Here is a 51,309-nt window from a genome sequence, read left to right on the forward strand (position 1 = left end):
TTAAAAGAAGGCTTAAAAATACAGAATGAATAAGTTGCTCTATAGTGGCTTAAAAAACATCAACTACTTGACAGTGGTATCCCAGGGAGTCTCTTTGTAGTTAATTATTTGACATCCGGGAGACACTGGCCATTACAGAGACGTGTAGCCCTAATTTGTTAACTACACCATTTCTAGAGCGAATGTTACCGTCGCAAAATGCTTAAAACGATTGCTTTTTAGTATCGTTTCGGTTTGCGGTAACACCATGTGGTAATAACTGCTTAGAAGATATTTAGTTCTGAAAAGAACTTGTCCTGCTTATTATCAACTTCGCTAAGTCGTTTTTGTTCTGATAAGAACAGTCCTGTAAGTCCCGTAAGACAAGTTCTTTTAGAACTTACGATTGCTTGTCATACGATTGCTTTTTGCCGAGAATAGTACATAGTATAATTGAAAAGTTTGGGGTGTGCGGGATTTTCAAATTGGGTCATGGGAGGGTTTTTGTTGGCTTTTACTTGTGCTCAAGTCTATGGGCATGTCTCCCTAAGGCAAGCAATTAACAGTTTTGGTAATTCTTATTAACTAGCGCATGTTATGCTTCAACTGTAGAATGTAAGAGTAGTTTTTAAGTTGTACTCTGTCTGCAGCGTAATTCTCAGCAAATCAATGTTTCTGTTCTAGCTTGAATTTTGATATTATGCTGTAGTCATTGAAAAAAGGATGTTTGTCACGTCGTTCAATCATCCTTAAAATTACGCTTAAATACAAAAAGACACAAAACCACAGCAAAAAGTATACCCGACTTACAGCATGAAAGTAAAATGAAACTAATAATCGTATATTTTTTGCTATTTAATTATACCAATTTTTTGTATACATAAAATATTTTTGTCACACTATTAAAGGACTTATATATTCTGCATATAAAACATGACCTGATCTACAATGTACATTGCTGAAAGCCTTAACTGGAGTAAAATGACGAATTGACATCAAACACCAATAATTCAATTCAATTCAATTCAGTTCAAGAAGACATCTATTCCAAACTCCTTTAGAGAATACATCCATAAATAAAAGAAAGACTGGTCAATAATTGACAACTCAGTTAATATTACTGCAAGTCTGTGGCGGAAATCCGTGTCGGCGAATGGGGTGGGGATGGGGGGATAGGGGATGACCAAACTCATCAAATTACCCCGGCGTGGAAATTCGAAAGGCGGAGGGGGGGGGGGGGGGATGGACACCACATCACAATACCAGGCGCTCTTCCTGGTAAAATAGTACATCTTACGTATACCTGTACTTACGGCTTATGTGCCTTGCACCAAAACGGTTTTGTACTGTTTCTTCTCAATTTTTCAGGGCTATTTAATACAATTGGGCTGTTTTATTCTCACCACGAAAACGTGGGGATGACTCGATGGCCCATTCCCCTGATCAAAAAGTGTAGGGGGATATATCATCCCTACCCCCTTCCCCGGGATTCACGCCCCTGCTGAAAGATATATTTAAGAAAGTGAAGATTTACTCACAAAATATTTTTGTATAACAGGTCCAAAAATCAAGCCGTAAAAGATTTGACACAACAAAGAGTAACATTTTGTTACATGGAATTGCTTTTTTGGCCCCCCCCCCCCAAAAAAAATTGTGTTCTGGATCCGCCCTTGATTCTCAGTGTTTACCGAGGGCTTGCAAGAAAGAAAAAATAGAGTGTGTGGCGGATGAAACGCGAACACATAAAAAGAAAAACTTTAACTTGAATTTTAATCCGAAACTGTGAACAAGGTTTACACTCATGAAAAAGCCGGGCTCAGATTCGACCCTGAATCCGGGTCAGATTCGACCTGTCACTCCTCTGGGCTCAAAACGACAATAATTTTTCGAGTAAAGTGAACACTTTTTTTGGGTGAAATTGACACGACCCTTTCCCGGACTATGGACCAGTGTTGAAAAGCGACTCGGAGAAGTGTCATTTTGACCCGGAAAAGTGTCGGATCAAATCTGACGTGACCCGGACCGGGGTCGGGTCTTACCCGGGAATTTTAAGAGTGTATACAACGCCTTCAATCATGTCCACACCGGTACTTTCTTCCCATCAATGTTTACCCATAATATTGTATCAATCGTAGAGACATGAACCATGTCATTACAAATAACCACCTGTCCCTAGCTTTTACAGTATTTCCCGAGGACTTCACGTCGGTGTAGCAAGGCGCATCGCCGTTGTAGATAAATTGACGCCCTATCTCAACGCTGTGAGAAATGGGTGAATACGTCTGGAGGTAGTCTCTCAAAATGTCTGCATCCAAACCACCTGCCACAATCAACGTATAAATTCGGAGTTATAAACCTTTTCTATTCTTGAAATAAATTTATAATGAAAAAAGAAAAAAGAATTAGAGATGTACTGTTTTTCTTAATGATTTATCGTGTCATTCTGTTATAGGTACTTTAATTTCGTATAAAAAAAACAACTTGTGAAACACGATGGAAGTTTGTGTAAACCTTTCAAGGAAACTTCACCACAGAGGCGTTAAGTGTGAAGGAAACCGCGCCGTTTTGATGAGGGCAGGGGTGTGTGGGGGGATAGTACTTCAAATTGCACTTAATTTTAAGCGTTGCGAGGTGGGCCTTGCAATCACCGTTACCACCAAATCATCCAAAAATGAATCGATTTCACTTCAACTTCATATTTTCCTCGTACGTTGTTTAATACTACCCGAAAGATTTTCGAAAGTGTTTGCACTGTAAATCGTACCCCTTCGGACGCTTGTCTTGTCCAAGAAGGACGAGTACCCGTATTTCCCTTGCTCTATGTAGCTGTTGACCACGACTTTGTAGACAGCATCCGGACGCAGTTTTTGGTAGACGGGCACCGGGCAGTTTGCGCAGCGTACGTCCGCTGACACTACGCGCTGACCGGGCGGGCGGGACACGTCGTACACCACGCGCATTCCTGGTGATTATGAAGAAACAGGGCGATATTAAGAATCGATGCTAGGGGACACTTGAATCTTGTATCAGACACCATTATTTGGTTTCCCTACCTGTGCTCGTCTTTGTACTCAATTTTCTTGTCTTTGCACTCAAGTCTTCCCAAAATCTTGAGAAGGAAGCTCGCAGAATCGCAAAGCATTTTGTGGGTCACTCGATATACTAACAATGTACGTACATCCCGTGCACATGCGTCATATATACACACACAAGAATTTCTATACGCCCCAGGACAATGCTTTGTGTTTCCCTTTGTCCCTGTAATATACCACTCTCCCATAGATTAAGCAAATAACCGTACGATCGAGGACCGTTTTCAAAAAAAGCCCCAACGCTCGAGGACTGAAAGGATATTTTGTTGCCCCCTTTGTATGTCTGCATGTCCTCTATCGTAAAGCCATATACACACAAACGGAAGTGTTGACCTGGGTCACCGTGTAAAACATCCGTCCAATGAGAGATCAGGGGTTGTTACACTAATAGATCATTATCATAGTCTATAAGTGATAATGGTCTATAAGTGATAATGCGGCCATCTTGATTTTACCCCATTCAAATCAACGTATAACCAAAGCGAGGCTGGAAGGAAAAATAGTCTGGTTCCTTTTTGCACAAAAACCATTATCAGTCAGTACTGTTATTGGATACAGGGAACATGACTGGAACGGTGGCAGCATGATAAAGCCTCTCTATACTCACCAGCCATTTGCATCATTTGGTAGTTTATTTTGGCTTCATCCCATTCATATACCGAGTTTTCCAGCGCTTCAAGCAGGTACCTGCCTTGCAGCTCAATCACGTCTATAGTGTCCCCATATGGTATTATTTTGTTGATTGATGCGGTCGTTATATCCCCTAAACGTGAAGAAAGCCAAAGCATCGCAAGTTACATTCCATCAGTGTTGTAGTCGAGTTCATCACAAGTCCCTCGCAAATCCGGTCAAAGTACACCGTAAGTGCTTTCACAAATCCAATAACATTAAACCGTGACAGATTTGAACCAGAGCGGAGTATCCCAGTGTACCTATGGGCTCCGTGCGCTAACAAAGAGGGCGCGTTTTGACCACTTTTGAGAGCCCCGTGTGCGTACTGTACTGTACTGGTTCGCGCGCGAAGTACGCACGACTTCTTGAATGTGCCAAAGTTTACACTCTAAACTATTGTTACTTGCACTACTCTTGTGACGTCACTCTATTCAGTATAGTATAGATTAATTTCTACTTTACTGTAGGTTCTTAAAAAATAATAATCTACATTAAACTGTATATTATATAAGGAATCTACAGTTTTTGTTGTGACTAGCCTCTGCAAAAAAAAAATATATATTTTTTTGTAGTAAAATGTACGAGTTTTGGGGTATTTTTCAAAATAATTGTGCATATACCTGATTTTAATCCTAAAAAATATCGTGGAATCCACCACCCCTCCCGTACATTTTCACTGATATCGTCGCAATGCATTTTTTTGCTGCCGAGCCTTCGAGAGTTTTTTTTTCCGCTGACCGAGGCAGGTAGGCCAAAATGCGAACTTTTTCCATTGACCGTGCTAAATGTACACGCATGAGAGTGAACTACAAAAGACCTAGATACAAATGACCACAACAAAACCCTTTGTCAGATTGAATTGTGAAAATTTCACAGATGTACTTATAATGGATTATGGATGTCTTTATATGCATTATTTTATTAGCGGGTGCCGCGCGAACTAGCTGGGTGGAGTCGTATATAAAACCCTCAATAAAATTGACGAAGTTTTGAGAAGGGGTTAATGATACAGTCAAGTTTCGAAATGCATTTTATATACTGTACCAATTCGTACGATCAACTGTTAAGGGTTATATACTAATGTAGTACTTTGACCTCAAGTTGCATGTTGACCCCAAGTGGGCGTGGTAAACCTTGGTGAAGCAATTTTGCCACATTTTTCATCATCAACGTTTTGTTTTGCGTAATAGCGATACGTTTTGGACTGTTTTCATTTAGAGAAAACTAAAGTGTCAAAGAAACAAATTTGCCAAAAAAGCAAAACAAAACAAATACATGATTCCCCCCCCCATGTCAACCGTGACTTCAGAGGACTGTGACATGGGACCTGCACACACTCTTTACGCCTTTTACAAATACGTGACACACAGACAGACAGACAGACAGCGAAGGATCTTTTAATATAGGATATTGATTTTCGAAGGAAAAACAAAACAAATACAGCTGTGATCTAGATTATAGAATAGTCTGTTGAAAAACGAAAGGAAGGACATAGCAAACGAAAGGTTTACATTGGAGGAATTCGGAAGCGGATTTGAAACCATCATTAACAGAGAGAAAACCTCACCGATGTCCGCAGACGAAGCCATACTTCCGGTAGTGGTGATGCTAATGCCGACGTCACTCCAACCATCCGATGTGTTCAAGTTTGGGAACAGCATAGCGTCTGCCACAAGATTTCCTAAAGCACATTCGGCAGAGGTGCAAGCTGCAATATCTAGGTCGACAGTCGTCTGCCCGACGACCTGATTGGCTACTTCGGTCACGTGGTCTCTCCAGGGCTCCATCTCTTCCAAAATGTCCTCGTCTTTGAGTACACGTCAAAAATGAAACAAATGTAACAAGGGTAACGAAATGACACAAGTCTGAAAACCAGGTTGTCAGACTTTTACGTTTGAAATCGTATTATTGACAAATCCTCATAGTGTATTTTTTTTTCTAGAGAGTTTTCCATTGAAAGGATCACCGCAATCAAATTAATAATGTTTGAAAGCTTCTGACACCATGCCAAAATTAGTCTGACGCTATAATAAAAAAGTTTGAAAAAGGCCATAAATTTAAAAAAAATTGCTTCAACGAGAGTCGTCAACATCTCTTACACTGCCAAATTCAGAAGTAACCCTAAAACAACAACAGAAAACAAAAACCCATACAAACAGTTAATTTCGATTTTACCTTCTTCCACACTGTCATCCAACAGGATGGTGTTCCCGCCAAATCCCGTCACAGCGCCCTCATCGTCAAACGAGACACTCAAATTGCCCAGATATTTGCCATACTGCCACGCTTGGACCACCAGCACGGTTGCCGTTGGGTCGTGGGCTGGGTGAACCACTGTGGGGAAGTCACCTCTAGGTGTCTCAGTAGAGGGCTTCTCACCTTTTAAGAGAAACGAATGGTGCAACGAATCAACAAGAATATTCGCTCGTGCCCGCCGCCTTATGCCAAGGGCGCCCACTGACGGCTATTCCTTTTCTCAAGATGCGAACATTGCAGGCCAGTAAATAGACCCGAATTTGCGTACGCCGTCCAAATCACGATTTGCATGCCCTCAATTTTTCTGCTATTAAAGCATTTTGTGGCCCAGAACTTGAGGGTTTGTAAAAAAAAAAAAAAAAAAAAAAAAGGGTGGAAGCCTTGTTTTCCCTCGAGCTTGTATTTCTGTGAATTGATGTGGATGAAATGAGTCCTAAAATTGTTCTATTTTGCAATGGAGTGCAGGCATCACTTTTGGGAATGGCGATGGGCTTCAGGTTTACTTTTAGGGGTGATCGTCTTTGGATGGAAATTTCTCCCAAAAGTCATTGAGTTATCCCACCAAAATTGAAAAGAAAGTGAAAGTTGATGAAATAAGCTTTAATTTGTGGTGTGTCTCAAACACATTGGAGAGTTTTGAGTATTTCTCCTGAATTTAGGAAGTTGGCGTATTTATCACTGAGGTCTAGTTTTATAGTCATTTACTAGTCTGCAACCTGAAGAAAGTGTGGACGTGGCAAAGCATTGTGGGTAGGTCATGATCAATGCATGTCGTGCCGTGAGGGCATGGGTTAAGAGTTGATCTTCTAGCTAATTCAATGCCGTCTGTCTGTTTTTGTTGGGGTGTTTGTTGGGGTATTTGTTGGGGTGTTTGTTTGTTTGTTTGTTTGTTTTTACGAGCCATGAATTCCAAGGGGGGAAATTGGTTTTGAAGATTAACAACGAGAGGAAGAGATCTGAGCTCGACCAGATATTGCTATGTGGCGTGTTTGATTTTTTTTCTTTCGTAGCCTATCAACGAAGAGTACTCCCGGGAAAATATTGAGAAAAACTTGAGGTTGGCTCGAACAACTTGGCGCTATTTAACATCATTAATAGCACCGACAGGCAACCTCGTCCACATGGACTACTTTCAAGTTCGAGCCAATAGCTTCATCCTGCTTATCATGATATTCCGTGTTAAACTGCCTTTTTAATTTGTAAGATTATTATCTCACTGAAACTATGAAAACGATCATGTGTTTCCGATCTGGCTCCATGACGAATTGCTTCACGCATTGATAAAACCAAATACTGCCTCTGACTATTCCTCAACTAACAGACCTTATGCGTAGCCGCCATCTTTGAGGGCAATGCCTTTGTTTATTGGAATATGCACGATTAAACCTTTTGTGCATCATTGTTACTGAATTAAAACAACAAAAGATGCCCTCTTAGATGGCTGATGCGCATAAGGTCTATCACAGGGTGAGTAAAAAAAGAAAAGAAAAGAAGGAAACCCCAATGGCGACCCCTATTTTTTTTTTAAAGAAGTTCTGCATGTAGTACTTTTTCAGATCTAGGATGTGAAAGCCCAATAAAAAAGCTTTCTTTTCGTATAAAAGAATCGCTCAAATCACTCAATCCTTTTCAACACAAACACAGTTTTAAAATGTTGCCCACGGCATCATATCTAAGGTATACGTGATATTTCAGTAAAATGACATGTCCATGATATTATTGACTTGAGCAATATTGTGGCGCCATTTGAGTTATAGGCCACGATGGATGTTTGACCCCAAAAAATAGTAAATTGCCCCTTTTCAATAGGGCATTGTTAATACCTTCCCCCTTAAGTTTTTTTTTTTCATTTTAAAGTTTCATTGACGTATGCTGCTGGCATTCTGTACTCAACCTTAACAAACAGCAAGGTCATCCTGCGGCTATGCACATTCCCAAACTAATATAAACAGGGCCGGCTTTCATTTAAACTTGTCATGCCTGACGCCAATTCAAGTGTATTTTCATTTACATGAAAATACTATTCATAAAAACTAGACTGATAAAATATCCTCAACTCGCCCCAAACTTGCCATCTATCGATCATAAAGATTCAGTCCTTTAGTTGTCATTCCCTATATGGAACTGATAACACTGCAACTAGAGCCACAACGTTTGTTGAGTTGGAACTATTTTATTGGCCAGTTAAGCTGTGACTATTTTTATGAACAGAAATTCATCCGTTTCCAGTGGGACCATTTGTTTCTACTTGAACAAAATAGCATCCTTTTGGGTTAATACATTTCAGTATACATTTTATTGACACTGATGACGTCATCAATTAAAAGGTCCAAACTTAATATTAACATTTGGGTTTCTTTTCTTTCTTTTTTTAACTCACCTTATAATATTCAAGATACTCGGATAATAATTATCCGAGTATCTTGAATATTATAAGGTGAGGTTAAAAAATAGTGCTCAGTGCTACCAGTCTGGAACAAGCACTTTGCCAGATCAATTTCATTTAGTTCCAGAAATTGTTTAAGTAGAGATTGCGGGTAGCGCCATGTGGAAGAAGTGTGGTTCTGAAAACAACCGGTTGGTTGAGTGTCGAACTCGATGTTTCGGACAGTGCGCCCTGTTCGTCCTCATAGTGGAGCTGCTAAGCGAAAAATCGTGCACTTTGTGGTAAAAGCATGAAATTTGGCATGTGTGGTCAAAATGGGCTAAAAATCATTTTAAGATCGGGACCCATCCTGGATCTTGCCCATTTTGGGAGCGGAGCTTGATTTTTCAAAAAAAGGGGGTGCAAACAATACAAACTCATGAAAACTGTATTTAACATCAAATTTCCTTGTTTTTTTTACGCTTTGAAATAACTTAAACATGAAATAAGACATTCTAGCATTCTAACACCTGTTAATTTCCCCCCATTTTGTGGGCGTGGTCTAAATGGTAAAAGAGGCGGTATATATTAGCAGTTTGGTTCTAATATGGAAAACGTCATTCAGTTTGGTGGTAAAATTCTGAAAATTGGCATGTCCAATTGAAATGGGCGAAAATAATTTTTTGAGGTGAACGCATCTTGGATCTTGCCCATTTGGGGGGCGAAGCTTGATTTTTCAAAAAGGGGAGTGCAAAAAAAGAAAACTCAGAAAACTGTATTTTACATTCACTTTGTAAATTCTAACATTCTAACGTGTTATTTTCACCCTTTTGCGGGCGTGGCCTAAATATGTAAAGAGGCGGTACATTAGAGCAGCTTGATTCAAACGAGGGAAAATCATCATTTTTGCTGGTAAAAACACAACTTTTCTATCGGTTAACTATGTTTACCATACACTGTAAAGATAAGTTTAAACGGTTGCAAGACTAATTGTTGCCCTTTTGTTCACTCACCCTGTATACTTACATTGGCGGCATTTCCTAATTGTGCATGTATTATAAACACTATGGGGATCACAAGGAGAGGGAGGGGAATTAGGGGCGGCCCAATGAAGGATTTCTTGAAAGTGCTCTTCTAATATGTTTAATATATATATATATAGGCATATAAACATAAAAATGTGCACAGAATATACGTCCATTCAGGCGCGGTTCTAGAACCAATATATTTTTTTTTGGGGGGGGGGGGCTAGCACGGTGGATCCAGAACTTTTTCAGGGAGGCGTGCTGAAATGTTGACCGGTTATTTTTTCCAGACACTTAGGCCTCCGAAAATCAATAGGTGGGGAGGGGGGGGGGGAGGTTCATGCCATATTTTCAATGGGGAGCGCCAATAAAATCCTAAAATCATTCACGCTATATTAACTAATGTACCCTTGTCACAGCTATTTCTTCTTTAGGGGGAGACCGTTCGCATGTACATCACAATCCTTCTTTATGCTAATGCAATTTTTTTTTTTACGGAATTTATTTTTTTTGGGGGGGGGGGGGGGCTAGACAAAATTTTGGGGGGGCTACAGCCCCCCTAGCCCCCCCCCCCCCGGTAGAACCGCGCCTGCGTCCATTCCTTGCAGTGTGTACTGTTGGATTTATATTAGATGGATGTTGGGACTTGGGGGAGTAATGTGTTACTGACTGAAAAGGAGGGAATAATGTTGGGTTTTTTCGAGAAAATATGTAACTTCTTAAATAATGCGTTAGCAATGTCCAGTTTGCTGACGTCACGATCCTAAAACCTCACGAAGTCATTATGTTTTTCTATATAATATCTAAGGGTAAGTTTGGTAAAATTTGGATGAATGGTTTTTAAATTAAAAATAGTCTAACTTTCTTGGACGTGCTAGGGGGTGCCCTTTCAGGCGTTTTTATGCCCCGCGGCGAAGCCGAAGGGGCATACTGTTTCCGCCTTGTCCTTCCGTGGGTGGGTGGGTGTGTGAGTTTGTCTTACATTCCCTATGTGGACTTGTGAACAAAAGATGTCCACATAATGCAGGTTGTGTTAACGTTATGTGGACTAAGCCGTGTCCACATAACGTTTTGCCCTTTCTGGAAAACAGGTTTAGAGGCATTTTTGGGTTAGGTTTATCCGTAGCAGAATGAAGAGAAACACTATAGGGAATCATAGAAAAAAATTGGGTTGAAAGAGTTTTCACAGTTTAAGTAAAGTTATTTTTTGTACCGAGTTTTCTTAACTACACGAAAACAAAGGAATGTCCACACAAGGTATGTAACGTAAACCTGGGTGTGTGTGTGTCCGGACAAATCTTGTCAGCGGGATAACTTGAGAAATACTTAAACATATGAACTTCAAATTTGGTTCGTGTATTATTCTTGGTAATCCTAAGAAGCCTATTGCATTTGGGACCGAAAGGTCAAGGGTCGATGTCACAGTGGCTGAAACAATAGAAATTTTGTCAGCGCGATAACTTGAGAAATACTTTACATATGAACTTCAAATTTGGTTTGTGGATTGTCCTTGGCAATCCTAAGAAGCCTTTGCATTTGGGGCCAAAAGGTCAAGGGTCAAGGTCACAGTGGCTAAAACAAAAGAAATTTTGTCAGCACGATAACTTGAGAAATACTTTACATGTGAACTTCAAATTTGGTTTGTGGATCGTTCTTGGTCATAGGCCTATCGCATTGGGGGTCGAAAGGTCAAGGGTCAAGGTCACAGTGGCTAAAACAATAGAAATCTTGTATTTATTCTGAGATCATAGAGTTTAGGGATTAATTCATATAAAACCTACACGAACGTGTTTGCTTAATTTTCATTTATACAGATGCGAGTAAATGCTTCAAAATTGGAAGTACCAGTAAAAGCAAATGCCATGTTTTATTCATACGAACATGGTATCATTTGTACTTTATGAACTTTGTTAATATTAATTTTTCGCGATTAACATATAATAAATGCTGTAGCTTTTGCGCAGAATTATTTGCTTTATAATTTCAAGGTTGCCCCAATCCAGCCTTGTGAATGACAAGTGCATATTTGAAATCTGAAGCATTTACTCCTTTATATTCATACGAAACGTACAGATGGGAGTAATGCAAATGCCAGTTTTTATTTATACGAACTACCGTATGGTATTATTTGTACTTTTTCGCGATTAACATTAATAAATGCAGTAATTTTTGCGCATAATTATGTGCTTCCATATTTTCAAGGTAGCCCCAACGCAACCTTGAAATATGACAAGTAAATATTTAAAATTTGTAGCATTTACTCCTTTTTATTCATAAGAAACGAAGTAAACGCTTATAGTATAGCAAAAGCTAAAAGGTAAAAGTAATTATTTTCAGAATTTAGCAAACGGTTTTTAGTAAAAGTGTTTGCTTAATTTTCATTCATACAGATGCGAGTAAATGCTTCAAAATGGTAGCAAAAGCAAATGCCATGTTTTATTCATACGAACATTGTATCATTTGTACTTTATGAACTTTAATAAATGCAGTAATTTTTGCGCAGAAGTATTTTACTTTATAATTTCAAGGTTGCCCCAACCCAGCCTTGTAAATGACAAGTGCATATTTGAAATCTGAAGCATTTACTCCTTTATATTCATACGAAACGAAGTAAACGATAAATAATTTTTTTCTGGTAATGAAACCAAGGATCCTCAAAAGTGCATGCCCCAGGCACTGTAGCTCGCAAACCCCGAAAAAAAAACGTAGAGAGAAGACAATGAGAATAAATTACAGTTTTAGAGGTGGGAGGAAAACCCCAGAAGAATAGTCTGGGGAAAACCCACGGAATCAGGTAGGGACTGAAAACCCAATTCACATGTAGACCATGGGTGCCGATGCACAGCGCATTGTGCACGTAAACGGCATTGCGTTCGTCGCGTTTGATGCGCTTTTTTTGTATCTGTCCTCCAGCACGTGACCCTCCCCGGTGCCGCTTTCCGTTTCGGTTATGATAGTTTTATTTTCTGCAAACTTATAAACATGTAAAGCTTTACATTTTGCAGGCCATTTACTCAAGAGCAAATGGTTTTTAGTAAAAGTGTTTGCTTAATTTTCATTCATACTGATGCGAGTAAATGCTTCGAAAGTGGTAGAAAAAGCAAATGCCATGCTTTATTCATACAAACATATGGTATCATTTGTACTTTATGAACTTTAATAAATGCAGTAGTTTTTGCGCAGAATTATTTTGCTTTACAATTTCAAGGTTGCCCCAACCCAGCCTTGTAAATGACAAGTGCATATTTGAAATCTGAAGCATTTACTCCTTTTTATTCATACAAAACGAAAAAAACGATTATTAGGCCAAAAAAGGCTCTGGTTTCTGGTATGCGCGCGCGTCGCCATAGCCATGCGCGTCGGCAATGTAAGATGATGTCTTTCAATGTAAGATGATGTCTCAAACCACCAAACTCACTGGTTCGACTGGAATCCTGCTGCTGCACAATTTTAACGTGTTATTTCTCATAAAGTTATTTCTCATGTCTAAGTTTATTTCAAGCATGAAGAACAAAGGAAAATGGATGTTAAATACAGTTTTTCTGAGTTTTTTATTTTTTGCACTCCCCTTTTTGAAAAATCAAGCTCCGCCCCCGAAAATTGTGCAAGATCCAAGATGTGTTCACCTCTTAAAATTATTTTCAGCCCATTTTAACTAGACCTGCCAATTTTCAGGATTTTACTACCAAACCGAATAATGTTTTCTATATTAGAACCAAACTGCTAATATATACCGCCTCTTTTGTACATTTAGGCCACGCCTACAAAATGGGTGGAAATTAAGTGGTGTTCGAAAGCTAGAATGTTATATTTTATGTTTAAGTTTATTTCAAACCATAGAAAAACAAGGAAAATGGATGTTAAATACAGTTTTCATGAGTTTGTATTGTTTGCACCCCCTTTTAAAAAAAATCAAGCTCTGCCCCCAAAATGGGCAAGATCCAGGATGGGTCCCGATCTTAAAATGAATTCTAGCCCATTGGGACCCCACCTGCCAAATTTCATGCTTTTACCACAAAGTGCACGATTTCGGCCAAAAATGGACCTAAGCAGCTCCACTATCAGGAGGGTGAGTGATGATGCACAGAGCACACTGTCCGAAACGTCGTGTTCTACACTCAACCAACCGGTTCTTTTCAGAACCACACTTCTTCCAAGAATAGATTACTTTCCACATGGTGTTACCCGCAATCTTTCTACTTTATCTTATCCACCATGCAAAGCTTCAAGTCATATATAGAAATTTAGTGATTCGTATTTTATACTTTTAATATATTTTTTCAGTATTTCTTTTCTACAGCATATAGGACGAGTTAAAGGGAAGATCCAACTAGTTCCCAAGCCATGACGAGAGGGGAAAGTAGTCCCGCCACCCCAATAACTAACACCCTTCTAATTCACAGATAATACCCACAGGGCTTACCAGTGTAGAGGAGGGTCGAGTCACGGCCACTAACCACCACGTCCACGCCGACCAGTCTGCTAGCGATGTCCAGCGCCTTGTCGTACCCGGAATGCCCAACTGCAACGATCTGGTTGATACCTGAGGAAATCAGGCTGTCCACAGCCGGCTGCAGTCCTTCCACCTCGTCTATAAACGCTAGGTTACCTAGAGTGTTGTAATATGCAAACTAGGGGACTAGATTATGTGCGGAAGCGTACTGAAAAGTTTGTTTGTTTGTTTTAAATTTCCATTCATACAAAATAGTTGTTACACCAAATGATAGAATAAACGAAATAGGTTATACAAATGTTGTATCAAGAGTAGAATAATGGTATGAATGGGGCGACATCCAAGAGAAGGACAACGCCTTCTGAAGAGGAGCACCCTGTCAAAATTACAGAAAAAAAGTAAATAATAGCAATGAAAAATATACAGCGTGAGTCACAAAAGCGGAACCCAAACCCCCAAAATTACATTTCATATTTTAAAAAATATGTAGCACCAAATATAATAATGACTGGAAAGCCAATTTCATTAGCTACTTTTAGATGAAAAAAAAATTACTGACTTGCTCAATCCGTTCAAAGAATATTACCATTTAAACACAATGACCCTAAAAACCTCTTTCGTCCAAAAATGCGATTTCAAGAATCGTCGTCACAATTGTCTTCAAAAATCACCAGTCCTCCATAAACTGTAAACATGCAAGTCTATACTAGTACCATTTTTTCCCAATGTAAATATACACACTTTTTCTGTTATAATGTGCAGTCAAGCATCCGCCCTAACATAACAATATCAACGACAAAAAAGGTCAGAAAGAAAATCGAAAACCATTCTGCATAATCCCTGAGCAATTAATCAGTCTATTATGCACGACATGTGAAGCATACTATCTGGGTACTATAGAAAGTAGGGCAATCCATTTCCATCACGGTGACTTGAGTAATGATATTTTTAGACTGTGTTAAATAGTAAGCGCCTTCAGTCTAGACTGTGTCCCCGCATAAAAATACGGGGACCTTCAGTCGGCATCCATAACGACGTTTCGGGGGTTGACCACTAACTAATTATATTCTCATTAGAACCAAAAGACTTATGGCGATAAAAGATAGTATTTCTATCTACAATGTATTGGTTAATTCGTATTTGAATTATGGAGTCTTGGCATGGGGTGGTTTGATTTGAATCTACCTATCTTATACAACAGGATTGTTTCACTACAATAGAAATACATCAGGAATGCCTGCCATCATGCCAAATTTGCTCTAAGTTTAAAATTCTTAAGTTTGAAGAAGTTTATAATATTCAGATTGGTTCACACTAGTATGATTATTGTCATAAATTGCTTCAAAAAATGTAAGTTTTGATATTATTTTTCTTTGAACCAGGATATTCATTCGTATACTACCCGTCAAAGCAATCTCATCTATTTGAAGGCACATGAAGACTCGACATTGCTTTTGCTAACTACCCCTATACAGACATGTTTTGCCTACCATTGTTAATTCTTTTTTCAGAAACGACTTAGTGAACTTGACAAAAAAAGGTGTTCATGAAGCATTTAAAAGAATTGTATTTAGACAAGTACAGGAAATAGCTCTGTGCCAATCTTAATTGTTTTTCCTGTCCATTAGGAGCAAGGCAGTAGGCCTACCTGTTATCAGTTTACAGTGATATTGTATGTGTTAAACCTGTAAATGAACTATAGGCTCATACCATTTTAAGTTATGCAACCGAAATAGATTGTACCGGGTGAGTAAAAGAAGCGGAACCCAAACCCCAAAGAATATATATTTCATATTTGAAAAGATATGTAGCACCAACATAAGAATGAATGGAATGCCAATTTCATAAGCTACTTTTACATGAAAAAAATATCACCTTTTAAACGCAAACCCTAAAACCTTGTTTCGTAAAAAAAAAAACCAGTTTATTGTGTATTCTGACAGTTTGGAACAACAAAAATGACACAGAATACTTGTTTCAACAACTATCAACAACTGTAATACACAATATCTTTTTTTACAACCCTGGCAAACAATATCATTTATAAAATCCACTTTTTTACAAGACGGGCCTTCAAAAGGACTTTGTTGAATATTTTTAACTTTCAAACTGAGGTTTTATCGCTGGTGAAGTTTGAAGACAATTGTGACGACGATTCTTGAAATGGCAATTTTGGACGAAAGAGGGTTATAGGGTCATCGTGTTTAAATGGTGATTTCTTTGAACAGATTGAGCAATTTCAGCATTGTTTTCATCTGAAAGTAGCTTATGAAATTGGCTTTCCAATCGTTATTCTGTTTGGTCACGTAACACATTTTTTTAAATATTAAATATAATTTTTGGGGTTTGGGTTCCGCTTTTTTTTTGGACTCACCCTGTAGGGGATTTACACTTCTACAGCAATTGGGGGGGGGGGGGGGGTGAAAGTTCAGATATAGCGTACTCGGAATGATGTATATGTGTATATATACGTAGCTATTAACTGATGACATTTCATTCTGTTTGGGTAAAGGGAGAGGCAACGAATAACGTACCAGTGTTTGCGATATTTGGCGTTTCTGCGTAACTGTATCCAACGATGCCGACTCTCTGCCCGTTTGCGAATCGGACAACATGGTGTTTGGATAGTAAACCATCAAGATTGGGTTCTCTGGATGTATCGATGTTACTGGCTATCACTGGAAATGTGAGATTCTGGATGAATCTGGCCAAGCCTGCTACCCCGAAGTCGAACTCGTGCTGTCCGATAGCCTAAAGAGAGCACACACACAATGATAGTCTTCTTTGTTTACCCAATAGCTCAAAATGCGCGTGGTAACGGTGTGATTATATGAACATAGTTCAGTGTCATCTTAAGATTTATTTGCTTTCTAAAAATCAGTGAGGTTCGGCGATGAACAGTATTTTTTTGAGTTGCTAACTAATCAGCAATCAATTTTACCAGAGGATAATTTTTTTTTAACCTTATGGGGCAGATAGTTTCTATAAAGGTCTTAGGCTGTTCCATAAGGAACCATGTGTGTTTAACAACAACAATAAGATCAACGTAGAGAAAGTAGGCATATACAACGGCGAGCAGCTCGCTTTGTTTGCAACGATTACAAGCGGAGATCCAGCATTAATAGCATGCTGTCTTTTCTCATATTATGGGACACCCTCGAACTTAACTCCGCAGAATCCGACTTCGACTGACGACAATCTCCAAGGAAGTCCACAAGATCACACCATAAAACCTGCCGTCAAGCAAGAGTACCAACACTCATGCAATAAGACAGAACTTCGGTCCTCACATCATTGTCCCGCCAAATGTCAACAAACTGTTCACTTTACCCAAGAACTACAAGGGAATGGAACCTGCTACCACCCAACATTCGCTCTGCTCCCAATTTCAAAGCTTTTAAATAGGGAATTGAGCACCCAGATCTCTCAGCTTAGTTAACAAGGCCTACTTTAAAATTTAGTTCACTGCGCCAACCACTCCGACCCGTGCGAGATAACCACTTGGGAGGTGTTTGCGCAGTAACCACCAGAACCAGAACCAGAACATGCACATACACCATTTTCGTTTGTTGGTGATGAGATCAAAAGAAAAAAGTGGAGTTGGGCAGGACATGTCATGAGTAGAGACAACCATATATGGACCCTGAAAGTAACGGATTGGACGCCATTATCGTTGAAGAGGCGAAGAGGAAGACAGCCTAAGAGATGGCGAGATGAAATCTCTGATTTCATAGGGAAGAAATGGAAACAACTGGCAAGGGACCGAAAAGCATGGAAAGATAGTGGAGAGGCCTGCATCCAGCAGTGGATTGAATTAGGCTAATGATGATGATGATGATGATGATGATGATGGGTATACCATACAACCGGGCATGTGATCACTGTGCATAAACGAGGCCTCCTTCAATGCCGAAAGCATCGTGCAAGCTAATGTTCCAACATCTGCCTAATATCTAGCACAATGCTTTCGCCATTAAAGGGAGCCTTCGTGACAGAAGTGACAGCGTGCAGTAATTGGCCTCTGGCAGTGATATAGCTAGCAACAGACAAGTATTTTAAGAAACTGCTCACTGAATGGATTGCTCACTGTGACTTGAAGCTCGAAAAGATGTCTTTCAAACTGAAATATTTGGGTGCTGTGTGAGCATGTTGAGAATTTCAAAACATGAACACCGCCGGGCATAACTTGTAGACCCATGGCATAGATAATGTTATCAGCCTTATCATCCGACTATAATTGGCCACCCCAGTTTACGGGTATTTGACCGTTGGAAATGTTTGTTATATTTCCTTTCTCTATGGTTATCCACAAGCAGAGATGAATCATAAATGCTTCATAAAGTTCCCAATGTATAATCTAGCTGTTTGGACTCCATTGTTGTATAATCGACTCCAAACATATAGTCTGTAAAGGTTAACATGTTAAATATAAATGTAAATATAAATTGTAAACCTGCCCTATTTATGTACTTAGGCCAAAAAAAAAGTCTCCGGTTTCTGGTATGCGCGCGCGTCGCCGTAGCCATGCGCGTCGGCAAAATGAAAAAGTTTTTTTTTCAATGTAAGATGATGTCTCAAAACCGTCAAACTCACTGGTTTGACTGGAATCCTGCTGCTGCACAATTTTAATGTGTTTTTAGATTGGGTTATGGTCGAGAATAAGCTTTATGTGGCCTCTCTGGACTCCCATAAATTTGCACTAAGTTTAGTCGGGCACCATTTGCAGTCATCAGCCGACATTTGAAGCAAAAAAAATCAGGTAAAAAAAAAAAAAGCCGCGTCGCCGCACCACTTTTTGGGCAAGCTCCATACCAGAAACCGGAGACTTTTTTTTTGGCCTTATACAATGTTTTTTTCTCAAGCCGCCGTGGTTTGAATAAATGACTAAACTAGAATAGAATATGTATGGGATACAGTACTTTGTATTCGTTGGCAATTCGTCATTAGTACACACCTGTTGTAAGTGTTTTGTTTACGTGATTTTATTAAAAGCTGATTACTTTATATGTCAATTTTTAGGTTGAATGCAGTGGCGGATTTAGGGGGGGGGGGGAATTTAGGGGTCTACAACCACCCCTCCCCCTCTTGGTAGGCAGCTAAGCCCTCTCTTAACCCTAAAAGGGCCAGGGCGGAATCCGCCTCCCTCAACTTTTTTTCCGCGATAGCCTTGAATTTTTTTTTTCGCGACTCGAGCTGTTATGACTTTTTAGCCTTGACCCTGGCTTGCACATCTTTTCATACCAAAAACACAAAACATACATACCTCGGCTACGCGCCGTGAAAACTGAATTTTCCCATATACGTCGTGTACACAGAGCAGAATTACCATTCGTACATATGAATAATTAATAAGCCATAATTCCAAAATCCTTTGACCTATAGTCATGAACTTTCTTGGGTATGTTTATGATGAGTTGCTCTATGCATGTGCCGAGTTTCAAAATGTTTCCGTCCCTCGATGGCCGAGATCCCCCCCCCCCCCCCCCCGCTGAGAGATGGTCAAAATAACCCGGCCCTTTTAGAGTTAACCCAAACCAGGATCCGCCCCTGGAATGATACTGTTGTATTGAATAGCAAGTAGGCCCAAAATAAATCCGATAATCTGACAGCACGAAAAGCTCTGATAAAAAAAAGCAAATATGGGGTGGTGCCCAGGGAATGTCACGCAACGCGCGAAAACTCATTGTTTTCATTAGCGTTCATAAAATAAAGCTAATTTAAGGAGAGACGTCTATAGCATGGACAGGGGCGGCGGAAAACATTTCAAACTGGGGGTGCAACACCGAAAGGGGCACTTAATTATCCAGAATCGGGGCACCTTCCGTTGGTGTGAAAGCCAGAGAGCACTTTGTTTGGGGGGGGGACCCAAAATTTTTTTGAACCCAACAAAATGGGTCCACAAATTCACAGCGTGTGGTTCAGGGCCCGCTTAAAAGGTCCCGGAAAAAAATGATTCTAAAATGTTCTGTGGTGTGATTTGAGGCAATTTCTGACCACTTTAACCTTTTTTTGTAGGCAAAGATGGTGGTGTACGTAGTGGCTGCCTGGGGGGTGGGGGGGGGGAGGCATGGCCCCGTTACCCCCCCCCCCCCCCCCGGGCCTTCAGCACACCACACACCCTCCTCCCCCGGCAGTAATTACCTCTCTGATGGGTCCGCCCATGAATTTGACTAGTTATGTAGAGAGACCATTTTTTGTTTATCGCGAGAGGGGCACTGTTGCTTTTGATGGCAAATTTTCCATCTCGAGAGGGACACAATTTTATTATTTCGAGAGGGGTATTTGTGCTTTCGAGGGATAGTTTTGCATCTCGAGAAGGTGCACACTTGTTAATGTGAGAGGGGCACTTGTGTTTTTGAAGGGCACTTGGGTTTTTCAACCCCCCCCCCCAGGTTTGAAAGTAGAAAGCCTTTCCCTGTGCTCTTCAACAAGTTCACTTTTTTTCCCTCCTATTTAGGCCAATCAAGATTTTTCAATGTGTATGTTTTATTTGGAAAAAAAATAATCTCCTTTTTTAAATTGTTTTATTTTACCATGGCATCGTAAGAGAGCCTGTTCATGAAGTGTGCCGCTGCCAAGCCCCTGTACACGTAGAACCACATACTTCCTTGGAATTGGTGGCCTGCATCCAGCAGCAAGACGTTCTCGCTGGCTTCTCGTATATCCTCGATCTTGGCAGCTCGTCGGGCCAGCCCCCCGAAGCAAGTCCCCTGTGCCTCCAGCTCAGCGGTGCATTCCCCGCCCGATGCGCTGATGGGCTCGAATCGGGCCCGGACATCGTTGGTATGTATGATGGTCAACTCAAAACCGGCCACACCTTGCGGGTGCATCAGGTGGACACAGGCCAGCGCCAAGAGGCAAACAACCCGGAGTACTTTACGGGTAAAATTGGGGACTTTTTGCGCCATGTGTACTGGTGTCGAACGTTTCCGGCACTTAAAATCCAGAATTCGTGTATGGATCCCCAGCCCGCGGCCACAATGCAAATATTTTACAAGTGCAGTCAATGATGACTACGTTCTATCAATGACGTGCCTAGAAACATCACATGACATGGGGCAATGAACAGGCACCTGTATACAGTTATGCAGATCAGTGTAACTGAATCAAGTTCATATTTCTTGGGAGCTGTGCGCAATCGAACTACGTGTATAGTTTGTTTCCAATCACAAAATCATTATTGACCAATCACTGATGCGATCATGATTTGTTATCAAGGTAAGCCACTCCACTCCAACGGCACGTCAAATAGATACATAACAGATGAACAGACGATTCATCACGACAGCAGGATTTGCCAACATTACTTCAAGTTCTGAAGTAAAGACACGCGCAGCCATACGTTTTGCTTCGGCGACATTTTTGGGTGCCCATATTTTGTGCGCCACATCAAGATTTGGTAAACGTCGACCATGGAGGAATTTAAAAATTACATGCGTCAATCTCACCACCAACCCACCTATCTCATGCTCAGCGACTTACATTCTACCCGAGCGCTATAAAGCACAGGAGCCTGCATGTCCACACCAACCTGTGAATCGACGCGATGCTCATTTCTCCTCCAGTATTGCCAACTGTCCTCGTTTCCAAGGGTGCTATAGGGACGAATACGATTTCGCCCTCCCTTATTCCCCCTGTCATCTCAACACGCCCCACTTTCCCCATTTGTTTCGTGCTCCTTTTGTTTCGTGCTATTTGTATAGGCCTGTATCCACCCTGGCTCCTCATTAAATTTGCCCTTCTCCTTTCGAACTTTCAGGCCCTAACTTGTTTGAGTTACTAGTATAATTATAACATTTTGTTCAATTAAAGCGACCTGTGGTCCACACTGGTCAAATGCAAGTTCAAAACTGGTACACAACTGAGACCCCTTTTTTTGGGTAAACCCCCCAGTAATGAGAGAAATTGACATACATAGGCATATTGTGACTTGGCATAGGTATTCTAGGGCCTATTTAGTGGTCTGCACCCTTAATGCGAATATTACTAGAGCAACATGTTTTAAGACAGGCAAGTTATACGGTCAGACCCTAGAGTTTCAAAATTACAGAAAAACACCAAAACTACCAAAATAAACCGGTTGAACATTTTCTTCTTTCCTGCACCAAGGTGTTTTGATAGACAAACCGTAGCTCGACAAACCAGACACGCGTACAAAGACAAACCCGTCATGCAGTGATTGACGGAACGCCTTTAGCTTATCTGGACTGTGGAGAGTAGACACAGATATGTCTACTTAAAAAGGAGATAATCTTGTCAGTTAACATCACCAAGGCACTCGAACCCTTTTCAGTTTGGCATTTTGTTCAAATTGGCATCTTCAAATCTTCAAACGTGTCGCCATCGATGCGTGAGTTCGTCGCCGTTATTGCCCCATTATAAGTGCAGTTTATTTGCTGTAACCTATACAGTGGCATATTTTTGTTTGGACAACGTTGTGGTCATTATTGTATCACCACTACTTGTTTTAAAAAATAAAAACCCGCAGCACTCTAGTCAGAAATAGTTTAGTGACGTCGTGCCCTATTGCTGGGGTCAATGGACCAGTTTTTGTAGATTTATCCATAGAGCAAGGAACAGATCTATGGTTTATCTGTGTCAACTTTTCATCGAAATGTTGATTCAAATCCAGCCATTAGGTCTACTTTCATGGTAACTGTATTTCAAAGCAAGTTCAGGGTTCATTAGGCTCTAATTCACCCACCTTGCCTGCGTGCTAATTTCCCTCCAACCATCCAGGTTCAAGATGAAAGTTTATTCTTATTACTGCTTCAGATTTCCCAAGTACTCTTCTGTTTATATTTCTCTTGTTATTTGTAGCCCTGTAAACATTCAGAGGGTTTTCAGCCTTGTTCAGGGCGAATATGCATTAGATGAGGGAAACACTCCACTGAAGAGAGGGGCCCGGTTAACACCTTTTCCAGCTTTTTATCTTTTAGGTCCCTTCGCCAAACAATTGCCTGTATTAAAATCATCAATTAAACACGTAACTATACATAGCCTTGAAAACTGGATCCTGCCATGGGGATCGAAGGGGGATCTGATCCCGCAAGGAGGATCGAAGGGGGATCGACGACAAGTGTAAACGCGAAGTGGATCGGGGTCTGATCTGGATCTGCAAATGATAGGTTATGCCTTTAAATGTATGACCAATTCAGCCTAGCCCTCTCCAAGTTTTAAAGGCTTCACTACTCCGATCTGATGACACAAATATCACTCAAATAATTATGATCAAGTGTCAACAATAATTGTATCAACTATCATTGTGGGATCCGACTCAATCCAATTACACACTGTTACTACACTGTTACTACATGTACCAACGGTTTCAATTTGAACCTTTTTATCTCTTTAATGTACAGCCTAAAGTGCAAAATAACATCTCAGACAGCGGCTTGACACCGATGCATTAACTACTAATATAAGTACAAATACCCGTCACCTGGCTTAAGCTTATATATACACACATTTCAGTTGGCCTAAAAACACAAGAAGACGATTTCAACAGGTAGAATGTGTCTCACAATATCCTATAGACCAATCCAGGCACGCTATCAATTCTATCACGAAGGCCCCCTTCAATGGCGAAAGCATTGTGTTAGTTGTCGTTCAGATAATCCGTCACGGGGCAGTTGCTTTGTACAACAGCGTGCACAATGGTTTCTCCATTAAAGGATGCCTGCAGTGCCTGGATTCGTCTATAGTGTTAACAGATGTACATAGTACATGTACATAATTTATTCCAGGTATATAGAACGGCACTGGCCACACAGCGAATACCACAAATAGTAAACGGTAACCCAAAGTATAAGGCAGAAGCCTTTAGTGTCAGCTTTTGTACCAAACAACCACGCTCCACTACTACTCTGCACGTTAGTTGGCACAATTCATCGGCCATTACTGGGGGCCACTGTGAATTTACAGCGATTTTTGCTTGAGATTATTTGTTCTGTACCATCACTCTCTGACGCCATTCTCACTTTGTAACGACTGGTTTGGGCTTCTGACTGAGACCTCTACAATGAAATGGCTTTACAAGATATAGGTAAGCCCTTGGGGTTTCTGCCATAGTAGTCCACAAGTCGAAGATGTAGAGGTCATCGACTTTTGAATTTGCTAACATTTTGCTTTCAGTCCTTTGGCTTGCATGATCTCCTATGAACCATTAGGCGGTCCGGTAGGAAGGTCCGTCCACACGTATCACACGGTACGAGGTTCGCTTGGGATGCCTGCCATGCCGCTTCGTTCATCTGATCCACGTTGTACTGGCCGGACCCTCCTGTTAAAAGTAACACACGATAATTTAATTGTTTTCGAGTTTGCGGATTAAACGGAACGCACGGCTTCCAAAGCCATATCAACTAAATACCATTTTGACTATCGATGATGACAAGTACCCTCTCATCAACGAGGAGGTATTGTGTTCAGAGGTATTCATACGATCCCGATATCTGCACCCTTTCGTCTTGCCGTTAAAAAAAATAATGTCCACAACTTAAGAATCTTGTGGCTTTGCTCCTTCCCTAAATTTGCTGTTGTCCAATTGACAATACAGTATTAGTTTCTCTCCAACCGATTCCCAACAGACGTCTTTCTTAGATTCTCAACCAATAATGCGAAAGACTTAATCAGTGAAACCTATAGCTGTATCTATGCGTATTGGTCAACAGCTTATACTAGGCTTGATAGCAATCAACCTAAAGAATTTGGTAAACAGACTACGTTTTTTTGAGACCTCGGGTAACATACCTTTGATCATCCTCTCCTGTGGCTTGATTGGTGGCGGTCTTCTCAGCTCTTTTGGGAGACGCTCGTTTTCCATGGCCCACTTCTTCAGGCATTGAGGTTCGTGAATTGAGACGGACTTTGTCCCGAACTCCCTGCCACAGATGTAACATATGACCGTCTGAGGGCGCCTGACTGCTGTGGCTGTCTTTGACATCTGTGGTAATTATTGCAATATGAAGTGGATTCTTATATCGGACTTGCGTTCTAGTCGACAGTTACGAGTTCAGTGCCGGTGTAAAGCGTGCCTTGTTCTTGCTTGAATTGCAAGTACTATTTAGAGTTTAAAACCATCTTACAAGAATTGAGATTGTAATTTAGAAGATTAAAGTGAATTAAAGAGTAGTCCGTGGAACCAATTGCTATTGACGGATAGTAATATAAAAAAAGATCAACATCATTTTGATTCTATGAATAGATCTACCTGTATCTTTCTTGTACCGCCTGATTTCGGCCTCTGAGATGAATTATTCCCTCTTTCCTGTCCTTGAGTCCTGGCCTGACAAGATGCCGCATGCTTCGCAATTCTGTCTGCTGCGAATGTCCGTCCGCAGCTATCACACGGGACAAGGTTTGCCTTGTGCGCCTGCCAGGCAGCCTCATTTATCATCTCTCCGGTGGATCGACCACCCTGCATTCCGATGACCTCAGGTTTCCTTGGAAGCGGTCGTCTGAGCTCTCTCGGCAACTGTTGGTTTTGAACTTGCCACTTCTGGAGGCACTGTGGTTCATGAATAGGAAGCGATTTAGTACCAAACTCTCGACCACAGATGTAGCAAACCAGCGTACGTGGTTTCCCAGTATTATTCATATTTTGACGTCCATTGGAACTGCCAAAATTGGAAGATGCTTGCAGACCATTGCTAGATCTGAGAGTAGTTGTCTTGGGGCGGCCGCACGAGCGCTCGTGAATCGGTAAACGATCGGGTGCGAAAGTGCGACCGCAATTTCCACAAGGAAGCAACTGCGAGTTAGCTGATTGGTATGCTGCCTGATTGTACCCATCAGGATCGGCACTGGCAGCATTCGAGTTGCGCGTGCCAAGAGGCTGGGGTTTCCTCGGTACGGGACGCCGTTGATGCTTCGGCAGCTGATTATTTTCAACCTTCCATTTTTCAAGGCACTGGGGCTCGTGAATCGAGATCGACTTCGTGCCGAATTCTCGTCCGCAGATGTAACAAACGACGGTGGCAGGTCTGCCTCTAATAGGAGCTAATTTCGAGGTACTGGCCGGTGATGGCGTTGGCCGAGGATTAGAAGGGGGTCTCGGGTGCAGAGGAGAACCAGCGGTCCGCGAGGAAGAGGTACCACGGAACTGCGACGACGGAGTCCCCGGTTGAGAAGATACCGGTCCCGTGTTTGACTGACGACCTCTCTTTGCACTTTTAGGTCGGGGTTTCGACACTCTCTGCGTCTGGCTTCTGTCCTGCAGTGGGGTGATGGAAGATTCATCATGAGGGTGGTAAAAACTGTCATCAGTTATCTGATACTCTTGATCGTCGATAGTTACTAGGTCACGATGTTTCAGTGTCACCGTACTCGGTCGAATTAAGGTTGCTGTAGTTGGACGAGGAGGTTGGCTGTCATCACTCTGGGTAATTGACCCGCCCCATGACTTGGACAAACCTTCCCTGTCCTCCGCGGCCTCTCTCGGCTCTGTTCTCGATCGTGATCTCACACCTAGCTGACCCCTTTGAGTGTCTGGGGCCCTTCCAGCGGGACAGGTCTTCTCGTGGATCTTTACCCTTTCCGGGAGGAAAGTCCTGCCGCATTTGGAGCACGGTAGCAGCTGTGCCTGAGAGCTTTTGTAAGCCGCCACGTTCTGCCGGTTCATATCGGAGCCCCTGTCAGCTCCGCTCGTGATTCCCGGTAGGACCTTTAGCTTCTGCGGTGCGGCGCGTCGCATGTTGGGCGGAAGCCTGTCGTTTTCTAGCTGCCACCTCTTAATACACTCGCGCTCGTGGATTTCGATGGATCGGGTGCCGTAATCCCGTCCGCAAATATAACATACTGCGAAGTTTGGTCTACCGGGCGGCATTCTGTGTAATAACACATGCCTACATCATCACACAGATTATCTTTAAGCTCAAGTCCACACATCAGAAACGTTTCCACAAGAAAATGTTCTTCAAGAAAAAAAATATGACCGCTCGATGACAACGTTTCTCCGAGTTGTTATTCCATTTTCACGAACCACCGGCTCCTACAAAATCAAGACAGATACTGACATAGGGTTATTCATCACGGAACACAAATTAAAAATGAATTTTATCGTAAATATATTAATGTTAAAGTCGTGGCCAATTTTCAACGCAACAAGGTCATCCCAACACCTAAGACCGCATCAGAAATGTAGTATCTGTGGTTACAGTGTGATTAACGGTCGGCTTTTCCTGCCTAATATCGATCTGTCCGTCCACACAACAGCACTTGATGAAATACCACCTGGGAATACGGAGTGATGTATTTAACATTGCATGCACTGCAGCCTTGCGTCTCACTATAGTCACAGTATACCGCAATGTCGCTAACAGCGACCGCCTGATGGCTACGGTAAAATCAGGCCGTGGGTTAGGCTGGGAAGCACTTCGAGCCAATTATTAAATGGAAAATCATTTGAGTGTGATGTATATAGAGAGGGGACCATGCTTTGTAACTGTTACCATGGCAGCAAACCAAAACACACCACGGTGGCGCCGAGTACCGGCACTGGACATAATTAGTGTTATTATACAATTCAACCAAAACAAATGGATGTTTTTCAATGCAGAGGCCTGCAACTACCAAACAAAAAAGAAAAGAAAGAAAAAAGATAGCGTTTGAAAGAATAGTTTGAATTTTGCAAAATATTCATGCAGTTTGCCCACGGTTTGGTGTCCACTGTTTTTCTCGAACAAAGGAGAGTCTGGTGTTCAAAGTATGAACTTAAAAAGAAGAAAACCGTTAACATCCAGTACAGTGTACGTCGATGTATAAGGAAGCCGTATTACAAATATCTCGTCCTATTTGCAATCCTTATCTTTTTTTAAGCTGTGATAGCATTCACACTTTACGCAACAAAACGAGCGAGCCTTCAAAACCTTTTAACTCTATTGGATTAACCATTCAAGCAGGCGTTTTTTTGTGTTTCGTATCTTTTTTGAATCGCAGTGTGTGGACAACAGATCGAGAAAAACCCCCACAAACGTTTCCATAAATAATACAATTTATAAGCCTCGGCGTATTTTTCAGACCTTCGCGTACTATTATTCTCAGTTCTGTTATTGTCACGTGTATTTTGTATAGTGCATGGCGTTAATATACTATGTTGTGATGTCTAAAAGACCTTTATGAATGTAAACCTTTCCTGTTCGGAAGGGGACACCATTTCCATTTCATTTAAACGATTCGTATTTGTTTTTTAAAACAACAAACATATTAGTTTCAATTGAGCCAAAATGAAAGTGCAAATTGGTAGGCAACCATTAACTACAGAACAGCCCGAGTAAATATTATCTCTCATGATTAGGGTAGAACCGTCAGCCTCTGCGTATGCATGGCCTAATTCATACAATTTGCGAATTGCTGTGGCCTAGTCAGATTTATTCAATTAAAGAACATGTGGGCAATCCCAGCGTTATGTACATGTAACGTGATCCATGACAGCTTTTAAAGGCCCATGTATTTCCCCCCCAAATCGTATACATCCACCATCTGTATGAATGGTCAAGGACTGAGATTACAGACTAGTTCTGGATCATTTCTCTGAATTATTAATTAGATGTCACAGATATTACACTTTCCTTTCATAACGCTGGAATTGCCATGTGGCACAATGCATTTTTAAAATGTAACTAAAACAAAATTCATTTTTGAAATAACGGCTAAAACCGTTACATTTATTGTATGACAAAATATACGCTCATTATTCCTATTTAATTTAATATACAATGCACCTTATCGTAAGGGCAACGGCCAACCTCAAGACCCAATTCCGTATGTTATTACTGTCATCATTACAATGAGTATTGTGATACAATCGATATCTGTAGCCATGACAACCTGGTACGCGCAATTAAGGAAGTAGGGGCGGTAGGAACCAGCAGGGCAATGGGTCAAGATCATTGATTAATGTAATAATTAGGCTGCCTTCGTTATCTTGAGACACGCACTGTTCCCTCTCCACCGATGTGGGTATTTATAATCAAAACAACTGACAGAAGTCTGATGAATTAGCACCTAAAATATCCGTACACCGCTGTGAATTAAAAAGTACTCTTTTTTTTCTTCAATTTTTGTCAAAAAGTGTTCTCTAAATACCGTCTGAAATCAAATACTATGCCGATTAAATAGAGCGAAGCCACTAATGCAGACTGAGGCAATATTAATAAAGAAGTAAACAAAAACATGTACGTGAACAATGAGACTGGCATCTAGAAAATATACAACTAAGCGAGTATCAAGTAACAGCAGGCCTACAAGAACCGAATCAACGACTTTACCAACCGCCAGCACAGGTACAATACCGAGATAGAAACAATGGCATGGGTTTTCATTGTTTTTTTTTTTATACACTCGATCCAACATCATTCAAATATTCCATGCATCAGTAATTTCATGATTTTTCAGAATTTTACAATGAAAATATAAAGGCAGAAAAAATATAGTACAGGTGAAACACATGCAGAAAAATATGTAGGTTGGCACTTTTTTTAATACAGTCGATCCAACATCATTCAAAATCCATGAAAATGCATCAGTTATGTCGTGATTATATCATTCAGAATTTAAAATGAAAGTAGGGGCATATTTGAACTGACAGATGTTTATAAGAATCGCACACGGTGCATTGCACAAAAATATTAGATATTTTCGCATAGTGCAGGCCATTCAGAAATAACCTTGACCGGTAATTACGCCAAACTACACTTAATAAGAGAAAGCTTTTAGGGCAGTATGAAGTAAGGTGATTACAGTCTTTGTTTTATGATTAGAGAACGACAACGTTCCTATTAAACTTAAGCCTCGCGTCACCGGTGTACAATGCGGTGAACATTGGCAACAAAAACCTATTGGATTCCGGCGCTAAGTACTCTAAAAAAAAAAACCCAGTAATTCCAATAGTGCACCCAGTATTATTTTGTTGGGGCTGGTGAGGACAGTGTATTTTTGAAGTTCTTGCTACTTGCAGTTGATTTTGACCGCAGACTCAAAAGTTTGAGGTAAAATTGATTTGGAAAACGGAGAGATTTGAGCACATAAACCTGTTCTCTCCCACTTGATTTTGCTCCTTTCAGGATTTGCATTTCAGGTTTTGCATTATAATATGGGGGAAGGGAAAATAAAGTTGCAACAGAAACAACAAGTATTTTGTAGGGCAGGGGGATTTTAAATGATAAAAAAACAACACTTTTTGACCTTTCATAATTTCAAACAGATAAAATATATTGTGATGATTTCAGTCAGGCTTAAAGGGAAAATACCACATTTGCTTTTTCTGTAACTTTTTGGAATGGATCAGTGGATTTGGGGGTTGTTTGAAGTTTTGTGTTCGTAGATGATGGAAAAACCAAGAAAACAATCATGTTCCTGTAGTCTGGCTCCCTGACTCCACTTAATATGAAACACAGCAAGTTATAGACATCTGGGAATTGTAAGGTCAGGGAACCAGTCTAGCTGGTTTGTACCCATTCATAGCTAGGTGTGTAATCGATTGCAAACAAGTTGCCAACCAACTAAATAATTGTGGTAACTTGAGGGCAGTATTTTAAAAAGCCAGTTTTTTCCAATGCTGGTCGGCTGACCAGCATTGGAAATTGATACAAAATACCACTTTTCTTCAAAATGACACTTTACAACAGTCCAGTAAAGTATTTTAGAATAATTTGGTAGTTTTGTTTTTGATGTTTGCAAATGTTCTATATTCCCATTTATCAAAGCGTTCTTCATCAAATTTTTTCAGATTCTGGAGGTTTTATCATTAAATCTGAATGATGCTTCCATTTTGACGAATTAACCACACGAAAGCTCTAAAGATAAGCTATTTTGGTCAGGTTTACCATTGTTTGGTAATTTCAAATTAAATTTCCACAATTAACACATGTCATGCACATCTGAAGGCGGCATATAAATTGCATCACATACTAAACTTTTCAACCGGGGCATTGAAACCCCCTTTATTAACAAGGGCCCCATAAAGCCAAGCAGTTAGGATACAATAACTCTCCTCACATAAGACTAGAGCAAAATGAAGGTAGACCCAGTGGCAACTAAAGCTAAAGGGGTTGGGGTTGGGGTGGAGTGGGGTGCGGATGGGGAGGTGCTCCCCCTCCCTGGTCAGATTTGGATTGGAACTATTAATTACTATAAACCCATTGAGTGCCCTCCCCCCTCAAGAAAATAATGCCCATGTCAAATCCCCCCCCCCCCCCCCCCAACGCCACTCATATCAGACCAAAATTATGGTAAGGACTACAAATTGTTTGCAATTCAACTGATTTTAAATTCTTCTTGTTTTGTCACTGTTTTCATGGAGGGGAGGGATGGGCACACCACATGTGGAGTTAATGAAAATCTTGACGGCCTGTTCGTTGCATTTAATATAATGCGTGGTGAGTGGTGACTGTTGATTTGTACAGTCAGTTGGCCAATCTTTGCCTGCAAGGTGCCAACTGTGAACCTAGTAATATTATTTCTCTTACTTTTTAAAGAAGTTTTGTTTTGGTTTTCTTCATTGGGGTAGGCCTAGGCCCAGTCTGGAACCTTGAATGCAGAAAAAGATGCAAAACAAAATCAGGCCAACATTAGGTATCTAGGCCTACTCGCTCTTTAGCTGACACAATTCTTTAAAATGTTCATGAGGCAAAGACAAGGTCCTCATACACCAGTCAAGTTTGAGGTCTCAATTCAAATTTCAATTTTTAAAAAGTAAAACTAAAAGCGACTTTTCTTCAACATTTTTGCGTCTGAGAGTGAAGCCAAGTAATTAAATTAGAAGCTTAAGACTAGACTGGTACAAGTCCAATGACTGAATGTATGGAGATGAACAGATTCCAAGATTAGCTAGTTATTATTAAATGTTAAGAATTGCGAACTACATGATTTTCACGAAATAGATGCAACAGAATGAAAGCTAAAGGGCAGCAACGTTATAACCGACCAGGCGGCAATGGCTAGTTACAAAATACAGTTAGACCTACCTGCAACTATTGTGGTGATATTTCGATGCAAAAAATGATCTAGAGCCAAAAGTCATAGGCAGATAACCAACAATTAACAGCAACATTACTTGCTGTGTCCATTTTTACGTTTCCTGTAACTTGAACAGCGCGATAGCAACGACCTTACCAACTGTACACATTTTCATTAATGACGTACTTAGGCCATTTTTAAATACCGGCTTCGCTCGAGTTGGGGTTTTAGATCGAGTTACCAGATTTTAGGTTGGGCTATATAAGGGTACCTTTTCTGCTGCAGCAACGTCAAATTCTGTTAAAAAAAAGCAAAAGTCGGATTTGTTTATTTGGTTTGAACAGTTAAGACCTACAATGCTTTCGAGGCCAGAAACGAAGTTGAAGGATAAACCAATCTGGCAAAGATGAAAAGGCCGAGGTTTGAAAAATGGTATTTGGTTAGTCGTTTTTCATAGCGTTTGATTTTTATTCAGAACTTGTCTCCACTACATGGTGAATTTAGGAAGACCAGACCCAAAATTATTTAGCATATGTCCTTGATATCGTGTTTTATCACGGCCGAGTGCGTCTTGGATTAAAAAGAAATAAAGCCAGGAGGGAACTGGCCTCAGCTGGCCTGGGCTGTCTCAATGTTTTATCATGCAACACATGACGTGACGTGGTAAAATCACTTACTGCTGGAAATGCGTTTAGGAGTGAAATATTACCCTACGCGCGCATGCGCACAGTACAGTATTATGACAGGGAGCACAAAAACAGCTGGTTCGTCATCGACGGGAAGAAAGGATCGTGGAAAGTTGGCGTGGGAAAACAATGAAATGATTATGAAACAGGGCTTGGTTATAAGAAGTTAGTCACAACATGGAGGAATAAAAACACAATCAGTCACTCCTGTGTTGCAAGTGAGTCCAGTTACATGGGCCATACTAAACTGTGTTCTGACTGAAGTTTATTAAACTCAAGAGAAACGTCGTTCGGCAAATAAATCAAGCAATGGCTGACTGCTGTGAGGCGCAGGTAAATCTAGTCCAGTACTACTAGTAGCCTAGTAAACTAGTAATATAACTTTGAGCCTATTTTTATGATCTTATCGCCTTTTTGTAACATTCGGACAATATTTTTACTTCAACTTGAAGTTTCAAATTCAACAACAACATGTTCAATGAAAATTGAAAGATCATTTCAGAAAAACAAATCAATTTATTGCAGTGTATCATTTTACTAGACTCGGCCATGTCACTTTTGTCAGTGATCCCTAGCCCCATAAATGTGGCCTATTTACTGGACTGCCTCCGTAAACATAGGCCACACATCCACATGTACAAAAATCGTGTCGACTTTGCCAAATTTTGATTTCCACATTTAGGCTTAGTTTGTAGGTTTTTTTTTGCTTTTGAAGCATACTCACCCTCTTTATAGGCTAATCAGAAAGTGCTGCCTTTTTCAGATGTATATTTTTCGTGAAATTTCCAGATTACTTTTTACACGTTTGCGTATCAAAATTTCAACATGAAATTTCACAAAAATTAGACATCTGAAAAAGGCAGCACTTTCTGATTAGCCTATAAAGAGGGTGAGTATGCTTCTAAAGCAAAGAAATCCTACAAACTAAGCCTAAATGTGAAAATCAAAATTTGGCAAAGTCGACACGATTTTTGTACATGTGGATGTGTGGCCTATGTTTACGGAGGCAGTCCAGTAAATAGGCCACATTTATGGGGCTAAGTGATCCCAAACTGTAACTTTATTCTGTCTGTCACTTTGGCTGTTTCTGCTTAATTCTTCATCAAAGTTTTGATGAAAAATGGAATGATGAACAACATGTTGAATTTTATTAGGCCCTATACTTATAGTGATAATTTTTCAAAAACGTCCCAGAATGTAAAAAGCTACCAAAGTATTTGTAACGGATACACGGTCTAGGACGTGTGCAGTACAGTGAAGGTATGCTTGGCGGGGCGATCGTGTATCTACGGGCCCGGTTCTAGTGTAAGGGAACAAAATCCACTTATAAATTATTTGACCAACCAAACTAGTTGTCGACATTTAAATATATAGTCCATCATTTGTAATTTGTGCATTTTGTTCATTTGAAGCAACAAAAGTGTTCAAAATCTAATGAAGGATACTGAACAACTAACCTGATGAAGTTTCAGCTCAGCTTCAGCTGTATATTTCGAGAAAAACAGCATTCTAGGATCTCAATTTCAAATCAAAAGTTGCTGAATCATGTTTTGAATTGTTTTGAATTGCAGCTACCGGTATGTACGCGATGTCCCGCACTGATCCGACAGGGATTTTCTGCAACACAAATTAGGCTATCCCACAATGCAGTGTAACAAAGACGTTCACTGCACAAAAGCATGTGGTACCTTTCACGGAAAGATTCCCATATCTGGCCATCACTAATTTTTCTCTTCAGTGACCTATCAGCCATCAGAAAGTGATAATGTGTCCTAAAAAGTCAAATTTAGCAGGGAAAATATTGAATTATTTACTGAGAAAACATAGACATTTTCAGACCAGTCTCAAAGGGTTTGTGCACAGGGCGACAAGTGATGGTCAGATATGGGAATCTTTCCCATTTGACAAAAGTAAAAAGGTACAAATGTAACAACCACTAAACGGCGTCAATAACAAGAAAATGAGGAACCTAGACATCAACCAATAAATTATGTCCGTAGTATTACATATGCCTATGGTTAGTAACTGAAACTGCAAGTGCAATGTTTATACCTCTGGTTCTTTTCAGAACCATTCTCTTAGTTGAGAAATTATTCGCACATGGTGTTTCCGGAAACCTTTCATTATTCATTATTTAATGTTGAATAAACTTTTCTTTTTAATTTATTTCAGGTAAATTGCTGCTTTAAAGGCTCGTCCTGTGCCTGTGCTTGTGCTCCCATTCGTGAATCTACAAGCACCAGACTCCTGTATGCCATATTCTTCGTCTGTGGTTTTGTCTTGTCCTGTGTGTTTGTGTCAGAGACTGTGGCAGAAACACTTCCCAAAGTAAGTAAAAATGTACGTGGCTATTTTTACGGAAGCTGTATTTACTGTGAAAAAGAACTTCTGTTTTTGCGAAGTGGCCAGGCCGTTGGATTGGATGAACAACTCAATGACACGTGATCAACAGGGATGTATTCAAGCTTTGTATAAGACATCACATTAATATTATATTATTTAAATACCCTCAGCAATTGATGCGATTAAGTAGCTCAGTAAGATAAATGTGTGCTTTAATGTGCTGAAGGTGTGGGGGTTCGAATCTTGATGATAAGTTTTAATCATTTCATATAAATGTTGGATTTCCAGGTATGATAATGTAACATTTTAAAACAGTACCTCCTTCCTTTTTTCCCCCAACCCTAGTATCCTAAGCTGGCCGAGTTTTGTCTGAGTATCGGTGCTGGTGAAGGCTGCAGCAGGCTGATTGGATATGCCTCAGTTTACCGTGTGTGCTTCTCCATGGCCATATTCTACTTCATCATGCTGGGCATAACGGTTGGTGTACGGACGAGCAAGTCGTGCAGAGCTGCCATACACAATGGGTATGTGGAGTTGAGTTTATGGACCCCATGCGTGAAAAGTAGATGGGGCTTCATTGCTACTCACAAGACCTCCGTTCGGAAAGACACACACCCCATGTGCACATACACTCTTGTTTTACTATACTCCCGAGGACACTCTTGTTTTACTATACTCCCGAGGACAATGCTTTGTGTTTCCCTTTGTCCCTGTAATATAACACTCTCCCACGGACTAAGCACACAAACCTAATACAGAGGACCGTTTTGAACAAAGACCCAACTCCCGAGGACTGAAAGGATCTGTTGTTCTCCCTTTGTGTGTCGGTCCTCGGGGGTTATGTAGAACACGTACACCCACTTGTTCCGTAGTTGTGGGGACTACACACAAGTTGTCCCATGGTACTTTATGGGGATCAAAGGAAGTCCCCACAACTCGGTCCTAATTTGCCTAACAATTAAAAAACTTCCCCATAACGCGGTGACAGCCCACTCACACACACACGTTTGGCTTGAAGTGCGCACGACTTATTTCATTCTGAATATGCATAAACCCATGGCTTTTTCTTGTCAGTGTCAGGTGCCATTGACAATGCGTGTGGTTGTCCCTCCCAGTGGACTCTCCCAACTCTCTCTTTGTAACCACGGAGGGAGTACTTGTGCATGCAGTCCATACACATGTTTTTTTTTTTTTTAGGGGGGGGTTACCCCCTGTTCAGCCACTGACCAATGTTATGATACCAGTAAACTAATTAATGGAATGCTAAAGTTCCCAACTTTTTTTCTCAAATTGCCTTAGAATGCAGGAGAAGGCATTGTAGCATGCCCCCAGAGAAAGCATGCCCAAAGACCCCTACCAGAAAGGCACGCCTTCACTCACACCCCCCCCCCCTTTTAATATCAACCACCCTCCCATGTTTTCTGAAAGCTAGATCCACCACTAGTGGGATTCAAACCTGTGTCACATGGGTGAAAAACAACAAAGGAATGGTCTGCCATCCTGATTCCTAGCTACGTATAGTGCCCTATCTATAGACATCTAATCAAGATCCATCTCCAATCTCAAGATCCTTCTCCCATCTCATATGTCTATCAGGTGTTGGTTCTTCAAGGTTCCAGTGATGCTAGGCCTGGTGGTAGGCTCCTTCTTCCTCCCAATCTCAGACATCATGCTGACGGTAGCACTGTACATCGGCTTCACTGGTGCTGTTCTCTTCATCTTCATGCAGCTCTGGATGCTGCTGGATTTTGCCGGGACGTGGAATAAGAGCTGGTAATATTGCCCATACTCCTTTAGTCAGTGAGCACACCTGCAACTGATTTCGTAAATCTTTACGCAGTGGTGTCAATCTACATGTACTTTCTACCACATTTTGTTGCATAAGTTACTCAAAAAGTTATGACACATTTCATAATAATGAAATCTCAAGCGCTTTACAATTATCACCCCGTTGATCAGGCCATGAAACCACGCGGCAGCCGATATCAGCACTCAATCGGTCTTCGACCCTCACGGGTACCCATTTCTACTCCTGGGTGGAGAGAGGCAATCGTAGTTAAGTGCCTTACCCAAGGGCACAAACACCATGTTCCTGGCAGGATTTGAACCCACGCACCATCGTGCGTGAGTCAAATACCATAACCACTGGACCATGGCGTTCATTTCATGAAAGTCAAGTTAAAGACATAGGATCACTTGCATTCATCTTATAAGAAACCTACCGAATTATAGACCTTATGCGCATCAGCCATCTTAGAGGGCATCTTTTGTTATTTTTATTTAGTAACAATGATGCACAAAAGGTTCACTCATACATATCCCAGCAAACAAAGGCATTGCCCTCTGAGATGGCTGCTACGCATAAGGTCTATTATCAAAAACCTTACCTGGATTAAAGATCATACTGGAACTAAACACCCAGTGAAAGGATTTTGTCTGGCTTGCTGTCATTTAGAAGAAATCAAGAAATGTAGGAGATTTCCAATGATCAGGTGATTGACTGATTGTTGTAAATAAAGAGTTCTATTGACAAAATCGTGTTTCTTGATCAAAAGGTTGTGCATGGCTTTTCACTATTTTCTCGAGAAGTGTAATATCCACTGATCTGAAAGTTCAACAAGTTAGGTTTAACATTTTGCTTAGGATTTTGAGTGATGTTATTATTGGAAATGAACAAAACACATGAAAAGCAAATGATCCTTTAACCTTTGAATAATGGCTGAAGTTGTGCAATTTTTTTTAGAAAAAAAAGAAGGTATTAATGTTTACCCAAGTTTTTAGGTGCCGCACTATGAGGCTTCATGAAAGGAGAAGCCATTTGGCACACTACACATATTTTAGTTAATAAGTAATTGAACTGCTTTTGTGTTTGAACCACAGGTCGGCAAAGATTGACAACAACGGGTCAGTGTTGTGGTATGTTGGTGAGTAATCCCCATTCCTTTGTCATTTATTGAAAGGAAAATTCAGACAGACTTTCATGCACATTTCTTATAGCACAAACGATCCAATGAAATTCCGCAATTGGAAATTTTGACAACCCAGCAAAACTTTTTAATTTACAATAAGTTCACTCGGTGACATTTTCATATTATAAAATCCATTGCAGATATGCTAAAGTAGAGACAAACGTTGTATGACCAAGGAATGGAGTGTGTTAATTGCAGACATTCAACAGATATTCTGGGTACATCGATCATCTTTATGTCGATTGATAATTCTGTCAATGCAAAAGCGTGCAACACCGACTGATGCATTTGGCTTGAAAAATAAAAAAGGGGTTGGTTATAAAAAAGGTTTTTTACCAAAAGATTTATTCTTATTATAGTTTGGTTATTGTTACAGACTCAGAATATTTGCGTAAAAAATACCCACGGTGTAACAAAATCATTTATCTGTTCCGATATGGTTCATGGGTTTGCATTGCACACCCTAGGGAGCAAATCACATCCTCTGATTCGGGTACCACTAACCCTAACTCCCTAGGCCCTTTTGGCTAGGAACTATCAACCCTGCAAAATCCTCCAATTCAATTGCCATAATGTACAAATTGGATTCAGCCTCAATCCTCCCAAATCGTCCGTCATTTCTTGAATTTGTTCAGTGGAGGGGTGGCCATTGCCTCAATCCTTCAAAATCCTCCAACAATCACTGTTAATGGATTGAGAGGCAATGCCGATTACTTTCAGAAGCAGTGTGGATGATACTGATCATAATTCCGGGCTCAATTAGGGATGGCTGAACATAAACAATTCAGGGTACAGCCTACAAACTCAACACAATGCATCCTCCAAAATCTTTTTTGGCCATATAGCCTCAATCCTCAAAAATCCTCCAAAACCGCCAGGAGGATTTTGGAGGATAGAGGAAGATTAGGGTTAAAATAACCCCTCGTGTACAAAACACCATAGACCACATCCCAGCAGACAACTCCATAATGTCCCCCTGTCTTTTACAGCCTTGATCTTCTTCATGATTGTCTTCTACATCGTCGCCATCGGCCTGCTGGTCTTTCTGATCCATTTCTTTGGAGCTGGTGTGGAGTGCATCCGTAACCTCCTGTTCATCTGCTTGAGTGGCGTACTCTGTGCGTTCATCAGTGTGTTCTCTGTCGTACCCTGCCTCCCCAAAAGTTGGTATTTTTTAACTTGTTTTATTGTTATCTTAAATATTTCTGGTAATGAAACCAAGGATTCCTCAAAAGCACCCTAGGCACTGGAGCTCGCAAGCCTGAAGAAACCTGTAGAGAGAAGACAATGAGAAGATATTAGGCTACAGTTTTAGAGGTGGGAGGAAAACCCCAGAAGAATATTCTAGGGAAAATGCACGGAATCAGGCAGGGACTGAAAACCCAACCACATTATTGACTCAGATGGGATTCAAACCGAGGTCACAGCTGTGGAAGGTGAGGAAAGTGCCACTATGCCAACCTGACTCCTTTAAGTGTATCACAAGTCAAACCGAGACCATCACCAGGCAAATCCGCCAGGCAAAGTTGTATTGTTATGTTAGATTTTTCACAAGATGCATTCACAAGTTCATCAAAAGTCAAGTCACAGTCCAATGGAGTAGCTTCAATAGGTCTCGTTCAAATGACGTCATTTCCTACAAACCATCCACGTGCATCGGCATTTTGAGCGTCAACTTGCATAACGCGCATCGTCTGCGTCTTATTTCAAACACATTTCGAGCAACAATTAGCGCGCGTTTGGAACATTTTCAACACTGCGCAATGCGTGCTAGATTGCGTAAAATATGCAGTTGCACTACTACAGAAATGGCCGTCATTGAACGAGCCCTATTGAGAATTAGTGATTTGACTTGTGAGGACTGTCAGAAAATTACTTAAATTAACGTTGTTGCCCACCGGGTCCTTGTTAAAATTCCAAAGGGGATTAGAAACGAAAAAAGCAAAACAGAATCCTTCTTCAGTTTTTGTGATGAAAGCATGCCCTGTCATTTGCAACAAATCAAGCAGATGATGTATAGGAGGGGATGTACTTTGACATTGTTAATGAGGGCAAAGGTAATAATTCTTGTGTCTATTGATATGTTTATTGTATGTTTGTGACAGACTATCCCCGAGGTGGTTTACTGCAAGCCTCCATTGTATCCGCATACATCATGTACCTGACATGGTCTGCACTTCTTGTGGAGCCACCTATGGAAGGTATGTGTTGACCCGTTTAACATCTAGTATAGGTATACTGAATTTCCTGTGTGGGATGTAAATGCATATTCTATGTAAATGTATAGTTTATGTAAATGTATATTTTATAAGCACTGTATACTCGGTGGGTTAGAGAGCCTGATGAGACTAATTCATTAGCTTGGTTTATTTTTTTAAAAACATGTACAACTTCTACATGCTTTCATGGATTTTATTGAAACTTGGACGCAGTGATTCTTGGGTGGGAAGACACAATTCTTCATCAGATTATTGAGGTCAAAGGTCATGTAAGGGTCATTAGAGGTCATTGTTCACATATGCTTCAAATGTTTCTTCGTCTACAGAATTTCATGGATTTTTTAGTTAGTCATTTAAGACCTGACTTTGTGTGGATTTTAATTTAACTTGGAGGGAGTGATCCTTGGGTGGGGGTTCATCACATCTCTTCCGAAATTGGAGGTCAAAGGTCATGTAGGGGTCATTTGAGGTTGTTTAAAAATACACAAAATTTGACCTTTTTTTTTAAACACAAAATATGTAGGGATTGCCCGCCGAAAAATAGCGACACATGCGGTCCACAGACCACTTGTATACTTACCAATTGTCTCAAAACTAAATTGCTAGATTGGTTGAAATGGTAACTGAAGAATGAATGATCAGTTGAAATTATAATCATACATTTTGTGGGCCTACATGTATGAGATTTTAATAGGTATGTTAGGGGTAATAGTAATAATCATCAGGTATTTCTAAGATAGTATCTCTAATTCTGTTTCTTGCTATCCCATGTAATTCATGCAGTTAAAACCCTGTTGGTTGCTAATGGGACGCAGAGCACGTACAACACGACCTACGTCACCTGCGGCCTGGGTAGTGGTTTCGCATCGACATTCATCATGAATAGCATGCATACTGAGCTGATCAACGCTGTAGTGGCTGCACTTCTGTTACTTGGCCTAGTACTCTATGCATGGTGAGCTCTATTTTGCATTCTGATTACTCGTCTGTCCTTCACGCTTATGTATCTTTAATTTTGTTTAAGGTGACTGTTCCAAATTGACCTGAATAATTTATGCCATGGTTACGCATGACTGAAGATTCCTAATACTGGCTCTGCACAATATGGAGCACAATATAAAAGAACACGACACATGTTGTCTTTAGTAACAAAAGACATACTTGAAGATTACCCCTTTATTTTATTATGGGTTTCAAAATTGTGACCTGTTCTATCAAAAGCAGACGCTTCTGGGCAGAGGTTGAAATTGAGATAGAGCCAAAAAATGCTGTGGGGTGATTTTTTTTCGATACTCTAATTTTTGCATATTTGTAATCCTGAACATGTCTAAAATATACTATAAAAGTTTGAAACCGTGATTTGAACTCTAAATATAGTATTTTTGATGATTTGTTAAGGTATATCAGGTAAAGAAATGTCTGTTTCGTGACGTTTGTGGAAATTTTCTCCGTTTTCTACTTTTCGACACAATGAACTTCAAAATAGCATAACTTTGCCCAGGAGTGACCGGCTTCAAAAATAAAACCACCTTTTAAAAGGAAAATGTACATATTTTAACAATATGCAAAAATCTCATTTTTGACTTTGTGCCCAGAAAAAGTCTGATTTTGACAGAACAGGTCACAATTTTGTCATGCTAATATTACCTGTGAATTGAGCAAGTTAAAAAAATACCCAATCTTTGATTATATAATTCTGATGCACCTCCTTACTGCAGTTGTCCTCCAAGAGTGATTGTGAATAGCAAACTACTTAACCAATGAATAAAAAATTGTTTGAAGTAATTCTTAATGACACTTGAATGGCAAACTACAAAGTTCTGCTGTATCATATATCATTTGATTCATTTAGCCTGTGGACTGGCATGACATATAGGAGACATGATCGCAGACAACGCGGACAAAACGTAAGAGAGCCACAAAGATAAATTCCCGAATGTCTATGATGTGATGCATGATGGTTGTGTTGCCTGTTTGTAGTTCAGCAAATTGACAGTATACGGATTGTCTTTCAGTCTTCTTCCTCGTCACGTTTTTATCACTGAAGCACACAGCTTCCTGTCAGTGTCAGCAGTGCATGAGTTATGTTACATGTAGGTGATCGGATCTTACAAAATGAGTCGAAGGGCAGTTTGAAATTTTTTACAGGGTCTGAAAGAGCATGTTCACATCTTCATCTTGATGCACAAGTAACGCTAAGTTTTGAGTTCTTGTCAAGTAAAGTAATAATATACAATAATAATATGTTCATTTTGTGTAGTGCAAATTCCATAAAATATGTTCAAGTACGCTTTACAAGGTGAAATTCTTAATTTAATCCACTGAAAAATAATAAACATACTTTGAGCAGAACTAAATTAATTTATTAATTTTTTTTTTTTTTTTTTCATTATGGTAGATAAAAATATTGACAAATTTCACTGATTCCCATATTGGAATAATCTTCATAAACAGACTTTTGCCTCATTTTGTAAGAATTGGTCGGAATATTTGCTTTTCGCTGTGGAATGCTGTTAATCATTTCTGTTGATGCATCCTTCACCTTTGCAGATGTTGCTCTCCAGATGCAGCACACTAACCCTGTTGCCAGTGCAGCATGATATGGCATTGCTGCGCATTAATATTTAATGCTAATTTTGTTGCCAAAAGGATCACACAATGAACAGAATTTTGGTTTGTTTTTCCACGTAGAATATTTTTAGTAATACACGCTGGAATAGTGCGGCAGATAGATGATGGTATTGTGCCTTTGATGATTCAAGCATGGCATTTGGCACACAGTCGAGAGTGTGTCATGAGAAAAAAATTTGGCTATAGGGCCAACGCAGATTTGTCCTTTGAAAAAATATAGGAAGAATAACAAGCAATGGCAGCCATTCTTATAATTTTGAAAATTGGGACTTTTTTTCAAAGGACAAATCTGCGATGGCCCCATAGCCAAATAACTTTCTTAAGACATACTCTGATTGGGTGCAGAGTGCCATGCTTGTATCATCAAAGGCACATTTCCCTCAAATATTTCCCTAACCTGCCCCACTTTAATATAAGTCTTTAAAATTGCTTCATCCACCTTGAATGTCATTGTTGATCTCATCACGCATTTAATGTGTATTGTTCCTTGTGTGATCCTGGCTGCATACATATCGATTTGCGTTTGCCACTATTAACCAAGTTATGTTTGCTTTACAGTGAGAGTATTGCATTTCTGCAAGCGAAGAATTCTGTATTTGTTTCAGTTATGGGGGGGGGGCAGAATAAGCTTTTCTGTAGTTGTTTGTGACATAACAAGAAGTGACTTAATAGTTGCTCTGACAATTTATCAACTAACAATGCTAGCTGAGCCTGATACTGAATATCACAGTTTGTTGGATGTGCCAAAGTCCCCGATTTTGAAATCATGCTTTTTTGTTCAATTGAAATTTATTTTAAATGAACTTTTTTAGTTTTCCTGAGTTTGGTTATCGGTATATTCAGTGTTGTAACTTGGGTCCAATTTGGAGAGGGTACTTACAGGGCCATAGTTTTTTCAAGAGGGAGCACGGGGTGCATTTTTTAACAATAAAGAGCTCATTTTTTCTGTCCTCAATTTCTGAGTGGAGGGGGGGGGGTAATAGGGGCACAGGCCTCAAATTGGGGCCTTTGCTGGGTGTATTTTTCTATTTTTTTCCCTCGATATTGTTCTATTTCACAAAGTTAGAAAATATAAATAGACTGAATCATGTGGGTTTTTTAAAATTCAGTTTAATGATTGATTTGCGAATAGAACAATTGAAACTAAATCCCCCCCCCCCCAAAATAAAACCTACAAAAAACAAACAAAACCCAAACTTTATCAATACTTGTTTAAGCCTGATTCGGGTCCCAATGTTAAGTTTTTCCTTTGGTTGTGGTAGAATGAGCTTTTCTTTATGCAATGGTTTCGTTTGCTTGCTTTCTATTGCCTTGTATTGCATGGTGCTTTCCTGCTATCGGTTTCTGTGGCTTGCAGTTTTCGGTATGCTGGGAATGCCCTCACTTACACCAGCTCCAGCAATGATCACAGAGTGAGTGCATGATCTTGTTGTGTTGCTATTGCATGTGTTTATAAAAACAAAAGAAGCTGAAATACTAACAACATATCAAGGCTGCATATTCATGAGGGAATAAATTTATACTTGGCCAGTTTCAAACAAGTACGTTTAAAACCGGCTAGGAGCCTCCACGCGGATAATGGCCAATGCCAAAAGCGAGTATCATTATCTGCATCCAGGCCCCCAGCAGGTTTTAAACGTACTTGTTTGATCCCGCCAAGCACATATTTATTCCTTTTCATAAATACTTTTCGGTCAAAAAGTGAAAACAAGTCAAAAATTCACCATTTCTCAATGATTTTGCTCGACGATTTTGTTCAACGATTTTACCTCATGTTTTGTGAAACACCCCTCTGGCCATTTCTATGGTATGTGCCTCATGCACGTAGTGCTAAAAATCTCCTTTTATGGAGATTGACGTGCACACAGAGCGTACTGCGCGATGTGGCGCAGAACGCAGCGGCACCGAAATTAAGTGTTTAAAACCAGCCAGAGTTTTATCAGCGGTTTAAAACCACCACCATGCATGCCATGATGGGCTCTCGACCGATAGGAATGGGTCAATTATGAATGTCCATTGAATAGCACTGGTTGCAATAAACCCGTAAAAAAAAAAAAAACTAATACCAGCAATCCTAGTAAATATGGTCTCAGAGTGCACAAAATTCTAATCAATCAATTCAGAGTGGGTAGTCACTGGGAGTCTTTTCATGCATCTGGTCGACACAATGGGGCACTATTTAGAGTGTGGTGTAATCCTATACGATAGCACTGCTCCACTCTCAGCACCAGCCTACAACAAGGCTGAGTTAGAAGTGACAGTCAGTGAGTGAGTCAGTCAGTCAGTCAGTTGATATGTCAGTGAGATAGAGCACAAAGAGCACACTGAGCTGGCCCTCTGGAAATAGCATACATATTCAAATCATGTTGAGAAAAGGCGCAGTTCACAATTCACTGTACTTCAAAGCATTTGTCTCAAAACTCCCCACTTTACAAGTGTGTGTTTACAGTCTATCGATAAGTGATTATATATGCAGAATTGTTTGGCTGTCATCCTGTATTTCCTTCATGCATTGTGGGCGTAAACAGTTAGAAAACTGAATATGGACTTAAAAATAAAATTATAGAAGATAAGGCTCATGAAATCGGCTACTTGGCATTTATGAAGAAAAAGCCACTTGAAGGGTTACAGTTTCTCTGATGATTTGCAAACAGTTTGTTTTTTTGGTAAAATATTTCAGAATGCTCCACCAAGGAAAAGTGTGAGTTCCAGCATGTGCTGTTTTGGTTCTTCATCCAAAAAGCACAGAGATGGTAAGTTTCTTCTCAGTCCTGGTTCTTTTCTGGCAGTTGCACACTGTTTATGACTGAGTTTGGCATGCTCACTTTTTATCCACTTAAAACATTTATCCTCAAATCTCCTTCACGATATATTATTTAGGAGGTCGTCTTTAATTTGTAACATTTATGTTCTCTTTTGAACTTGTGTAAAACACATAAAGCATTTTCTAAATCTAATAATCAGGAACATTCTCTTGAGAAAGCTGACAAACACAAAGAGACAGAAAAGTGAAGGGTAAATCAGTTGTTTGATCATGAATAACTATGGAAATACTTAAACAGTGATGCACACCCCTACTGCATTTGTAATATCAGTCATCACATTTTGCAATTTCGGTCACGTGATGATTAGCCAATCATGTACATCATCAGGAACATAATTCTTTACCCAACTCCGTTATCATTTTGTTCTGAAACACAACTTATGTTCTTTGCTATCTGATTGGTGTGCAGAAGCTTTGTCTGAGTCACGGCCAGTGAGTTGGGGTCTGATACACAATGAGAGCGAAGGCGTCATCTACAGCTATTCCTTCTTCCACCTGACCCTCGTGCTGGCATCTCTGTATGTCATGATGACTCTCACCAACTGGTACAGGTAAGGTGCACTTCACCAAATTGATTGGTTGTAAGCATCATGGAGTTGTAGTCGAGATACTTGTGGTACATCACAACGTTGTGTCCATGCAACAAGGTCGAATCTCCTAAAATGGGCCGTACGTGAAACGCGAGTTTCAGAATGTCAGAAGGTCGTATCTCACTTAAGATCTCTCTCTCTCGTATGCAGTGCTGAATCAAATGTCAAGGTCAGCGAATCAAATGTCAAGGTCAATGTCTGACAGCCACCGTGTCGCGATCGGGTCACAGCTGGTTAGACGAACGATGCCACCGTCCAGTTTTCTGATTGGGCACTCGTTGACAATGTGCCTTGCTGTCTGATCAGCAGCTCCACTTAAGTTAACCCGGATGCACACACAAAGTCAATGGACGTCGAGATACGACCTTGTTGCACGGAGCGTATTTGCGCAAGACACGACTTTGTTGCAGAATGGAGTTACGACCTTGATTCACAATGACACAACACATCACAAGTCTGGTTACAAGTAAATCACTTGTCAATTCATAACTTCAGTCACAAGTAACAGTGGATGAAAAAGAACAAAAAAGCCTTTTTGTCACGGTTCCGTTGAATAGCTGGTGAGTTGACTTAAAACAGGATAACTTGCGATTGACTTGTGGTGGACTTAATCATGACTTGGGATCCATCACAAGTACGTACCTTGAGAGTAACACTGTGAATGGGATCCAGAGCAATGCATTTCAGATTTACACCAATTTATGACCAAGTTATGATCACAGACTGGTGTGGAAACTGTGGTAGTAGAAAAGCTGCGGCACAGCGTCATGCTCATCGTGGGCACCAACTGCAATAGACCATATTCATGGTCTATTTTCTAAGTATTTCCTAACAAAATTGGAATTGTTTCTCAGTCCCAGATTCATGTCTTATCATCATTTGTGGGGCGCTGTGTTCCAATGGTTACGGTGTTCGACTCGTGTGCCGTGGTACATGGGTTCGAATCCTGACCGTGGGAACATGGTGCTTGTGCTCTTGAGCAAGGCACTTTACCATTATTGCTTCGTCCTTCAGTTGGGACGTAAAGCCGTAGGTCCCGTGTGTTGTGTAATGCACGTTAAAGAACCCAGTAACACTTGTCGCTAAGAGAAGGGGTTAGCCCCGGTGTTTCTGGCAGTGGCTGCAATATGCGCCGCAGTACCTAGCAAAAAGGTGCTACATAATGGGTCTCATATGTTCAGATTCTTTAATTACCTGTCTTTCGTTGCATTCTCCCCCAGCGCTTTGTATCCTTTGGAAAAGGCGCTATATAAATACGGTTATTATTATTATTATTATTTGCATTGACTGACCTTCATTGAGATGATATACATGTATGAAGACAAACATGACAAAAGTGGCGTCAGGCATCAGGTTGCAATATTTTTTTCTAATTTGCTCTTTAATTAAATTATAATAAAAAATCAACCCAAAAGACAACCACAATTAAGCGCCCGGATCTTGTATTAATATATTAGTTGTCCGGAAACTGGTCAACGAACTCTTTAAGTTGAAGTTACATATGTGCATGCATTGCAATTGCAATGCATGTCACTCAATTGTCGGCGCGAATGGTCAACATACGGTAGTAAACTCCAGACCTTTATTTTAATAATCATTCACAACAACTGCATTACTCAATTGATCTAAAAACAAGGTATTAATCAAAAGAACCTACCTCTTTTACCGACAGGAATTCCAGCCATTTTTTATCGTCTTCCCTGAGTTTTATTTACTCATACTGGATTTTGTCGCGCGATAATGTCGTGCATTTTTATATATACGCACAAATCAATAGGTGCATTTATTTTTACGCGACAAAGTCGTGTGCCTTATCGCGCTTATTTCAAAACATTTTGCGTATTTTGTTCATTCACACATGCCCGTGTGCGACTTTGCTGCGCGACTTAGTCGTTGCAACAAAATCACGTATGTGTAAATAGGCCTGGTAAACCATTGAATTGGTTGGTGCCAGACTGTTTATGCATTCCAAGCCTCACTTCCAAGTTTCTTTTAAATGTGGATTAAAACATTAGCGTATAATTAATCACAAATTGTAAATTACTCATCAGAACAGACTAATATTAATTTGTAATTTACTTTATTTCATGACTTATTCTATTTGCAAGTTTCAAAAATGAAGATTTTACCTCGCTTTCAATTCAATATGGCAGACTCGTGAATAAAGCCTATGACTCCCCACTCTGGTTCATTCCTCACTGTAAACTTAAAATATCTCCAGTTTAATTTGTTACATAATTCACTTATGGTCGACATGGCAAAATTGCTCTCCAAAATGGTGTTTCTTAACAGCATTCAAATTGTAACAACTTATTAAAGTTCTTTTTTGGTTTTGCCAAGGGCCTAAGGTTTTGGCTCAGCTAATAACCCCCAAATTGTTTGCCCATTGTCACCACTCTGTTCTAATAGCACATTTTCTATGCCTACTCTGTATTAACCCAACCATCCCCAGCCAAACCCCAGCGCCAGGGTTTGTTGGAATCTGTTAGGATGAGTACTGCACTTATAAACTGACTGTGCTTTACTTGGGATTAGGCGTACCACAAATACACTGTTTATTTTTTTGAGTCTAACTGTTTATGTGCGCAGTTTGCCTTATGGTGTTGGGATTTGCAAGAATGAGAGAGTTTCTTAGTAAATCACCCTAGGGAGTTAGGGTTAATTACAAAATCCTTAATTAGTTACTGTATGTATGCTTCAGCAAATTTTGTTGCTTCCTCCCACAGACCTGAAGAAGCCACCCTGGAGTCCCATCACCGTTCCTGGCCCCCCTTCTGGGTCAAGCTAGGCTCCAGCTGGCTCTGCGGTATCCTGTACTTCATCAAGATTGTCACCATCATGCGTTGCTGTGAGGAGGACGCCCCCAGTCGGGAAGCGGTGGTCTACAGGCAGGCACCCGGGGGCGGGGTGCCTCCCGTAACTCGGGAGCAAGCCAGTAAGTCAGGGCATAAGACAAGCTACTCGTAAACAATACATGTTTACAGTTTTGGTGCATCATCTCAATATAGAATCTGACGAAATCATTTCTTATTATATGTCTTTGACATTTATTTCTGAGAAGTACTTTAAAGTTACTGACAGTGTGTACAAAAATGCATAAACTTTTTGTATCAACGGCTTCCTCAGATGGGCAATTCCATGGTTACTCACGTTACATTTTTGTAACGTGAGTTACGATTTTTCTGGATGTCATCTTTGGTGCTTAGGTAGGTCTAGGTCTACCCTGTCTACCATGAGGATAACAGTTATTAAACCTTTTCAGTAAGGTAATTACATCCCAAGGAATCTCAAAAGTACATCAAAAACGTAACGTGAGTAACCGTGGAATTGCCCAGATGTAATCAATGAGAACAAATCCACGTTCTCAAAATGTGTTCTTTACTTTTCTGTTTTTTAGAAATCGAAGGAGCACGACATCAATGTAACTCACAACTCCATCTCAAGTCAACCTTTCCAGACATTGAAAAACCGAAATTGCAGTGATGGTGCAATCTTCATCAAGGTCTGTTTATAATTTGTTTTTAATACAGTTTAGAATTTAATTTCATTGCAACTTGTTTCATGCAATCATGGCCCTGCTTAAATAAGAACAATAATTTGTTTCCTTTGTATTTTCTGTTGATTTTTTTTATTACAAATGTTTACGATTTATATTTTTTTGTTGCAATCTGTGTCACACAGGGTCTGAAAATGTTGAGAATCGCAAGTGATGGGTTGTTTTACATGTACCTTGATCGCTTTGTCAGAAACATGGCAATGTTGTTTAGCGTTGCAGTGTTGTGTCACTAAAAGGGAATATACAACATTTGCTTTGCTGTAATTTTCAGAAAAGGATGGACTTGGGGGGTTAGTATTGTTACACTGACTTGTTGGAAGTTTTGTGTTCGTAGATGATGGAAAAACCAACAAAAACAATCATGTTCCTGTAGTCTGGTTCCCTGATCCCACTTAAGATGAAATGGAGCAATTTAAAGACATTGGGGAGTTGTAAGGTCAGGGAACCAGTCAAGCTGGCTTGTACCCGTTCATAGGTGTGTAATCGATTGCAAACAAAATGCGGACTAACTAAATATAATAAATTGGGGGCAGTATTTTTTAAAAAGACATTTTTTAAAACACAAAAATACCACTTTTTTTGAAAATGACAGCACACCAGTTGCCATGATTTTACAGGACACTTTAGACTATCATTCACTAACAATCCAGTATTTCATTAATATTTTGGTAGTTTTGTTTTGTGATGTTTGCAAATGTTGTATATTCCCTATAGCTATAATCTTGTTTTCATTTTGCTTTCTAATTTCAATTCAATGGCATTAGGTAATTAAGATTCAATGGCATTAGGTTATGTGTATATTGCCAGTATAATTATTCATAGAAAAAAAAAAAAGCTCATTGAGTTTACAAGCCAGTATCCTTTTTTTCCCTCTAAAAGTGCAATGTTTGCAACAAAAGACATTTTTGTTAACACTACATGGGTAAAACATTGTGTTATGTTAATGCATGCAATATATTTTGACTGGATCCAAAGACAGCATTCCAAAGACAAATGCATTCTCATAACTTGGTGCTTGGTACTTGGTTGGTTCTTCTCCTAAATACTCTGCAGGGGAGTTTTTTAAGAGGAGGCCAGAAACACCGGGGCAAACCCCTTCTCTTAGCGATAAGTGTTACTGGGTTCTTTTATGTGCATTGCATTACACAACACACGGGACCTACGGCTTAACGTCCCATCCGAAGGACGAAGCAATAATGGTTAAGTGCCTTGCTTAAGGGCCCAAGTTTCCAGAGCTGGGCTGGAACCCACATTCTGCTGCCTCTGAAACACCAGAGCATGAGTCCAGTGCGGTGCTCCTAACCGCTAGGCAATGACACTCTTGTCATATTTTGTTGGCATGTTGGTTAAACCATTTCACAACTTTAAATGCTTTTACTGCTTCATTTGACTGTCTTTTTTCTGTATTTGGACACACAAAATAAGGAGCTCTTAACTACGACGTGAAAGTGCTTTTTGTTTTGGCGCGATGTGAAATGTCGAGACTTTTTTGTAGCTTTTAAACGTCACTTTTAAAAATGTTCTTGGTAACTTCTATTTTGAATAATTGTTGTTTTCAATATCACTTGATTCAAGACTATGATTTTGCAGTGAACGACAAATTGGTGCTCTTTTAATTAACTTCTATTGTTTTGTTTTTTTGGATAAAAAAAGTGCGATTTTTAAAATTTTCAGTGTTCTCATCAGGCTAATTG

At 40.2% G+C, this 51,309-nt stretch overlaps 3 protein-coding genes across 5 annotated transcripts; 1 reads left to right on the forward strand and 2 right to left on the reverse strand.

Annotated features, from left to right (window-relative positions):
- Positions 1–1,710: 1,710 nt before the first annotated feature.
- On the reverse strand, positions 1,711–20,750 carry LOC119745143 (snake venom 5'-nucleotidase-like). Its single transcript, XM_038221368.1, has 8 exons — positions 20,376–20,750; positions 16,377–16,593; positions 13,813–13,998; positions 5,919–6,122; positions 5,311–5,550; positions 3,679–3,834; positions 2,744–2,941; positions 1,711–2,299 (listed from the first exon to the last, which is right to left on the reverse strand). Exons 1-8 carry the CDS (start codon positions 20,748–20,750, stop codon positions 2,088–2,090), a joined length of 1,788 nt encoding a protein of 595 aa, XP_038077296.1. The 3' UTR covers positions 1,711–2,087.
- A 2,413-nt stretch (positions 20,751–23,163) lies between these two features.
- On the reverse strand, positions 23,164–31,988 carry LOC119745284 (zinc finger protein 474-like). Of its 3 annotated transcripts, XM_038221531.1 has the most exons (5): positions 31,806–31,988; positions 31,308–31,368; positions 25,052–26,830; positions 24,592–24,784; positions 23,164–24,121 (listed from the first exon to the last, which is right to left on the reverse strand). In XM_038221531.1, exons 3-5 carry the CDS (start codon positions 26,663–26,665, stop codon positions 23,973–23,975), a joined length of 1,956 nt encoding a protein of 651 aa, XP_038077459.1. In that variant the 5' UTR covers positions 26,666–26,830; positions 31,308–31,368; positions 31,806–31,988; the 3' UTR covers positions 23,164–23,972. The 3 variants fall into 3 exon arrangements, with proteins under 3 accessions (XP_038077459.1, XP_038077456.1, XP_038077457.1); XM_038221528.1 differs by lacking the exon at positions 31,308–31,368; XM_038221529.1 differs by lacking the exon at positions 31,308–31,368 and having other exon boundaries at positions 25,052–26,850.
- Positions 31,989–32,544: 556 nt separating this feature from the next.
- On the forward strand, positions 32,545–49,943 carry LOC119745285 (serine incorporator 5-like). The gene is given in 14 exon segments (XM_038221532.1): positions 32,545–32,816; positions 34,656–34,811; positions 35,172–35,350; positions 36,423–36,599; positions 37,707–37,750; positions 38,785–38,958; positions 39,901–39,996; positions 40,798–40,969; positions 44,003–44,057; positions 45,326–45,398; positions 45,879–46,020; positions 48,786–48,955; positions 48,958–48,994; positions 49,457–49,943. Coding segments are annotated over 14 exon segments (1,527 nt in total). The 5' UTR covers positions 32,545–32,792; the 3' UTR covers positions 49,485–49,943.
- The last annotated feature ends 1,366 nt before the right edge of the window (positions 49,944–51,309 follow it).

The sequence above is a fragment of the Patiria miniata genome, unplaced genomic scaffold (genome assembly GCF_015706575.1).
Source record: "Patiria miniata isolate m_02_andy unplaced genomic scaffold, ASM1570657v1 HiC_scaffold_7, whole genome shotgun sequence".
In the NCBI taxonomy this organism is placed as follows: domain Eukaryota; kingdom Metazoa; phylum Echinodermata; class Asteroidea; order Valvatida; family Asterinidae; genus Patiria; species Patiria miniata.

Bases quoted from the DNA above. Each gene is read 5' to 3' on its own strand.
- LOC119745143 (XM_038221368.1), bottom strand. From the start codon at position 20,750: ATGGCGCAAAAAGTCCCCAATTTTACCCGTAAAGTACTCCGGGTTGTT. The intron at 13,999-16,376 runs GTACGTTATTCG...ACAACACTCTAG, and splicing joins GCCAAATATCGCAAACACTG to GTAACCTAGCGTTTATAGAC. The intron at 6,123-13,812 runs GTAAGCCCTGTG...TTCTCTTAAAAG, and splicing joins CTCGACCCTCCTCTACACTG to GTGAGAAGCCCTCTACTGAG.
- LOC119745284 (XM_038221528.1), bottom strand. From the start codon at position 26,665: ATGCCGCCCGGTAGACCAAACTTCGCAGTATGTTATATTTGCGGACGG. The intron at 24,785-25,051 runs GTAGATCTATTC...TAATTACCACAG, and splicing joins GCGGTACAAGAAAGATACAG to ATGTCAAAGACAGCCACAGC. The intron at 24,122-24,591 runs GTATGTTACCCG...TACTTTTAACAG, and splicing joins ACAGGAGAGGATGATCAAAG to GAGGGTCCGGCCAGTACAAC.